This window comes from Lactuca sativa, chromosome 9, assembly GCF_002870075.4.
Source record: "Lactuca sativa cultivar Salinas chromosome 9, Lsat_Salinas_v11, whole genome shotgun sequence".
NCBI classification, from domain to species: domain Eukaryota; kingdom Viridiplantae; phylum Streptophyta; class Magnoliopsida; order Asterales; family Asteraceae; genus Lactuca; species Lactuca sativa.
In genome coordinates, this window is record NC_056631.2 from 40,081,080 (window position 1) to 40,153,168 (window position 72,089).

At 37.0% G+C, this 72,089-nt stretch overlaps 2 protein-coding genes across 2 annotated transcripts; one reads left to right on the top strand and one right to left on the bottom strand.

Annotated features, from left to right (window-relative positions):
* Positions 1–14,500: 14,500 nt before the first annotated feature.
* Positions 14,501–16,314, bottom strand: LOC128128917 (isoleucine--tRNA ligase, chloroplastic/mitochondrial-like). The gene is made up of 7 exons (XM_052767664.1): positions 16,287–16,314; positions 16,024–16,136; positions 15,870–15,938; positions 15,656–15,763; positions 15,355–15,499; positions 14,985–15,216; positions 14,501–14,861 (listed from the first exon to the last, which is right to left on the bottom strand). The coding sequence occupies exons 1-7, from the start codon at positions 16,312–16,314 to the stop codon at positions 14,522–14,524; spliced, it is 1,035 nt and encodes a 344-aa protein (XP_052623624.1). The 3' UTR covers positions 14,501–14,521.
* An 11,677-nt stretch (positions 16,315–27,991) lies between these two features.
* On the top strand, positions 27,992–38,030 carry LOC111891627 (glycerol-3-phosphate 2-O-acyltransferase 6). The gene is made up of 2 exons (XM_023887688.3): positions 27,992–28,674; positions 37,011–38,030. Exons 1-2 carry the CDS (start codon positions 28,057–28,059, stop codon positions 37,881–37,883), a joined length of 1,491 nt encoding a protein of 496 aa, XP_023743456.1. The 5' UTR covers positions 27,992–28,056; the 3' UTR covers positions 37,884–38,030.
* The last annotated feature ends 34,059 nt before the right edge of the window (positions 38,031–72,089 follow it).

The following is a 72,089-nucleotide window of genomic DNA, read 5'->3' on the forward strand; positions in this document are numbered from 1 at the left end:
CGGTCTCAGCAGTTTTGGCTCCTTTCTTGTTGCCATGCTCGTAGAGCTTTTGAGCTAATCTTTTCTCATTATTACAAGTTTCCAGATTCGCCTCAATCACATTTCCTTGAATTGGAGAAGTTAATCCCTAAATAAATCGCTCGATCTTCTTCCCTTCAGATGTGATCATCCCCGGGAACAGAAAGACTAGTTCACTAAACCTTGAGATGTAGGCCTCAATATCCGAGTTTTGTACTGTAAGGTTCCATAACTCTTGCTCCAATTTCTGTATCTCCCCTCGGGGACAATACTCCACCATCAACATTTCTTTGAGCTCCTCCTATAGCATGGCATTTGCCATAGGGAGTGTCTTAGCTTCCACGTGACCAATCCAACACAAAAGCGCTTGGTCGACAAACGTGCAAGCTGCAAACATCACCTTGAACTCTTCAGGGCATCCGCAGATCTCAAATACCGATTCGATCTTCTCCATCAACCGCTTTAGAGTTATCACGCCTCCCGTCCCATTGAATGTTCGTGGTTTTGCATTTGAAAAGTCTTTGTAGGTACATGGTTTTACATGCCCTTGATTTTTTCCATGATTCGAGCTTCTCGTTCCCTGGCCGTTACCACCACCATTGTTCCCAGTCTAAATATGTGCCATGGCTATTGTGACTTCAGTCGAGACTGCTGCTTGGAAGGCAGCAGAGTTCACTTATGGCGGGGGTGGTGGTGGTGGTGTCGTGTTTTGGTTTCTGCGTATCGGTCTTTGAGGAATCTTCTGTTATGGAACAGAAAGATGGTAAGTACATAGTAGTTGGTGGTTTTAAATTCCATTGGTATATAGTGGTTTCGATGGTTCAATTAAGCATAGAAGTGAATTCATGCCATATCTTAAAATAGGGAAAATAGAACACATAGTAGATAACAACATCATAAATAAAACATAGAGTCATTTAGTTAATGATAGATTTGTAGTACAATGCTTTGAAATTTTGCCTTGGAAGGCGTACAAACATAGTGATATATAATCTGACAGCATAACGGCTTTATGAGTAGTGTAGTAACTTAAAAATAAAGTCATTCAATAAAACACAAAAGAGAACCATAATAATAGTGGTGACGGGTGGTGTGGATCCTAGTCGCGGCAGGAAGTGTTTGGTGGTGTTGATCAGACTGCTCTCGATGTCTTCTCTCTCCTGCTCCGCTCGAACTGCTCTCGATTCTGCTGCGAAAACTTGTTGCTTGAAAATGGCAACTTCCTCCTCCAAGGAGCGCGTCCGATCTGTAGGGTCCTCTAGTATTGTGTGTGGATCTGATATCATACCTAAAGGGTGGGATTCACTAAAGACTTCCTCAACGCCCTCTACTTCTCCAGCCTCCTCGTCGGATCCATCGTCCTTGTAGTCCGTCTATTGGTACTAATCAGGTTATATCCCTGGACCTGCCTCTTGAACCATTTCAGTTCTTCCTCGATCTAGCCATGGGCCACCAGGGTATGATAATAGAGGTCGCCTTGCTGGTGCTTTGCCATGATGTTTATGCGAGAAATGGAGGTGTGAAAAGTGCGTAAGGGGAGTGTATAACATTCCAAAATATTCCTATAGCTTTTTAATTGTTTATGTTTGATTTCCTTAAAACTTTTTGGATACAAGGTTGGTAAATCTCTATATTCATTGCCCACCATGATTACTCCCAAACACATGTTGGTCGTACTTTGAATAAATATAGTTGATCAGGCTATATTTATCCCTAATACGACTACATAACTGTTCAGGTTTAACCATGATGTTAATTCCTCCAAAGACTTTTATTGTTATTGTAATGATGCACACATAGGCATGTATTTTAATTATTTTGTCCAGAGTAGTTTAGTCCCATTGTATTTATAGTTGCATATCTTGTACGATTAGATATGCCAATTCACTATAAACAATGCGTTGATACCAATCTGTCACACCCCTGAACCGAAGATTACGGCGAAAACGTCCGGGGGTTGAGGTGACTTCATCTTGTAATATCATCACAGTGAATATAATTGAAACAAAGCATGAATCATCATCACACGAGAAATAATACAACAATACTGAGTTTACATCATTGTAATTGTTTACATGAGTTACATCCCAAAATATCAATGTTTATAATAGCAACAAAATGCAAAAAATTTCCACATGACCTTGATATTCACCTACTTAACGGTTTCCTGAGAATACAATTTATTTTGAAAAGGGTCAACATATATAATGTTGGTGAGTTCATAAGTGTATCTGTATGAAAAGTTTGTATCACTTTGTAAACACCACAAAATCCGATATCTTATGTAAATGAAATAAATGGTTTGAACGCTTTGTATCAAATCTTGTGTTGATGCATGTGTGTATTGAAAAGGTATAAGGAAAGTATTCCAGAAAATCCCATGTTTCTGTGTAAGTAAAAAGTGATGTATAGTGTAAGTTTTTCCAAAAAAATCCGATATTTTCTGCTTGCAAAGGTGTTATAGCATTAATTCCCAAAGACTGTAAGTTGGTATTTGTATAATATTGTAATTGTAGAATTGTTTATGTATTCCGTAAATTTATAGTGGAGTTAATTTCTTTGTGAGTCGTTATAACCATACTTGATAATGACTGATCCGCCCGTCATGACGTTTTTCAGACGCCGGCTTGTTTAAGGTAAGGTTTGTGGTGATTCCTTTTGGGCTCACCAATGCTTCAGCCGCGTTCATGGATCTCATGAACCATGTGTGCGGATCGATGCTGGATCGATCCGTAATTGTATTAATCGATGATATCTTGGTTTATTCCAAGACTCAGTAGCATCATGAGGAGCACTTGAGGGAAGTTCTAAATACATTGAGAAGGGAGATACTTTTCGCAAAGTTCTCCAAGTGTGAGATCTGGTTGCGTGAAGTGCAGTTTCTGGGGCACCATGTCAACCAAAAGGGCATTCTGGTTGATCCGGCCAAGGTCGAGGTTGTGATGTAGTGGGAGGTTCTGAGGTCTCCATATGAGATTTAGAGTTTTCTTGGTTTGGCTGGCTACTATAGGAGTTTCATCCAGGATTTCTCCAAGATAGTTGTTCCTTTGACCCGACTGACCAAGAAGACAGTTACATTTCGTTGGGGGCCTGAGCAGCAGGCAGCTTTTGAGACTTTGAGATAGCGGTTGTGTGAGACGCCGATTCTAACCCTGTCGGAGGGTGTTGATGATTTTGTAGTTTATTGTGATGCTTCGATCACCGGAGTGGGGGCGGTGTTGATGCAGAGGGGTTGTGTGATCGCCATGCTTTGAGGCAGTTGAAGCCTCATGAGGCGAGTTATCTGACGCATGATTGGAGTTGGAGATTGTGGTTTTCGCCCTCAATATTTGATGGCATTATCACCAAGGGGTCTATTGTACTATTTACACGGATCACAAGAGCTTGAGGGACTTGATGGATCAGCCGAATCTAAATATGAGGCAGTGTCGATTGTTGGATGTGGTGAAGGATTATGATTGTGAGATCCTTTATCACTGGGGGAAGGCCAATAAGGTGGCCGATACTCTCAACCGCAAGGAGGTCACAACTCCAATCATAGATATATGTTTGAGGATGACCATTGTTACTCCATTATTGGAGCGGTTTGATGAGGCACATGTCGAGGATGTGAAGGAAGAGAACCGAAAGAGTGAGTGTATTGTAGGTTAGATGGCTTCCTTTGATTATGATAGTCGTGGGTTTTTGACTCTACATCGACGAGTTTGGGTTTCGTATTGGAGTGTTGTGCGCCAGATTCTGATGGAGGAGGCTTACAAGTCGAGGTTCTCCATTCATCCGGGGCAATGAAGATGTATAGGGATATTCGTCCTGATTATTGGTGGCCCTGCGTAAGCGGGATGTGGCATGGCATGTGGAGTACTGCTTGACCTACAAGAAGGTCAAGGCCGAACATCAGCGACCTCATGTCAAACCCCCGAACCGAAGAGTACAGCGGAAACATCTGGGGGTTGATGTGACTTCATCTTGTAATATCATCACAGTGAATATAATTGAAACAAAGCATGAATCATCATCACACGAGAAATAATACAACAATACTGAGTTTACATCATTGTAATTGTTTACATGAGTTACATCCCAAAATATCAATGTTTATAATAGCAACAAAATGCAAAAAATTTCCACATGACCTTGATATTCACCTGCTTAACGGTTTCCTGAGAATACAATTTATTTTGAAAAGGGTCAACATATATAATGTTGGTGAGTTCATAAGTGTATCTGTATGAAAAGTTTGTATCACTTTGTAAACACCATAAAATCCGATATCTTATGTAAATGAAATAAATGGTTTGAACGCTTTGTATCAAATCTTGTGTTGATGCATGTGTGTATTGAAAAGGTATAAGGAAAGTATTCCAGAAAATACCATGTTTCTGTGTAAGTAAAAAGTGATGTATAGTGTAAGTTTTTCCAAAAAAATCCGATATTTTCTGCTTGCAAAGGTGTTATAGCATTAATTCCCAAAGACTGTAAGTTGGTATTTGTATAATATTGTAATTGTAGAATTGTTTATGTATTCCGTAAATTTATAGTGGAGTTAATTTCTTTGTGAATCGTTATAACCATACTTGATAATGACTGATCCGTCCGTCTTGACATTTTTCATACGCCGGCTTGTTTAAGGTAAGGTTTGTCACCCTAGACTGGCCTAGTCTAACTGTAGCGAACAACTCAGGTGTGAGGTGTTAACCCCATATAGATCTATACACAAACTCTCGCTCTCCCTCTACGAGACTCTGGTTATAACTACAGGCTAAAGGTTGTACAGTAGGTATGTACGAATGAATGAACGTGTCTCACAAGAACCTTAACTATATTTATGCGAATATTGTATCACACTGTTTAATGTAGTAATTAATGCTTTCGAGTATCTTTTAAGGTTACAAGTCCGAACGAGTTTATAAATGGACTACAAAGGCCCAATAAACATGTAAGTGTATATTCCAGGCCTAACAAGCATGTAGACAGGCTACAAAGGCCCAATAAAACATGTAAGTGTATATTCCAAGCCCAACAAGCATGTAAATGGACCACTAAGGCCCAATAGGCATGTATATATATTCCAGGGCCAACAAGCATGTAAATGGACCACTAAGGCCCAATAGACATGTAATGTATATTCCAGACCCAACAAGCATGTAAATGAACCACTAAGGCCCAACAGACATGTAATGTATATTCTAGGCCCAATAAAAGTATAAATGACGTAGTTAATCCGTTTGTTATTGTATTGTTCAATTATTTACCAAAATGACAAAAAAAAGGCCCACTTTTTGTAAAAAAGGCATATTCGGTCCATACAACCGAAAATTTACAATTAAGGAACATTTTGGGTAAAAATGACACTTTAGGCCCCTTAAGACCAAAAGTTTATATTTTAGGGCTTGTTTTAAATGAAATAGTATTTCTAGCCCTCTTTCGTTAGAATTAACACTTTTGGCTCTAATTTTTATGAAAATTGACATTTTCGGCCCAATTGTGAATAAATTATCTTTTTGGCCCAAGTTTAAATAAATTTACATTTTTAGCCATTTGTACTGAAAATTTACATTTTTGGCTCAGATTTGTCTAAAATTATAATTTAAATCATAAAAGCCAAAAATTTGCAAGTTTAGCCCATAAAAACCGTGAAGGCTCAATTTGAGGCCCATTTTGTGAAAACTTACATTTTTAGCCCTTGGAAATTCATGAATAACATGAAGATCCATGTTTATATAAAATAATCCTTTTTTGTCCTTAAAAAACCGTGGGTTACATAAGCACCTCACTTTTGATTATGTTGTCAATTTTGGCCCTTTACACGATGTTCTTAGTTTCAACATCCTTGAAATGATTTAATCCTTTCATTTTCATATTATGTTGCATCAAGTGGTTTGTTTCACAAATACCGTCATGTTTTAGCATATTTTTCGAGTTTATGAAGATTTCAACACAATCACAACACAAATCATGAAAAGCACACATATACATGCATATACACATAAATCTACATAAAGAAACTTGTATTCTCCCATAAAACCATGTAAAAACCGAAAATAGGGGGTATGAACTCACACACTAGCACTCACGAATTTGGAGAGATATGAGAGAGATTTTGGCCCTAGCAAGCTCCTTTAAGTAGATCTCGAACTTATGGGGATCTAATAAACCTGGATCATGAGATGGACTGCTATGAGAAGTAAGTTTAACATGAACATGAAGTTAAACACCTTAATGAGAAAGTAGCTTACCAAGAATGGTGGATTTGATGAAGTTCCCTTGAACTCATACACTAGCACTCGCGAATTTGGAGAAGGAAAGATGGGATTTGTCTTGAGAGTTCTTAGAGAGAATTGTTGGTAAATTGGAGAGTGAAATGAGGGTGATATTGGGATCTTCGGCTGAGGATAAGAAGAACGAAAAGAGAGTGAGTATGTTGGTTTTTACATTAAAGATTTGGAGTTATGCTTAGATATATGTGATGCTAATGACATAGATAACCACCATAAATTTATGAGGTGGCAACACCCTAATTATCCTTTCATTTTTTTTCTTTCTCTTTTTTATTTGTTTAAAACTAAGAATGAGATAGGGGTTGGAGAAAAGAGTGTTTTGGGCTTATATTGAATATCCTTGAAATTGTAGGCCCAATATGAAGGTTTTCAGCCCATTGGGCCCTCTTCATGGGTTTACGACCCTAAAATGATAAAGATATTGGGTTTACAGCCCAGTAATATGCGGTTGGATTACCTGGATCTGTTGTTGTAGTATACTTCGAGGACGAAGTCTAAATCAAGTGGGGGAGATTTGTAACATCTCGGGTTTTCAGGAATTTTCGAATCCTTCCCTTGGTATTTAAATATGTCATTTTGGTCCTTGATGTTGGTTGGAATTAGCCCTAAGAAGCCCTAGTGGAAAATTGGTAATTCTTGGGGGCTCGAGTTGTACGATGGGCGTACATGTGGGTACGCTAAGCATACTAGGGTGTGCCCTAGTACGCTGGGCGTACACATATGTACGTAGTGCGTACGCATGTCCGGGTGGAGCCCTATTTTTTAGGGTTTGTTATGGGTCATTTTGACTCACTCCTTCAGCCTCCAAGTTCCTTAGCCGTTTTCAGAGAACCATAGCCCCCATAGTGAGCATTTTGAGCTTATAGTGTGATTTTTGTGTGCCAAAAGGAGAATTTAGTGCATCAAAGGAGTCAAGGAATGAAGCAAGCTTGTAGATCTAGGATTAGCATCTTATTAGGAAGCTTCAGAAGGTATAAAGCTTCTACCTTTATGATTGGATTCTTTAGATCTCTTTTTGGTTGCTTTTTGGCATTCTTCTTGTCCCAATAGTCCTAATGTTTTGCATGCTTTGTATTGGTCATGTTGGGTTGTCCTTTCAGACCCTAGGATGGGTCCCAAGGCACAAAAATGAGGTCCCTTGAGCTAGTTTGGTCCCTTGTTCTTTGTAGGAGATTTTAATGGATTAATACCATGCATTAAGCCCTTTTTTGACGACCAAAGTCTTAAAGTTTGAGACTTTATGGTTCTAGGGTGCTTTTGAGCCATAGATATGAAGTTTGAGCTTAAATGATTAATCCATTAAGCACTTATGAAGGTATTAAGTACTGCGAGGGTACGCCCCGCGTACTAAGTCAACCACCTCGATGGTGTTCAATATGAGGCGAAGTACGCCCATCATACTGAAGGGGTACGCCCCACTGTAACACCTGGTTCCTGGTACGTATTTTTAAATTAAGTATTTTGCATTTTGGCCTGGGACTCGGCGAGTTGGTGGACCAACACGTCGAGTAGAAGCGGTTTGGACATGGGAGTTAAGTGGCTGACTCGACGAGTCAGAGACCGGACTCAACGAGTCCGTGTTGTCTGGACAAAAACCCTAATATGAGGGTTTGCACCCTATATAAACGCCTTAACTCAGCCTCCCTTGTCCCTAACACACTCCTAGAGCTGCATATCGAAACCCTAGCCGATTGTGTGTATGTGTGTGTGTTAAGGCCATTTAGGTGCTTTTGCTGGCTTGTGAAGCTTGGAAGGAAGAAGAGGAGCTTGAGTATTCGACTTGGGGCTTGTGGATCCAGAAATCTCATTCCATCTTCAGCTTAATCAAGGTAAAATGCTCCTGCTTTGGTCTTCCATTTGGTTGTTCATCTTCAGATTGTGGATCTTGGGTGCATTTAGGCTTTCAAGCCATTTTCGGATTTAAAGGGTGTTATGTCGACTCTAGCCTTCAGATATGGGCCTTAAGAGGGGTCTCATGGCATAAAGGTGCCAACTTTAGGGTTGGCCATGAGAGCCCCATGCACATTGTAGGACACTTTATATGGATTTTTGAGCTAAAAAACCCATGCATGTGCATCAACTTTGGAACTTTACGTATAAAATGGACATTAGGAGGCCAGATCTACGGTTTTGGTGTGTTAGTCCTCATTTAAATCGACTGTATGGAATTGGTCAAGGTTGGACTCGGCGAGTTGCTCTTGGCACTCGATGAGTCGGTGACCATTGTGCACCCAAACCCTTTCGGTGAATGGGTAAGTGTTAGGAAGGAAGTCCCTTGTGGGTTTAGACGCAAAAAGGGACCTGGAAGTCATGGGACTCGGCGAGTGGTCTGAGCAGACTCTGTGAGTCCATAGCAATCTCCCAATCCTTGAAGATGGACTTGACGAGTTGTTCACACAACTCGGCGAGTCATAGACTGGACAAGTTTTTAAGTTGGAAATGAACTCGACGAGTTCAGAAAGGAACTCGGCGAGTCGGATGAAGATGGTCCTGATGTTATGATTGAAGGAGAACCCGTCGAGTTTTTGCTAGACTCGACGTGTGGAGTCGGGGTTTTGTGTGGGATTAGAGAAGCATGGACTCGACAAGTTGGTAGGCCAACTCGGCGAGTCAGGTCAACTGAAGGTTGACTTTGACTGGCCTTGGGCTGACCCTGTTTAGGGTTATATGTGTGTGTGTTGACTTGAAGGTTGTCGTGTAGGGATCGAGGAGTCGTTGGGAGTCGGCTTGTGCGCCGAGGATAGTGCAGACACTGCATGACATTGAGGTGAGTTACCTTCCAGTTGGGGTGGGTCTAAGGCCACAATGTCGGCCCACCAAAAAGGGGTATTTAAAAGATAATGGTCTTTGTGATAATTATCTTGGTCTGGTTATGTGTTGGTTATGAGGTTTATCTGGATAGTATGTTATGGGTATAAAAGGGATTAGTTTCCCTGACAGTGGTCCCTAGGACCCAAGGGTAGTTCAATACCCGGATATGCCTGATTGTATGCTTATATCTGTTGATTGTATGCTAGTTGTAGGGGTGAAATAGTCCCGGGTACCGGTTGAAAGATACTGATGTTGATTACCGGTCGAAAGATACCGATGATGGTTACTGGTTGAAAGATACCGATGATGGTTACCGGTTGAAAGATATCGACGATATTGTATGGTATGTGGTATGATGGGGGAACTCACTAAGCTTTGTGCTTACAGTTTTGGTTTTGGTTTCAGGTACCTCTTCGTCGAAGGGGAAAGAGTCGGCGGTGTAGCAGCACATCACACACACACACACATGTTTCCGCAAGAAGTTTTTGGGACTGTACTCTGATTTTAATACTTATGATGTTATGGTTTGAAATCCAACATTATGATTTTGTAATGGAATGTTTTATTGACAAGGTTTTGGTAAAATGTTTATTAAATGCGTTAATTCAAAAATGAAATTTGGGTCGTTACAAGTTGGTATCAGAGCCCTGGTTTGAGGGATTCGGACACACCCTCGGGGGTGTCTGGACTCAAAATGAGGGACTAAAATATCTTTCAAGGAAAAATGGTTTTCTAAAGTTTAAAATGAGAATTTTTTTAAGAAAGACGAAGTGTGTGATGCGTGCAAGCGGTCGGGCTCAAGTAAATTTTCCCCAAGATACCCATACTTGTTATGTTATGTTATATGGTTTTGATTCATAGAACTGCATGCTTGAATAGGACTAAGGATCTAGGATGATGCCTTGTGTGCCTGATATATATGATTCTGAGAATTGCATGCTAGTTAGGGCTAAGGATCTAGGAAGGATGCTTTGTGTGCGTGTTGTATGAGTTGTATGCTAGGACTGTTTAGTCAGTAGTAGGATGGTCTGTGTAGGTTATGCATGGTTTGGTTACTCAAAGCACGAATGCTGCTTGCTTTGTGCTATGGGGGTTCTAACCAGCTTCAACTAACTAAGGAGTAGATATGTAACAGTATCCGCAAGCTAGTTAGGGGAGGTGGTGGGGACTCCTAGTGTAGCTGATGGCAGAGAGTAGGTCGAAGAGTGCCCTAGGGAAGCCTAAGATGAGGTCAATGGAAAGGGTATCGGTAAAAAGAGACTTGGTGAAGTCGAAGAAATTCTTGAGGAAAGTACGGATAGATGTGGAAGGTAGTATGGGCCCGTACTACTGAAAGCAGAGGATCTGTACTCGAATCAAGGAGGGCCTAGATGGAACCGAGAAACTTGGAAGTGTGGGTGACCTCCAGAAAGTATATGTGACCCTGACATTCGTATGTTTATTGTCTCAGAATGGTGGTCACATGACATGGAGCAGGAGGTTCAGGATCGGGCTCGGGGGCAGGATCCGAGCATGTGGATGATGGGTTACGCGAGTTCATCGCGTCCGAGATCACGAGGGGTATCCTTGATGCGACGCTGGTTATCTTCGGGTCGATCAAAGAGGGGATCGTTGAGCTGATGGAGGATCGCCTTAGAGCGCTCCAGAGTGACATGGTGACCAGCCAGTCAGGACCACTCACACAGTCCTTTAAGGACTTCAGAGGGAGTGGTGCGCCAGATTTCCACGGGGAGAAGGACCCCATTGCTACCAGACGATGGATTGCGGACATTGAGTCTGCACAGCTGACCAGCTTCTACCCCGAGGGGTCGAAGGTATGATTTGCAGCAGGGTGTTTGAGGGACCGGGCTAGGGATTGGTGCGAGTTGGTTGGTGACTCTTTGGGAGCCTCGGCTGTTGAGGCTATGACATGGTTGGATGTTATGACCCGGTTCAGAGCAGAGTTTGTGCCAGCTGTAAAGCTTCAGCAGCTGGCCAGGGAATTCTTGGATATGAGACAGACTACGGAGACTGTGGCAGAGATCACCGCCAAGTTTCGGGAGAGGGCTTTGTTGGTGCCCCAGTATGCGGGTGATGAGGACATGAAGAGGACCTGCTACCATGACATGCTACGAGCTGAAATCTGGGAGCATGTCAGTTTTTCAGCTTGCCCTACCCTGGATTCCATGATTGCCAGGGCTAAGGAGAGGGAGACTGATCTGGAGCACATCCGGAAGAGGAAGGCAGAGGAGGGGCAGAAGGCGGGGGCTTCGGGGAAGAAGCCCAAGGGATCCGATGGTAGGCTGAAAGGCCAGTCAGGGCGGGACCGCTGTGGGAAATGCGGTCAGTCACATGAGGGAGCTTGTCGCACTGGGTCGGGTTCAGGCTGCTACAAGTAAGGCAAGGTTGGGCATTTTGGCAGGGATTGTACTGCCCCTACTCCGGCGATACAGATGTCAGACCTGATTTGCTTTCATTGCAATCAGAAGGGCCATAAAAAGGCCAATTTCCTTAGATTCACTACTAGAAAAAAGGCCTTTTACGACGCTCATTGCGCGTCGTAAAAGGCTCAGACGACGCGCAAATGCGTGTCAAGGAAGGCCCTGTCATAAAGAGAGACGATGCGCTTTTGCGCGTCGTCTATAGACGACGCGCATTTACGACGCTCATTTACGACGCGCAATTACGACGCGCGTTTACGACACGCAATGCGCATCAAGGAAGGCCCTGTCATAAAGGAAGATGACACGCATTCGCGTGTCGTAACCTTACGACGCGCGTGTTAATGACACGCAATGCGTATCAAGAAAGCCCCTGTCAAGAAAGGTCATGTCATAAATGAAGATGACACACATTTTTGCGTATCGTAAATTTAAATGTTTAAAAAAAATAAATTTATATATTTATTAATTTTTAAATTAAATTTGCATTTAATTTCTCATAATAGAAATAAAATACCATATACAAAAAATACAATCCATTGCATAATATAAAATAAAATTTCATACTCAAAAAATAAAATAAATTACACAAATTGTAATGTCATACAAAGAATCATTCAAATGTTAAACAAAAATAATACATTGCTAACATGGGTTATACATTCCTATAAAACTAACAAATAATCATACAACTCTGTTTAATTCATTCAGACCAAAAAAGAAAGACTTTCTGTATACAACACATACTACAGACATACATCATTTACCCATTCAGAACTTACCCTAGACAGATCAAATAAACAATCACTTGTTATTCTACCTTGTTTCTAAACAGAAGGGTACAATGGTCATTTACTCACAAGTCATTTGGACCATAAAAGAAAGACTTTATGTATAGACAGACATCATTTACCCATTCAGAACTTACTCAAGAGTCGAGGCAGATCAAACAAATAGTCAATTGTACACCAAGTCAAACCTACTCACTTGTTTTCTTGGATGTTGAATCTGAAACCCAATTACCAAATCTTAAAAATATTAAATTAAAAAGAGATTTTCATAAAAAAGTTTATTTGACTGATTAATGTGAGGAGAAAGGATTCAAGTTGACTCACCTGAACAACAAATACATTTTCAGATGCTAATCTTTTTACATAGCTAGCAATTGATATAGTATCTCTACCACATGCAACCATCAATAAAGGCCCATCCCTAACAAAAAAAATGATTAATGATAAAAGAAATGCAAATTTTAGTTAGAAGTAAGCTGCTATTCTTAAAAATTAATGGTAAAAATCTATAAGAAAGGCTTACTTGTAAGTAGTTCCTCTTGCCATTGTTACTACTGACTTAACATCAACTTCAATTATAGATGATAAGCCAACACTTCCACCATTTTCTGTGGTCAAAGCATTTGACTTTACTCTATTTAGTTGTAAATAGATTAAACACTTCATACGTAGCCCATCAGTTTAGGGTTCCACTGATCTCAATAACTGGGCTCACTCACCATGGACAACCAGTTATATTCGGTTTTGGATTGCTTTGAATCCGATTGTTCTTACATTTCGCTACTCCAAAATTGGCTCCATGCAATGTCAGAAAACCAACCTGTCTCCATCACAACCGAACCTAATCATCACATTCAAATGGCTGTTTCACAGGGTTTTCCCCAAACCCATCATTGATTCTGTAAATGGAGAAGGAGAAAGAGAACATAATTAGTTTAGCTATGACATCAACAAAATCTAAACCTTTCATCAAAAAACTCATAAAGCTTACTCAATAAAATAGATTTTATATTGAACTTAGCTACTATACGATGTCTAAAATAACAACAAATTTCACTTGGGACTTTCAACAAACACCTGGATGGCATCCACATTGGGACATCTTCCTTCTATTTATATGTACTCAGACAGGGTAACTTACAACCGATTAAAAAAAGAAACACAATAAAAATAGATGATCAATACTAACAAATAGAAAAAACAAAGATGCAAATATATATTTACCAAGCAAAGAGGTGAACCGAGTTGGTAAGTGTGTCACAGGGAGCTGCGATGGATTAAAATGAAGAGATGGATTCTTCAGTCGTTGAAGAGGTGAACTCAAATCAGAGATGGATGCAAAATAGAACTCAAACCGAGTTGGTATTTGCAATCCCATCACTACCCCCTGTAACAGCCCAAACCTATAAAACAAACACACCCACTAAGCAAAATAGAATTATGCAAAAAACTTTGAAGCATTTCAATCCTAATCAAAAGATACTTTTGGAGTCCAGAAACTATCATAATTTTTTTTTATATATTTGAATAAAACTTCAACTTTTAACAAACTAGTAATGTACCAAACCTTTTTCAGTTTTGGTATTTCAAGGTTCTAGAGACCAAAATTGATATGAAACCTTGAAATAAGGACCAGTTTTGAAAAAAAGCGTTCGATTTTGGACTAAAAATGTAAAAATCAGAAAGACGTTGAACCATTTTAGTAATTTATTTTAGTCTATATATTATTATCTTATGTACCGAACCTTTTTTAGTTTTGGTATTTCAAGGTTCTAGGGACCAAGATTGATATGATACCTTGATATAAGGACCAATTTTGAAAAAGCGTTGGATTTACGACTAAAAATGTAAAAATCAGAAAGAACTGGAACCATTTTAGTAATTTAGTGTTATATATTATCTTATGGATTAAACATTTTTTAGTTTTGGTATTTAAGGTTCTAGGGACTAAAACTGATATGAAACCTTGAAATAAGGACTAATTTTGAAAAAGTGTTGGATTTTGGACTAAAAATGTAAAACGTCAGAAAGAACTGGAACCATTTTAGTACCTGAGATGGAGTCCATACTACTTGACTAATGGCATCCATAGCAGCCTCTCTGAATCCTTCAACAGATGCAAACCATTGTGCAGTTGTCGTAGGCTTTTTTGTCCTCCAATCATAAGGATGCTTATGCTCTAATATCAAGAAAACAAGGGCATTTAAGTAAATTTTATATTAAACCATTTCAATGGTGTCTTTATAACTAACTTACTGTAAGGTTCCACCATGATAATTGATGAAAGTTGATCCAAGTGATCAATTACAGCAGCATTCCCATCTCCTAACACATCAAGCCCTTTAAAGATTCCAGCTTCTTCAGTGAATTTTCCTTCATCGTCTACTGGGGATATTATTGGCAAATTGTATTTTAATCCTGTTATATAATCATCTTGTCCATGTCCAGGGGCAGTATGGACAAGTCCTGTTCCTGATTCTGTTGTGATGTAATCTCCTCCAATCACAACTGGACATTCTTCCCCATTTATTGGATGTGCATATCTGTTCAAAATAAGTAATTTCAGAAAAAAAAAAAAAAAGTAAGTCTTGATAAAAACATGAAACTATGAGACTTGTTGGTTGGATGGAATCGGAATGAATGATTCCATTCCTACCTAAGTATACCTGCAATTTTCAAGATCTGAACCGAAAACTGTTTTCTTAACAGCAAGTTTCACATTCCATTTGGATTCCAGTGTTGACAAAAGGTCAAGTGCAACAATGAAAAATGGTATCTTAGAGCCTTTCAAAACACTACCAATTCTCTTCTTTCCATCTTCAGAAGATGAAGTAACATCAGGTGAAGGTGATTGCACTTCAACAATGGCATACTGGAGCTTGGAATTCACTGCAACAGCTAAAAAAAGAAAGAAGAAAAATTACACTATTACAGATAAACAACTGATTACATAAAAGTTGTTTAAGGAAAGAAAGAAAAAGAAAAAGAAAAACTCACATGATACATGATATATGAATTATGAAGGTGGACACATACCAGCATTTGCAGGAATAGTCCAAGGAGTTGTGGTCCAAATTGCAAGGGACAATTTGGGAAATTCATCAAGTAATCCATCTTTAGTTGGAGTAGTTAGTAATTTGAAAATTGCATACATGCTCTTTGAAACATGGACTTCAGGATACTGCAAGAAACTTCCAAGGAAAATAAGACACTCTATATATGTATCCTATTTTTAGTAAATATTTCATGATATGAATTAAATTATAATTTTGTTTTCTTGAAATTAACTAAAAACTTATTTATTTATTTATTTTTAATTATAATCTTATCTGTTTACCTCTAATTCAGCCTCTGCAAGAGCAGTGCGTGATGAAGGACTCCAGTGCACTGGCTTTCTCCGTCTGTATATGTACCTTTTGAAAACCATTTGCCCAAACACTTCAATCTAGAAAAAACAAAACAATTAAATAATAAAAATAATAATAAAAATAATAATAATAATAATAATAATAATAATAATAATAATAATAATAATAATTTGGCATCAGTACCTGAGCAGCTTCATATTCTGGATCAAGAGTGAGATAAGGATGATCCCAATCTGCCCATACTCCAAATCTCTGTAGACATATATTATATATTATATATGTTTAATGTTATCTTTTTTTTCTTAATAATACTAATAAAGAATTATAATAAATTGACCTTGAATGATGCCATTTGTGCCTTGACTGTTGCTTTAGCAAATTTAGCTGATTTTGCTCTTAATTTTATTGGTGTCAATCCGTTTCTGGCATCTTGATCCAATGACTGCAATACTAAGATAGTTCAACAGAAAATTACTCTTAAGTCTTAATTAATATAAGCTTTAAAAGATTATTCAGTTTTATTATTGAATTGCATTAATCTGATGGAATTGGTATTCGAGAATCCATTCCAGGGTTGCCAAATGGATGGAATTCCATTACCATTACGTTGGAATCCTTCAGATTCCATGGTTAATGGATTTAACTATTCATCCTTGTTTTTCCCCAAAAAGCAAAGATTTTGTTCAAAGTTCAAAACCCAGTATTCAAATGGTGCGTGAACAGCAGATCTCATAAAAAACTACCTGATAGCACTTGTGTGTACAATACTATAAGTTTCCCCTCTGTCTTTGTTCTTGCTGTACAATTCGGTATTCAATCCTTGCTCCTTGAATTCTGTAATTATCTGAAGTCACAAAGCACAAATCATGAGAAAGCCAGCAAGAAAAGAAAACAGATGTCTGGTGTTGGCATCGATTATGTGAATTGCAGCACCCTGTTGGCCCTGATGTCACAACATGTCAACTTTTCCATCCTTACCCATCTTTACATAGCCAAAAGATGAAAGAAATTATTGTCTACACTCACTTGAGCATTTCATCAAACACCTCACGTGCACTTCATCATTTCACCTTAAAATAAAATTAAAACTGATAGAAATCCCACCAACAAGTAGATAACACAATCAGGTTAGTAAAGAGATGAATTTAGAAAAAATCATTCTTGGGAATGATGAAGTCGAATGCGATGATGAGAATTCGTGGAAAGTAAATGAATAGATGTTGATATTGGAGTTTAAAAGAGAGTTGTACCTTGGAATGTTGAGCATAGACAAAAACAGATTGATATAGGAAGACGATAACATTTATTTGAAGGAGTCGATAATTCTTCCTGCCTTGATCACATGTCAATCGGAGTTGAGGGCTTTAAGAACTGGAATCAGACCATATTTCGTCTGACATTTGTGTGCATAATACTCGAAATTCAAAAACCATAGATGTATAAACCACGATTCGTCAACCCCATAGAATCGAACCTATCAGTGTTAGAATCGAACCTATCAGTTGTTGTGGAGGAAAGGGGGGGGGAACGAACTAGGGTAGAATCAAACCTATCAATTGTTGGTACCGATTTTAGGGCTTCACATAGAACAAGAAAGAGGTGGTGATGGAGAAGATCGTAGGGCGGCGATGGATGGTAGGAATGGTGGTGATGGTCGATTGTGTTGAGGTTGCAGGTGGTGAGATGTAGTTGCGACAATCATGGTGGTAGTATGGAGGGGAGCTGTAGAGAGAGAGAGAGAGAGAGAGAGAGAGAGAGAGAGAGAGGGAGAGATGGTGGTGAGTCTGATGAGGTGAGCATTCCCGTGGAAGGAGGAGACGCAAGCGGGCTTTTTAATTTTTTGGATTTCATTCCCCCCCAAAAAATGAAAACACGCGCTAATAGACTAAAATTATAAAGCGACAAGGTAACACGACGCGCTTTTTAGGATAGGTGCCCTCCGTGTTTTTACTTTTTTTTTTGTTGGACACTAATTTTAGGGCGCTCAAAAATGCGTGCCCTCTATCCTTCAAATTTTCCAGAGCTTACGTTATTTTTTAGGGCACGCACAAATGCGCGTCCTTTATTAGCGCGCGTCATTGTTTGCGCGTCATTAAAGGGCAGTTTTCTAGTAGTGATTGGCAGCAACAGCGGCGCCGACTCCAGCAACAGGTCAGGTTGTGGATGGCCGGAAGGTCAAGATAGAGGCTCCAGTGGTTCGGGGCCGAGCATTTCAGCTGACAGCCGAGGAGGCACGCGCTGCACCCGATGTGGTGACAGGTATGATTTCTTATCCTTATGCTTTTATAGTATATCACTGTGATTTTTGATATATCATGTTCCTTGGTTAGGATCGTTCCATGTGAATGGAATCCTAGCTCAGGTGTTGTTTGATTCGGGTGCCACCCAATCATTTGTCTCTCTTGCACTTAGCAAGAAGTTTTCGGAGTCTTCGGGCATGTTGGATTGCTCTCTAGAGGTCGAGATTGCGGACGACCGGTTAGTACGAGCATCGGAGGTCTATCGGGACTGTGTCTTCAGGCTATTCAAGGAGTGTTACCAGGTAGACCTGGTTCCTATTCCGTTGAGGAGGAACAAGGTGATTATAGGCATGGATTGGTTGAGCCGCAATGGGGCGGTGATAGATTGTGCGCATCAGCTGGTTCGGATCAGAACCCCAAGTGGGGGAGAGTTGGTAGTTCAGGGCGAGAGGCCGCAGCGAGGACCAGCGGTATGTTCAACAACGAGAGCTAGGCGTTACCTTTAGCAGGGTTGCACATGATATGTCGCCTATGTTATGGACACCCGGGAGGAGGGTAAGGCAACAGTGGGCGAGGTGCCCGTGGTGCGTGAGTTTTCGAACGTATTCCCTGAGGAGTTGCCTGGGATACCTCTGGAGAGGCAGGTGGAATTCAGGATCGCCCTAGTCCCTGGTGCAGCTCCGATAGCCAAGGCACCGTATCGGCTGGCTCCTCCTGAGATGCAGGAGTTGTCTACACAGCTGCAGGAGCTGTTAGACAAGGGATTCATTAGACCGAGTAGTTCTCCCTGGGGAGCCCCGATTCTGTTTATGAAGAAGAAGGACGGGTCGCATCAGATGTGTATAGATTATCGGGGGCTGAACAAGGTTACTGTGAAGAACCGTTACCCACTCCCGTGGATTGATGACCTCTTTGACCAGCTGCAAGGAGCATCTTGGTTCTCCAAGATTGATCTGCGTTCAGGATACCATCAGATGAGGGTCAGAGAGGAGGATGTGCAGAAGACTGCGTTTCGGACGCGCTATGGCCACTATGAGTTTGTGGTGATGCCCTTCGGGATCACCAATGCTCTTGCCGTGTTCATGGACCTCATGAACCGCGTGTGTAGACCGATGTTAGACCGGTCTGTGATAGTGTTTATTGATGATATCTTTGTTTTCTCCAAGACGCAGGAGGAGCACGAGGAGCATCTGCGAGAGGTTCGGGAGACTTTGAGGAGGGAGAACTTGTATGCTAAGTTCTCCAAGTGTGAGTTCTGGTTACGCGAGGTGAAGTTCCTTGGGCCTCTCGTCGACCATAACGGGATCTCAGTGGACACAGCCAAAGTGGAGGTCGTGATGAGATGGGAGGCTCCGAAGTCTCCATCCGAGATTCGGAGTTTTCTAGGATTAGCCGGCTACTATCGGAGATTCATCAAGGATTTCTCCAAGATAGTCGTACCCTTGACCAGGCTAACAAGGAAAGTCGTGGTCTTTCGTTGGGGGCCTAAGCAACGGGCCACATTCGAGACTCTGAGACAGAGATTGTGTGAGGCGCCAATCTTAGCCCTGCCAAAGGGCATGAAGGATTTTGTTGTGTATTGCGATGCATCCATCTCAGGTTTGGGCGCGGTTTTGATGCAGAGAGGGCATGTCATCGCCTACGCGTCGAGGCAGCTGAAGCCTCACGAGGCGAACTACCCAACGCATGATTTGGAGTTGGGGGCTGTTGTTTTTGTTGGATTAATGTCTAAGTCCATAACTATAATTGGTAAGACTTGACCTGACCCGGCATGGTCCATTTGGGTTGCATGGCATCATGCACTTGGATAGACTATAATGAGAGAAATAACACTTATGGTTGGTTAATATATTATAAGTTCTAATATATTAATAAGATTATTTAATTAGTATTGATCAAGAATTAATATAGGATTAATTAAGTGATCAAAAGAAGACTAATTGAATATATGGGTTGATTGTGTAAATCATCCATACTTATATAGTGGGCTAATGCTCCATGGATTATCTAGTTGGGCTAAAACCCATATGATTCTCCATGGATGCTCCATGGTGTTTTTGTACCCATGGATCATGGAAATGAAAGGCCATGTCAATTAGGGTTTACATGGTGTAACCCTAACTATATATGCATCTTATTCTTGACCAAAATCGACCACTATAGAGTAATAGAAGGGCTAGCCGATTTTCAAGAAGTGTAGAATTCTCTCAAGTTATTCCAAGTGTATTTGGTGTTGTGTGAACCATTTGAGGTGTCACACTTGAGGCACTAGGCACTCAAGCTTCATGAAGACATTCTACATCAAAGAGGTATGTATTCTATCTTGTTATATTCATTGTTTTGTATGCTAGATTAGGATAATACCTTGGATATTCATATTTGCATGTATAATAGAAAAAACATAGATCCAAGGTATTTAGGGTTGCATGTACACTTAGGAGTGTTAGAATGCTCAAAACCCAACAGTTTTCGCCCTCAAGATTTGGCATCATTACCTTTATGGGGTTCGTTGTACTATCTACACGGACCATAAGAGTTTGAAGTACCTCATGGATCAGCCGAATCTAAACATGAGGCAGCCCCGATGGATGGACGTGGTAAAGGATTACGATTGCGAGATCCTTTATCACCCGGATAAGGCCAATGTGGTGGCCGACGCGCTTAGCCGCAAGGCAGCGCCGATCAGGGATATCTGCCTGAGGATGACGGTGGTGACTCCACTGTTGGAGAGGATTTGGGAGGCCCAGCAGGAGGCCATGAAGGAGGAACATCAGAAGAGCGAGCGGATTGTGGGTCAGGTCTCCTCCTTTGACTATAATAGTCGGGGGTTGTTGACTCTACACCGTAGGGTGTAGGTCCCGTATCATGGGGTGTGCGCCAGGTATTGATGGAGGAGGCGCACAAATCTTGATTCTCCATTCACCCCGGGGCGACGAAGATGTATAGGGATCTTCGTCTGGACTATTGGTGGCCTTGCATGAAGCGGGATGTGGCATGGTACGTAGAGCGGTGCTTGACCTACAGGAAGGTCAAGGTCGAGCATCAGAGACCTCACGGCAAGATGCATCCGTTTGATATTCCGATGTGGAAATAGGAAGACTTCACGATGGATTTTATCACTAAGCTTCCCAGGACCGCACGGGGAGTGGATTCGATCTGGGTCATCGTTGATCGATTGACCAAGATCGCCCATTTTATCCCGATTCAGGAGAGCATCTCGGCCGAGAAGTTGGCCGACATCTATATCTGGGAGGTGGTGACGCGGCACGGTGTGCCAGTTTCTGTGATTTCAGACAGGGGTGTGTGGTTCACTTCAAGGTTTTGGAGGAAGTTTCATGACGAGCTGGGTACTCATCTGTATTTTAGCTTCGCTTTTCACCCGCAGACAAATGGACAGAGTGAGCGGACCATCCGGACTTTGGAGGATATGTTGCGGGCGTGTATCTTAGACTTCGGAGGTAGTTGGGATACTTACCTTCCTTTGGCTGAGTTCTCGTACAAAAACAACTATCACGCGAGTATTGACCATCCTCCCTTCGATATGTTGTATGGGAGGAAGTGCAGGACCCCGATATGTTGGGGTGAGGTTGGTCAGAGGGTTATGGGGAGTACCGAAGTGGTACACAAGACTACGGAAAGGATTTAACAGGTCCGGAGCAGGCTTCAGACTGCTCAGAGTCGGCAGAACAGTTATGCCGACAAGCGCCGATCCGACTTGGAATTCCAGTTCGGGGATATGGTCCTCCTGAAGGTGTCACCTTGGAAGGGTGTCATTCGATTCAGGAAGCAGGGCAAGTTGGGCCCTAGGTATATTGGACCTTTCAGGGTTGTAGCCCAGGTAGGCAAGGTGGCATATAGGCTCGATCTGCCAGCCGAAAACAGTCGGATTCATAGCACCTTTCACGTTTCCCAGTTGCAGAAATGTTTGGTGGACGATTCGGTAGTAGTGCCTTTAGAGGACATTCAGGTTGGTGACAGCCTGAACTACATCGAGCAGCCAGTGGCGATCCTTGACAGGAAGTCAAGGGATCTGAGGAACAAGAGAGTGGAGCTGCTAAAGGTGCAGTGGCACCACCGAAAGGGCTCAGAGTGGACTTGGGAGCCGGAGGATGAGATGATGGAGCTTTACCCAGAGCTTTTGCAAGAACAAGCAGCAGACTTCGAGGACGAAGTCTAAAATAAGCGGGGGGGGGGGGGGGGGGGGGTATTTGTAACACCTGGTTCCTGGTACGTATTTTCAAATTAAGTATTTTTCATTTTGGCCTGGGACTCGGCGAGTTGGTGGCCCAACTCGTCGAGTAGAAGCGGTTTGGACACGTGAGTTAAGTGGCTGACTCGGCGAGTTAGAGACTGGACTCGACGAGTCTGTGCTGTCTAGACAAAAACCCTAATATGAGGGTTTGCACCCTATATAAATGCCTTAACTCATCCTCCCTTGTCCCTAAAACTCTCCTAGAGCTTCATATCGAAACCCTAGCCGATTGTGTGTGTGTGTGTGTTAAGGCCATTTTGGTGCTTTTGCTGGCTTGTGAAGCTTGGAAGGAAGAAGAGGAGCTTGAGTATTCGACTTGGGGCTTGTGGATCCAGAAATCTCATTCCATCTTCAGCTTAATCAAGGTAAAATGCTCCTGCTTTGGTCTTCCATTTGGTTGTTTATCTTTAGAGTTGATCTTGGGTGCATTTAGGGCTTTCAAGCCATTTTCGGATTTAAAGGGTGTTATGTGGACTCTAGCCTTTAGATCTGGGCCTTAAGAGGGGTCTCATGGCATAAAGGTGCCAACTTTAGGGCCATGAGAGCCCCATGCACATTGTAGGACACGTTATATGGAATTTTGAGCTAAAAACCCCATGCATGTGCATCAAGTTTGGAACTTTACGTATAAAATGGACATTAGGAGGCCAGATCTATGGTTTTGGTGTGTTAGACCTCATTTAAATCGACTGTACAGAATTGATCAAGGTTGGACTCGGTGAGTTGCTCTTGGCGCTCGACGAGTCAGTGACCATTGTGCACCCAAACCCTTTCGGTGAATGGGTAAGTGTTAGGAAGGAAGTCCCTTGTGGGTTTAGACGCAAAAAGGGACCTGGAAGTCATGGGACTCGGCGAGTGGTATGAGCAGACTCGGCGAGTCCATAGCAATCTCCCAATCTTTGAATATGGACTCGACGAGTTGTTCATACAACTCGGCGAGTCATAGACTGGACAAGTTCTTAAGTTGGAAATGAACTCGACGAGTTCAGAAAGGAACTCGGCGAGTCGGATGAAGATGCTCCCGATGTTATGATTGAAGGAGAACCCGTCGAGTTTTTGCTAGACTCGACGAGTGGAGCCGGGGTTTTATGTGGGATTAGAGAAGCATGGACTCGACGAGTTCGTAGGCCAACTCGGCGAGTCAGGTCAACTGAATGTTGACTTTGACTGGACTTGGGCTGACCCTGTTTAGGGTTGTGTGTGTGTGTGTGTTGACTTGAAGGTTGTTGTGTAGGGATCGAGGAGTCGTTGGGAGTCGACTTGTGCGCCGAGGATAGTTCAGACACTGCACGACATTCAGTTGAGTTACCTTCCAGTAGGGGTGGGTCTAAGGCCACAATGCCGGCCCACTAAAAAGGGGTATTTAAAAGATAATGGTCTTTGTGATAATTATCTTGGTCCGGTTATGTGTTGGTTACGAGGTTTATCTGGATAGTATGTTATGGGTATGATAGGGATTAGTTTCCCTGACAGTGGTCCGTAGGACCCAAGGGTAGGTCGGTACACGGATATGCCTGACTATATGCTTATATATGTTGATTGTATGCTAGTTGTAGGGGGTGAAATAATCCTGGGTACCGGTTGAAAGATACCGATGTTGATTCCCAGTTGAAAGATACCGATGATGGTTACCGGTTGAAAGATACCGATGATGGTTACCGGTTGAAAGATACTGACGATATTGTATGGTATGTGGTATGATGGGGGAACTCACTAAGCTTTGTGCTTACAGTTTTGGTTTTGGTTTCAGGTACCTCTTCGTTGAAGGGGAAAGAGTCGGCGGTGTAGCAGCGCATCACACACACACACACACATGTTTCCGCAAGAAGTTTTTAGGATTGTACTAGATTTTAATACTTATGATGTTATGGCTTGAAATCCAACATTATGATTTTGTAATGGAATGTTTTATTGACAAGGTTTTGGTAAAATGTTTATTAAATGCGTTAATTAAAAAATGAAATTTTTGGCCTTGAAATTTGGGTCGTTACACTCGTATAGGCCTGCTGTGTAGGTTTCAAACTTTGGATTTCGGGTATTGAGTTATTTGTTGGGCTTTGATACTTGGGCCCTAATGGACTATCTGGGTAAGTATATTTTGGGCTAATTATACGATCAGACTTTTGGATGAGGCCTAATAAGGGGTTGGGCCTAATTTGGAAAATTAGGCCAATCATGGGCCTTGAAGTAAGGGGGCCTTTTGGATCAATATTTAGACTTAGGCCTTGGCCTAATTAGGGAAAGAGTAAAATGGACAATTACCCTATGGTTGCACCTTTAGTCATGAAGGGTATTCCAATTGTTAGTTGGATGTTTGTTTTTTGTGATAGTTCAGGATTTTCTGTGAGTCAGCAGTTGGAGGTTTCAGTGCAGTTTGGCTTTGTGAGGTGAGTCTTCCTCACTATACTTTCAGGTCGAAGGTACAAAGGCCGACCCATTGGTTTGATAACCTGACATTGTTGATATGATGAGTGTGATATAGATATGTATCCTAGTTTTGATATGCTAGTCTAGTAGACCTATAGGACTACCTGTGAAATTGCTTGTTTATCTATATATCATATTATTTGTTATATGTCGACATATTGTATGGGTTGGGTTGAGGTTGTACTGCTTTTTGTTGTAGCCTACAAACCCTGGAGTATGCCAGATATGAGATGAGGGCCAGGGAAGGCATGCCAGACTCATATTGAGGACTCATGAGCATTCCAGATACCAACTGAGGGCCAGGAAGGGCATGCCAGACTTGTACTGAGAGCTTAGCGGTATTCAGTCTGTTGACCGATTAGGCCGGGGAGCAAGCCAGACATAAGTTGTGGGCCCACGGGGCAAACCATATTTATGTTGTGGGCTCAGGGGTAATCCAATCTGTAAAGTTATGGACCATTACATGCTCTTATTATATTTCGTGCTATTTGTTATATATTGGTATTTTTGTTGGGGGGGGGGGGGGGGGGACTCACTAAGCTTTGGGCTTACAGTTTGGATTTTGTTTCAGGTACCTTAGAGGATCGCGGGTAGATAAAGGCGTGATCATGCACTTCCTCATGTTTTTGTTTTATGATTTTGGGATTTCTCTAATATGAAACTTATTTTGAAAATAAATTGTGATAAATGATGTTTTTGTGGTTGTTTAAAAAGTTTAAAATTTTCAAGAATTTTATGAATGTTACAGTATGAATGATGATATTAGTTTTATTAGTTAAATAGTTGGTTTCGAAACTTGTAACGAAATACATGTAATTGACCTTTGGTGATTAAATAATGGAGATTTATTTATGAGTTGGATTACTACCTTTTTTCTGTTATTTATTTATGAGTTGGATTACTACATTCTGTCTATTAAATAATGGAGTCTTTTACTTCCCGAATAATTAGATTGTTCAAACACCCACAGTCGATTGTACTTTTGGAAGTAAGTAGTGAATCAAGATTGCTATGAATTGGATTGTAGATTTTCTGAAGAGTTTTGGACATGGCAATAGTGTTGCTACAATATTCATGAGTACTTTGAAATGGATATTTAAGTATTGGATTAACCCACGCTCAGAGAATTACTTCATGGAATTTATCACGAGTAATTCTGAAATGATAATATCTTATAATCTTTAAACAAAGATATATGATTTGTTGTTTACGAATTGGTTGGAAAAGCGATATATTTGGGCCCCTCGATGATTTGGAGTTGACTTATAGTGTTGGGCCCAGCTAGGACTGAATTAATGTGTTCAGTTAGTAGTTTTTGTCATTAGAAATCCGAAATCGGGAAACAAAGTATTGGATAATGAGATTGATTATGTTCCATGTCTCATATCTAGATGATATCTTGTAGAACGAAGGATTATGTGATCGCTTATCGTAGGACACATAAATGACTAGGTCAGAGTTCGACAACAACTTTTGAGAGCTACAATCTGCTGATCAGTTTAGAATAATATACCGACAATTATAGTTATTAGACTTATCCAAGTGGAAGACTGTTGGATTAGGTGTCTTAGCCCATAATTATAATTAGTATATTCTTGAATTGATAGTGGCACAGTCCTTTTGGGTTGCCGTCAAGACTAGCAAGTAGACATGATGATTTTTGGATAGAGACAGGTTGATTTATTATTCAATTAATAAATTGAAATAAATAATTTGTTAATACATTATGAGAATAATATATCAATTAGAAATGGTAATATTTAATTAATATTTAATCAGAAATTAATCAAAATTAATTTTGGGATTAAAGGAAATTAATTAAAACTGTAGGGTTTCTAGAATTATCCCTGGTGGATAATCAGGAAGGTAGATAATTACTCGGTTTAAGATAATCTTGGATTTGGGCATATCCATGGTTTCCTGACTGCACTATAAATAGATTCTCAGCCCTAAAATTTTCAGCCAACCTATTATTATGAAGAGCTAGCCGAATTTTCTAAGCCTCCCTCCTATCTCTCAATATTCTTATTTTGCTAGTGTTGGGTGTGAACCACTAGAGACACACCATTTGTAGTGCTTGCTCTCAAGGTTTCAACAACACAAGGATTTTCATTGTTATTAGTAAATATCAATCAAGATATGTTTCTCCTAACCCTATTTGGTATTTTCGAAAATATGCTAGTTGTTCTGGGGTTTCTTATTTGTTGTTTAAAGTTGTATATTCAATTAGAGAAAACATGTATCAATTATTAGGGTTGCATGCACACATAGGAATTATATGTTTGACATAATACCCATAAATTGTATATTGCATTGTCCATGGAGACGAATTAAAAATGTTAATTTATAGACAATGAAAGTAAACTTTACAATAGGACATCTAATGTTTTATTCAAAGAAGTTTTTGGAAATTTATGATTCATAATAATTAATTAAAATATGTCGGAGTGTTTTTATTAGTATAGATTCAATTACATATTTATTCATCATTTTGTTTGTATTTATTCCGAATTTTTTCTTTAAAAAATATTTAGTGTTTACAACTTGATATTCAACACAATTATTTAAAATATGTCAATAGTTTTTTAATAATATAGATTGAATTATTTAATTATTTCCAATTCGGTTTGTATATTTTCAAATTTTATTTTAAAAAATGTTATATATTTACATTTTAATATTTTTTTAGTCAACTCATATAGTAGACAAGTCTCAAATCTAGATCTTTTATTGTATAATCTTGATCTCACAAAGAATTACTTTGTTGTAATTTCATTATATTTTAACATGTGCCCTTAGGCACGTCATTAATTATATAAAATTTTACCATAATTAAATATAAAATTTATTATTTATAGAAAATATTTTTATTAAAAAATATGAAACATACATATACTTTATAATTAATACATTTCATATTTAATTATAGCATTATTTTTTATAACTAATGTTTGTTATATGTGTGATTATTACATATATGTCATTACGACACGTATAAAAAGAGTCTCTAAAAAACTAAGTTGAAAGCTGTATAAAAAGAGTCTCTAAAAAACTAAGTTGAAAGCTTTTGCATTAATGAGACAAAAAGCTAACGACTTTTCTCACATAACTCTACATAAATAATTAAGTCCTCTTCTCACAATAACTCTATATAAATAATTAAGTCCTCACTATTCAAACAATCATATGGTAGCAAACCATGTAATAAAAGATACGACACCTAAAAAAGACAGGTCATACGAAATTTAAAAAAAAGTAGCAAACCATGAAATAATATAAGAAATCCAAATTAATACATTTTTCCTTCTCACATGCAAGTATTACTTTTGCATGATTAAAAAAAAAAAAGTATTGGTACTAAATGCATATCCATCTCCCAACTTCTTTTTAAACCCCCATACATTTCATCTTCATAACTCAATCCAAACATCTTTCTCCCTCTATTCTCACAATGTCTATTCATCTCGATTTCGAACTGATCTCAAAATGCAGTACGAAATCGAGATCAAATCAGACTGTGGCATCCGCTCTCAACGGTACCCTCCTTGTGTCCCGTAACCCTTTCCCGTACTTCTTCCTTATCTCCCTCGAAGCTGGAAACATCTTCAGAGCTATAATCCTATTACTCTCCTTCCCATTTATCTACACCATTTCCATCTTCTCCAAATCTGCATCTGATCAAATCTTTATCTTCATCACATTTGTTGGGTTAAGAATCCGAGATGTTGAGCTTGTATGCAGCTCAGTTTTACCCCGGTTTTACGTGGGTGATGTTCGACCTGAAACATGGAAGGTGTTTAACTCGTTTGGGAAGAGGTACGTGGTTACATCGAGCCCGAGAGTGATGGTGGAGCATTTTGTGAAGAATTTTTTAGGGGCTGATGAGGTGTTGGGGACTGAACTTGAGGTCTCGAAAACTGGTCGAGCCACTGGGTTTGTTAAAGAACCAGGAGTTGTTATTGGTGGATTTAAAAAAGCTGCCATTTTACAAGAATTTGAAGGTTCGAATTTGCCTGATTTGGGTCTTGGAGGTGGTGAAACTGACAAAGATTTCATGTCCATTTGCAAGGTAATATTTTTCATTTTAATCATTTTAGTTATACTTAATAATTAACAAGCTTATATTATTATATTAATATCCTATAACTTATATTTTTATCAACTTAAGCTACAATTTTTGAAATATTTTATCAGTTTGATAATAATATGTGACAATGGTTAAAAAAATATCTGTTGATCACCATATTGTTACATTAATTGACAAAAACAAAATTTGCAAAACTATACATGAACTTTTGTTATTTAAAAAAGTTACATAAAAATAGTATTTTACTTATGTTCCATTTTAGTTTTAGGAGATATGCATTTTGAAGCATGCACTTTAGAAATAAAAAACTTAAAGAAAACAGTATATTCACTTTTAGGTAAATTATTGTACTGAATATATTCTTTTACACCCCTTAAGTTGAAAAAAGAAAGAAATAATATCTGTATTTTTTTATTATTTTTTTGTTTTGTCACCAACCAATTATTCTTTGAATGTTAATTTTTGTAGTGCTCTAGTAAATTATCTACGTCTACTGCCATATCTGCCCCTATAACCGTACCCACAACCAGTATCGAACACTCATCATGCAGCATTAACACCAATGTTTAAGGCCTAATAAACACAACTGTTACTCACCTTTCATTTTCATTGTTTTTCTTTATGCAAAAAAAATAAATGTAATTAAAAGAATCAAAATCAACTTAAAAAATAATTGAGACAATGGAAGAAAATCGAAAATATATTTAAATGAAAATCAGATAAAAAAATAAAAAGGGTCAAACACACGAGACGGTTGTTCTTCTGAAGGACTTGGATAGGCTTTCTTTATGTCGAAGGACGAATTATGTATCTTTTGGAGAAATATAAGGATCATTTCGAAACACCTATTTTAGAAACAGCCGTTCAATAAATGACACGTGGTGTGGGTAACCAGGACATCTCATATTCACATTGTTGTAAAACCCTTCGACGAATTTAAATATTGCTTTCGAAAGTTTTGGTATTTAATGTATCTTCATGTGCATCATCCAACTATTACTATTATTATTTATTTATTTGTAAGAATAACCAAAGTATATAAGCAAAAGCAAGAAAAAGGCATTGTCTCACTAAAATAAGTTATCTGTATAAACTATTTTTTTTATTATAATTTAAGTCATGTTTTACAAAATAATTTTTTATAATTTAATGTTTGATAAAATCACAAAATAGTTTATTCTGGCTTTTAAGTTAACTTATAAGTTAAAAAATAAAATTTTCAGTTAATGCAAACAGGGTGAGACCACAAAAACAACATATTGTAGTTTATAAGTTAAAGTTTGGGTAAATTATTTGAGATAACTAATGTGGTGTTTTTTAACACAAAGATTTGGGTTGAATCTTAGTCTATATTATATAATTTCTTGTTCCGAAAAAAAAAGTTAATTTTTCAGTTAACATATCAAATAGAATATAAATGTTTTTTAGATAATTAAGTTTTAATTTATAGAATATATATTTGTTTAGATAAATTATCTAATTATCATACAATCAAAATATATAATTTTACAATCAAAATATGTAATGCTCTAATAAAAAAAACAAGTAAAGTTATCATATGGTACTAGTTAGTTTACTTATTATGACATGATTGTTTTTTTTATCAATTTATACAAAAATATTTCATTTTTATCAGTGATAAATTTATAATTTTAATTTTTTGGACGACATACTAGTCTATAAAAATTGAGTTTAAAACAATTTTTTTTAAATATTTAATTATCAATTGATCGTTACCAAGACACGTTATTTTCTTTTACAAAATTATATAACTGTCATGGATTATATAACATTGATTCAACTTTTCAAATTAAAATATAAAATTTAGTGTATTTTAGTCATAAATTAAGCATGATTAAATATTTGTCTAAAAATCAATTTTAATTATAAATTGAAAAAAAAAATTGTAAAACAACCTTAAACAAACAAATATCAAACTCTATTAAAAATATAATGATAACAAAATCACATTATTTTAATTCTACATAACATTTGCAATGTAGATATAAGTTTATAGAACTTAAAACAAATCAATTATTTTCTTCATAAAATAAACGATGTACAATTAGTCACATGACAATTACATATAAACAAATAAAAATAACACTACATAATTATTAGCAATCAATCCAATAACTTTGGTATTATAATAATAATAGGTAATTATGTAGGTTTAAATATCATATATATACATTTCTAGTACCTGACCCAAAGAAGGTCATATCACATATGTGCATAAAAAGTAGGTAAACACAAATATGCATATAGAGTTAAAAATAGTTGAATGGATATGCATATATGTATGTACTCACATACCCATATGTATGTATGGGATGCAAATTGGACTCAAATAATAAACACAACTTACCTTCAACGGGTTAAATGATAAAATTTAGAAATGTGTCAATAAATAACAAAAACTAAGTGCATTGAAAGTCATCTCGAATATATTCAAAATTCTGTGAGTATCTAAATCATTTCACTAAAATTGAAATATATATATATATATATATATATATATATATATATATATATATATATATATATATATATATATATATATATATATATATATATATATATAGGGAAAAGATCAAATGAGAACACCTAAAAGGTTGAGATCGCGAGAACAAGTATATTCAATTGTGATTTCATGTACTCATTTGTGGAGAAATGATAAACTTTTATGCACAATCAACATGAATATGCTTTTTCTCTTCGATTGAAATTAAAGACATAAAAATTTATCATTTCTCCACAAATGAATAATGGAATCACACATGAATATACTTTGTTCTCGCGTTTTCAACCTTTTTAATGTTCTCATTTGATCTTACTCTTATATATATATATATATATATATATATATATATATATATATATATATATATATATATATATATCTTAAAATTATGTTTTACAATTATATTTAATATATTATTTATCTTTAATTAAAAAAAATAAAGAATTGATTAAAACAATGTGAGAGGTCAACCTGATTCGAGTTAAACCAGTCAACAATAAAGAATAACTTAAAAACATATAAAATTTATGAATTTTTTCTTGATGACATTTTTCAAAAAAAAAAAACCACCGACATTTGTCTATAAACATAACGTTTACGACATTTGTCTATAAACACATGTTGTTTTTGAATTTTTACCTTGTTTCTTAAAAACATCTATTTGTAGACATCTGGTTTGTTTTAAGGTTTATGGTTTTTGTATATATAAATAAAGTTTATATGTTCTTTAACATTTTTAAGTTTGTTTTGATCTTCACAAATATATATATATATATATATATATATATATATATATATATATATATATATATATATATATATATATATATATATATATATATATATATATATATATATATATATATATATATATATATATATATATATATATATATATATAGCTGTATATTAGCTACATGTGGGTACACAAATTGAAAGCTTTCTTCAACGACATTATATGTTGATATGGTTTGGTGAAACTTTAATGGCCATATTGCTTTAGCATGATCCCTTTTCTCTTATTATTAAATTTTCATAACTATTTTATTTCTTTTTATAAAATAGAAATTAAAATTAATATATTAAATATATATATATGTGATCATCTTTAATTTATTAAAAGTTTCACATATAATTGTTGGGAAATTACTTTTGCATAAATGGTATGATCATTTGTTTTAAGTTATAGTCCACAGGACCACTTTAAGTTGGTGATCATTAATTTCTTAACAGTTATTGTACTTAACCTATGGATACAAGTAGGTTTTGCATAAAACTCGAACATGTGAAATATTTATCTTGTGTCATGATTATAAAACGCAATTGTCTATTTAGACAATTTGGATGAGACTTATTTTGATTGGATATTTAGATTAGACTTATTTGGATTGTAGGGTACAATTTGGATTTTAATTATTTGGATTGGATACTTAGATTTTTGGATTGATTTTCAACAAAACCGAATTATTATTTTAAATTTCGGATTAGTTTTGGTTTATAAAATTAAAACAGAATAATCCAAAAAAAAAAAAACAAAAAAAAAAAAAAACTGAATAACAAATTATTAATTATTTTTAATATTAATTATTCAAAAGTTTCAGCCAATATAATACATTAATATGTACTTATTATCAAAAGTTTTTTTTTTAAATAAATATTAAACTATAAATTATTTTTCTAAGAAGTTGTTTATAAGTTATATTTCATAACTAAACAATTTTTTAGTTTTTATATAGAGTTGAGTAATGTTCAAATTATATACTTTTTTAAAAAGTCTTGCATTAAAAACTAAATTGTAAAACCAATCCAATCGAATTGTAATTTGGTTGAATTTGATCGGATTTTAATTTAGTTTGAATTTTTTGGATCAATGTTTTAAAAACCAAAATCAATTTGGATTCATCCGATCCATCCAAACGAACATCCTAGCCATGATAAATAAAAATCACATTACATTGTAATAATATCACAAATCTAATCATCAGTCATTTTTTATATGTAGAATTTATATTAGTCACTTCACATAGTTTCATGCATATATACTTCACATATATATATATATATATATATATATATATATATATATATATATATATATATATATATATATCTTAAAAAGCATTTATAAGATTTTGCTGAATTAAGCTTTTAAGCATCATATATAATAATTTTATGCATCGGAGAATAATAAATCTTATCCGGTCAAAGACAGATTTTGAATAAGTCTTCTAAGCTTATCTTCAAATTGAATGGGTTAAATATGAAAAAGTCAAATAAGATGATGATGATAAGATTTTGAATGGGTCAAAGTTTGACCAAGTTTTCCTCATATCCAATTGAATCGGTAAATACTAAATCTTATCCGGTCAACATTTATGAAAAAGTCAAATAAGATGATGATGATAAGATTTTGAATGGGTCAAAGTTTGACCAAGTGTTACTCATATTCAATTGAATCGGTAAATATTAAATCTTATCCGGTCAACATTTATGAAAAAGTCAAATAAGATGATGATGATGATAAGATTTTGAATGGGTCAAACTTTGACCAAATGATCCTCATATCCAATTGAATCGCTAAATACTGAATCTGTCAATAATAATGAAAAAGTCAAATAAGATGATGATAAGATTTTGAATGGCTCAAAGTTTGACCAAGTGTTCTTCATATCTATTTGAATCGGTCTAATACGATGTACACGTTATAAAACATTTCATATAAACTGGAAGATGTGCATTGATCTAGCATTCGTCTATCATGAATGTCTTGCCATTGACCGCAAAACCTTGGTTCTCTCTCATGCTCGCTACCTCCTCCTTTGTTTTTCTTTCTATTAAAATCGAATAAGCCCAAAAATATCTTACGTTTAATCCTAGTCCTGGTATAAGAAATCTTTATCTGTTCGTCATTTTGTTTAACAAATTTTTTATGTCATTTTGTTGATCTGCACCCGCCGCTTTGCGCGGGTAAACGGCTAATATATATATATATATATATATATATATATATATATATATATATATATATATATATATATATATATATATATATATATATATATATATATATATATCATAAAAGGGGTTAATCATCAAAACACTAAAAATAGAGTTGTATTACACTTTGATCATATTTTTAAATCGCTAATAGCAGGACCACTTTTTTTAATGCATATCTTAATATATATATATATATATATATATATATATATATATATATATATATATATATATATATATATATATATATATATATATATATATATATATATTGCTTTTGTAAAGGGTTCGTACAACAAAAAACCGTAAAAGTTACTTCATTTCACGAAAAAATAATGCTATTTTTGTGAAAGAAAAAGAAAGACTTGTGGTTTCTTGTTGTGGCCCTCTATAAGCAATTCGTAAAATAAATACTAGTAGATGATATTATTTTGTGAAATTATGACCTTTCTTGTGCCATACTTTTTGAGCAACTCTTTTAGTTATTTAGATTAGCCCTAAAAAAGTCTTACCAGTTACTTTTATCATTTTTTATTTATATTTGATATGCAAAAATAACGTATTGTCTTGTTTTCAAGAATTTGCAAACGCATTGAATCCCAACTTCTGTTCTGTTCGTTCTTGCATGGGCTTGAAGATCCCCATGGCATGATTTGCATTAGAAAGGAAATATGCAATCTTGCAAAGGACATGGGAAACTCAATAGTCAAAAGACACTTTCAACCTTTGTTGCTCCTACTATTTCATTTCAATACTCTAGTAAATATAGATAAATAATTTTACAATAAAATTTAATTTCAAAGGATTAGATTATAATGACTTATGATTTCGTCCAAGATTCATATGGATATTTCACAAAATATATTTTTAATAATAATACATCAAAACCATTCTTTTAAAAACCTCGTTATGGTTACACAATGATGTGCATGGCTTCAAAAATGATATATATATATATATATATATATATATATATATATATATATATATATATATATATATATATATATATATATATATATATATATATATATATATATATGTCTTTGAGTTTTGACAATGTCTACTCATATTATTTGGCTCTTTATTCAATACATATAGAAATATATGATTATTTAGCATCATTTATAATATAAAACCCTAAAGTAAAAATATTATACAAAATTATTTTCAGTATTACAATAGTTTAATAACATGATTTAATTATTATGACAGAGTGCTACAGTAGCTATCATTTTGTTCCTTCTATGAGAAAGTCGATAATGAAAAATTGAAAACATGATTTTTTTTTTATTATTTAAGCTATTTGAAATTTCAATAGCTTTTAATGGTTAACGAAGTCTAAATTACTTTTATGTCAAATCAATATAAAATTCTTGAAGAAATAAGATTCTTTTGAATTTTTAATAATTAAACATGTATTATCGTCTTATTAGTTTGAATTTTTTTATAAACTTTTTGTCTGTAATTCTATGTTTTTTAATCATACATTATACATCATATTGTTGTTATTTTTTCATCTATGTAGTAAGATTTTAAAAATAACAAAAGTTTTATAATTTACATATATAGTATTTTGAATTAAATATTATAAAAATCATAATTTTATAAACTATAATATCATTAAATGGTAGAAAATAGAATTTTATTCAGATGAATGGTTAGGAAGTTATTCTATAATAGATAAATAATTGAAATAGATAGAATAATTTAGGAATATTTTACTACACATATTTGTATTTGTCGTTAAAAAAAGTATTTTATATATATATATATATATATATATATATATATATATATATATATATATATATATATATATATATATATATATATATATATATATATATATATATATATTACTGAATGGATTGAATCGTAAATATATTTCGTTTAAAGATTAGGTGACTAAAAAATATTAAGTTTTCTATTAAATCCATCTTAGAATTGTCAACTTTTCATAAAAACAATTAAAAGATTGTAAACTTTCCGTCAAAGCCATTCACCATTTATTAATTTTCTGAAAAAGCCATGCATTCCTTAAAATTAAAAAATGGGTCCTATAGAAAATAATAGGATAGTGTTTCTTTTGGAAATGGAGCGAATACAAAGATTTTCGTTACATTTGTCCTTATTATCATATTATTTTCTTAAAATATAATAATTAGATTATATAATTCATTATTACTTTATTCCTGACAAAAATTTATGCTTATATAAACTAGCAAAAACAGAAGTGATGAACCTTAAATAAATAATAATTTCTACATTTATTAATTTTAAGTTCTAATGAGATTCTTGTAATGGTATCCTTTTTGTAAGTTAATTTTTTATATCTAGTGTTTAACACTTGCCAATACGGGATTAGCCCAGTTGATAAAGATGGGTGACTCTTAGATTGGATGTCTAAGGTACAAACCTATATATAGACTATTTAATTAACATGATGAATCTAGCTTCAAACCATTAACCAACCGTTTAAAAAAATGTTTAACAATTATTGTATAGAGGCAAGTTTAGTATTTTAATTTAAGTAAATATTGTAACACTAAATATTCATCATCACAACAATTTTTTTGTATATGGTCGAATGTATTTTAGACACAAAAATGGTTTGTACATCAAGAGTGAAAAGATACATTTAAACTTGATTCCTTTGCTTCTTTTAGTTCATCTCATTAGTTTAGCAAATATTAAAAGTTTAATTACATTAGATTCAATACCATTTTTGAAGCGGGAGGATTGTGCTTAACGATTTTATGTGAGGTTACATTACATACTTGGTTTCTTGCAGGAAGGATACATGGTACAACAAACAAGATGTGAACCCTTACCAAGGGACAAACTTCTAAGTCCGATCATCTTTCATGAAGGACGTCTAGTTCAAAGGCCAACACCACTTGTAGCTCTACTTACCTTCTTATGGATGCCAATAGGCATTTTCCTTTCAATCCTTAGGGTTTATCTCAATATCCCATTGCCCGAAAAGATCGTGTATTACAACTACAAGATCCTTGGCATCAAACTAATCGTTAAGGGAACCCCTCCACCCCCTCCAAAACAAGGACAAAGTGGGGTGCTCTTTGTATGCAACCATCGTGCTGTTATAGACCCTGTGGTCACTGCAGTCGCCTTAGGTAGAAAGATTAGTTGTGTGACTTATAGTATTAGTAAATTCTCTGAGTTAATATCACCGATTAAGGCAGTAGCATTAGCAAGAGAAAGAGATAAAGATGCTGCACATATCAAACAATTATTGGAAGAAGGTGATTTGGTCATCTGTCCTGAGGGAACAACAGGTAGAGAGCCATTCTTGCTTAGATTTAGTGCGCTTTTTGCAGAGCTCACGGATAGGATTGTCCCAGTTGCCATTAATACAAAACAAAGTGTGTTTTATGGGACGACAGCTCGTGGGTATAAGTTCTTGGATCCATATTTTGTGTTCATGAACCCTAGGCCTACGTATGAGATAACTTTCTTGAACCAACTACCACTCGAGCTAACATGCAAAGGTGGGAAGTCTGCATTTGAGGTGGCGAATTATATTCAAAGGGTGATAGGCGATACACTTGGGTTCGAATGCACGAATTTGACTAGGAAGGATAAGTATGCGATGATGGCTGGAACAGATGGTCGTGTGGAGAGTAAGAATGAGAAATCAAAATAGAGAAAGATGTGATTCAGTTAAGAAGATAATTTGTTGTCATTATTATTTTTTCCAAATAAACTTTCAACAATCTATCAAAACAATAATGTTTGTTTATATTCGTGATGAAATTGTTATTTGTATATTAATTACTATGTGATTTATTTATAGCTTTTTCATTTCGATTTACTAGCTAGAACATTTGTTGCTTTCAAGACAAATAGTTATTGGTAGCAAGCTTCTGCAAGGCCGGTCCAAAGGTTTTTCAAGCTCGGGGTAAAACGATACAATAATGCCCCAATGCTTCTAAATGGAGGTGTCAGTTATGTAAAAGGTGACATATATGATGTGAATGATTTGGATTAACACAATGATATAATAGCACTAGATTCTAACGTTTGAGCGTTTATGAAAATTTTCAGAATGGATCTATTATATGTGACAATTGATTTTTAAACTTTATAACTTTTCTTAATAACAACTTTAAAATCGAACATTTCAGACCTAGGCAAACACCTACGACCTAATCCCTTTGCTATAAATTTTATCTCAATTGACATGGATATATCTAATCACCTTAAATGGTAGTATTTATATTTTCCCTTTCACTAGTAGTATGTAGTATAGGGAAGAAGTCAACATTAGAATCACTACTAATTTAGTTTATGAATGAAACAGTAATAAAAAGTTAGTTAGTAGTTAAAAAATAGACGTAAGGCTATTGTTTGACTGGATCAATGTTGAAAAAGGAGGTCGTGCTCTTCCAGAGGTGTTTGGGGTTGCTTATATTGTTTTATCAGGTTATAACACGTGTACTATATGGTTGACAATAATAAATTTTAAATAATAAGAAAAACAATTTATTTAATGATAAATTGCAAACAAATATTTATTGAGTATGTATATTGGTAAGCTTATAATGTTTATGTATAAATAATATTTTAAATGTATAGAAATTTTAAATAATGTTCAATCCGATGCCAAAATGAAAACTATTCTTTTATGTTATACAAACTATATCTATAAGTTATTTACGTAGAATATGTGAAAATATAAAAACCCGAATAATAATATTTGAATTCGAAATAATTGCTCCATAAATAGATGATTGAAATTTGGTTTTGAATAATAAAATTCAAAGGACATTGATTTAGGGTGATGATTTTTCCACATAGAGATTTTGATTCATCCACTTAAATATTTATGTAATGACTATTATGCCATTTTATTTAAATTTATAGTTATTATAGGAGAAAAATCATGGATTTCTTTCTACATATGGCACCTGGATTGGACCCTATTTCTTTTTATAAAAAATAAATAAAGAACAAATTAATAAACTCATCTTCTCTGGTTTGCTTACCGGAGGACAAGACCATCAACATTTTGAAAAGCATATGCGGAAATGAAATCAACCGAAAATTTTATATCCTATCATTGAATGTTTTTCCGACGGAGGAAGAGGTTGTTCATGGAATCATGGGAGATGGGGATGTCACCAATTGTGTGCAGGATTGTCGATGGTACATCAATGGTTCTTTGGGACTGCACAGAAAGAGGATCTTTTGCCAATGGAAGAAAGGGAGTTCACTGGTTGTGGAAGTGGTTGTCGTCTGTAGTTATCTATCAATCGACATCTTTCCTCATTCTATTTTCTTGCTACAAGACTGCAACATATGAACTATGAAGTTTATAAATATATAATGCAACTGAATTATAATCGATATGTTCCAAAAAATCAAAAAATGTATAAAGAAATCTACCTGCAATTCAAAAATTTTAAATCAGTTTCATTGCTTCTCAAATTGGTACGAAAATCATCATTTTATCCAGCAAATATAAGAAACATCCTAGAGTAGGACGATATAACAACCGATAATTGAAAAAATATAAAGCAAGCTACCTGCAATTTCAAAAATCAATGCTTTTTAACTTAGTAAAGACTATATCTAGTGATCTGAACTATTGAACCAGTCATGATAAACATAAAAATTCAAGAGAAACCAGAACGATATGTTAACCATGGGCAACAAACCGTGGCATGACGGGTAAGCTACTCCTGGCCTCCTGCCTCCCAATGAATCGTTCCATCTCCTCCGTCACACGAGTAGTTGATGACATATGATACGATTCTAATAGTGTGTGTTTCCGGTGATCAAACATGTAATAATAAAGATCGGGTTAATCATTTTTTATAAACATATGGCGTATAACAACTCTTTGTATTATCTTTATGTAAATAATTTTAAAACTACCATAATTTGCTAAAAGAGCGTGAATTTTGGAAACATATTTATGAGATCTTTCTCTCGTGTAAATGTATATGAAATTAAAATAAAGGGCAATATTGTCAATACATTAATATTTCAATGGATTGATAAAAAGTGGTTGTGGAAAAATCAGCTCCCATTGATTTATTCCTAATATCTTTCTTAATATTATAGATGTGAAATTATATTGTCTGCCAAATTTCCGATTTGATATAGAAAAATGTAAGAAGATTTGAATTTAAATAAATTTAACAGGTTTGATATTGCTTAATAACAGGGGATTTGAATTTGGAAGGCAAATAAATTGATTGATATTGTACAATATAATGGAACAAAATAATAAATTTCTATGCATTTCCATAATTAAAGGTTGGGAAAAAATGTCATATGTACGACATTTTTTCAAATTTCAATTTATGTTTTATTTATTAGAAGTGAGAGATTTCAAATTTCAGTTTAAAAAAATATGTTTCAATTAGTTTATGTGGTACCAAAGCATAATAAGTTTAGAAAAATGTCATAGGTATGTATTTTATTTATTTTGTTTAGAGTATTTTAGTCCCAATGTATTTATAGTTGCATATCTTGTATGATTAGATATGTCAATTCACTATAAACATTGCTCTGATACCAATCTGTCATACCCCGAACCAGAGAAACGGCGGAAACGTCTGGGGGTTTGGGTGACTTCATCTTGTAATATCATCACATTGAATATAATTGAAATAAGGCAAACATCATCATCACATCGTACAATAATACAACAATATTGGGTTTACATCATTGTAATTGTTTACAAAAGTTACATTCTCAAAATATAAGTGTATGTTGATAGCAAAAATACATCAAATCTATGAGTTCTTGAAAGCCAACCTGCTTAACGATCAGGGCCGGTCCAGACAGTGGGCAACCCGGGCGACCGCCCAGGGCCCATGTCTCCTGGGGGCCCAAAATTTATGGGCTATGTAATGTGTATATATATATATATATATATATATATATATATATATATATATATATATATATAAAATATTACCTAAATGATTTTAGGGCCTAAAGTTGGTTCATATACTCAAACTAGGTCAAAAGATAAACAATTTGGTTTGCTTGTTATTGCTAATTGAACATGTTTATAGTGAAGAATTAATTATATTTTTTTAATCTTTATTATATTTGTGTGTAAGGGGCCTTTTTTTTTCTTTTTGCCCCATGCCCCATATACGTTTGGATCGGGCCTGTTAACGATTTCCTGAGAATAGAAGTTATTTTGAAAATGGTCAACATATATAATGTTGGTGAGTTCATAAGTATATTTGTATGAAAGGTTTGTAGCACTTTGTAAACACCAGAAAATCCGATATTTTCTATAAAAGAAATAAATTGTTTGAACGTTTTGTATCAATGTATTAAAGCATGCGTGTTTTCTGTTTTGAAAATGTATAAAGAGAGTATTCCAGAAAATTCTACATTTCTGTTGTAAGTAAAAGGTAATGTATAATGTAAGTTTTCCCAGAAAAAATCCGATATTTTCTGCTTGTAAAAGTGTTGTGGCATTAAACCCAAAGACCATAAATTGATGTTTGTACAGAATTGTGATTGTAGAATCGTTTATGTATTTCGTAAATTTTACAGTGGAGTTAATTTCTTTGTGAGTCGTTATAATCATGCTTAATATGACGGATCTGTCTGTCATGACGTTTTTTAGACGTCGACTTGTTTAAGGTAAGACACTTGTCACCCTAAACTGTCCTAGTCTAGCTGTAGCCAACAGCTCAGGTGTGGGGTTGTCAACCCCGTATAGATCTATACACAAACTCTCGCTTTCCCTACAGGAGACTCTGGTTATAACTACAGGACTAAGGTTGCACACTAGGTAGGTATGAATGACAGAACGTGTCTCACAAGAACCTTAACTATAATTATGCGAATATTGTATCACACTGTTTAATGTAGTAAATAATGTATTATTGTTTTCGAGTATGTTTTAAGGTTATAAGCCCCAACGAGTATGTAAATGAACCACAAAGGTCCATTAAACATGTAATGTATATTCCAAGCCCAACAAGCATGTAAATGGACTATAGAGGCCCGATAAACATGTAATGTATATTCCAGGCCCGATAAGCATGTAAATGGACCACTAAAGCCCAATAAACATGAAATGTATATTCCAGGCCCAATAAGCATGTATTTAAATGGACCACTAAGGCCCAATAAACATGTAATGTATACTCCATGCCCAATAAGCATGTAAATAGACCACTAACGCCCAATAAACATGTAATTTATATGCCAGGCCCAATAAGCATGTAAATAGCGTATTTAGTCTGTTTGTTATTACGTTGGTTGTTTAAGCTTAATTGCTTACCAAAATGACACAAAAAGGCCGACTTTTGTAAAAATGTTTTTTTTGGTCCATAAAACCGAAAATTTACAATTTAGGCACATTTTTGATAAAAATGACACTTTACGTCCCTTAAGACCCAAAAGTTTTCATTTAAGGGCTTATTTCAAGTAAAATAACATTTTTTTAGCCCACTCTTGTTAGAAATAACATTTCGATCCAATTTTTATGTAAAATTGACATTTTCGGCCCAAATGTATAGAATTTTACTTTTTCGGTCCAAGTTAATAAAATTCACATTTTCAGCCCATTAAACCGAAAATTTACAATTTTGGCCCAAATTTGTATAAAATGAAAATTTAACCCACAAAAGTCAAAAGTTTAGAAATTTAGCCCATGAAACTGTGTAGGCCCATCTTTAAGCTCATTTTGTGAAAATTAACACTTTTGGCCCTTTTAAAACCATAAATATCTTTAAGACTCATTTTTATATAAAAATGACTCTTTTGGTCCTTGAAGAACTGTGAATGTCCTAAAGGCTTCACATTTTTGTTTATTTGTCCAAAAATTGCCCCTTAAACGGTTTGGTTTAGTTTTCTAGTGTTCCAGAACATGTTTACTCCTTTCACTTCATAATAAGTTGTATAATGTGTGTTAGTTTACAAACATCACCAAGTTTTGGTAGAGTTTTCGAGATTTATGAAGTTTTAGCACATAATCACAACATATAACATGGAAAACACACATAAACATGCATAAACACACACACACACACACACACACACATATATATATATATATATATATATATATATATATAACACAAAGCAACTTGTATCATCCCCCAAAACATAGTAAAAACCAAAATAGGGGTATGAACTCACCTTGGTATATGGTTTTCGGTTTTTGGTGAGGAGATGAGAGGAAGTGATGTTGTTTTCGGTGTAGCAAGTTCCTTGGAGAGATTTTAAAACTCTAGGAGGTTCTAAGAGCATGAATCACGAATTAGAGTGTTAAAAGAAATAAGTTTAACACAGACATGAAGTTAAACTTCTTGAGTGGAAGTATCTTACCAAGATGATGGATTTGATGAAGTGCTCTAGAACTCACACAGTAGCACACACGAATTTTTGAAGAGGGAAAGGAAAAGTGAGAATTTCTTGAGAGCTTAGAGAGATTTTTTGTGTGTTTGAAGTTTGCAATGGAGAATGAGGGATGGAGAGGGGGCCGAGAATAAGGAGAGAAATAAGGGAGTGAGAAGAAATTGCATAGAAGTATGAGATTTCTTTGTTGTATGATGTGTATTGTATGGATATTTACCATGTAAACATGAGGTGTATCCATGATATTATCCCATATTTTCTTCCTTTTTTGTTTAGGGCCGAGAATGAGAGGGAAAGAAAGAAACAGTGTTTTGGGTTTGTTCTTGCTTTGGCCTATTAGGGAGTTTTGATCCATGTGGGCCCACATAGGTGTTTACGGCCCAACATGACAAAAAGAATGGGTTTTCGGCCCATTAAGGTTCAAGGAAATTGTTTACGGCCCAATAAGACCCATGAAAATAAGGTGAGACATTTTAGGTCCAATAAGGCCCATAAAAAGTCTTATGGCCCAAAATGTTATAGTTTAATGATTGTGGGTCCATTTAGGGCCCAAATGAGGATTCTTAGCCCAAAATAATCAATTTGTGGGTTTATTGGGCCATTAGGCCCAATAAATGATTCCTGCCCAACAAATGTTTGAACCGGGAAATTAGGGTTACAACCCCAAGTAGAGTGTATGAAATGTATAGAATTAGGTTTTGGGCTTCACGAGTGAGTTTTGATTTGAATAGTTGTTTTTGAAATGAATAACATGTATATCCTTAAACTTGAAGTTACAAGATACATCAAGAATTGATTACATATAGACAGAATTTCCTAGCCAAAATGCTAGTTGTGACATTCTTGGTGGCCATTCTAGTGGATTTTCAAGAAGAAGGAAGTGGTGTTCAAGCCTTGAACGTGGGAAGAGTTTGAGGATCCTACATCTAGAGTATCTTGGGAAGCTTTGGAAGGTAAAAAAAGCTTTCTCCTTGCTTATCCTCTTTTGAGTTAGGGTTTTCTAGAAGTCCTCTTTTGAGTCCATAAATCCACTCTTGGGAGTTTGAGCGACTCCAGAGGTTAGGAAGAGTTAGGGTTTTCTAGAAGTCCTCTTTTGAGTCCATAAATCCACTCTTGGGAGTTTGGGCGACTCCAGAGGTTAGGAAGGATAAATTTGAGGTCCTTTGGCTTGATTGTATTATAAAGATGCAAACTTATTGACTTCTATGGCTCCATGCATGAGGTAATACCCTTGGAAAGGTCTTAATGAGATAGAATGGGTTGTTGGGAGCATATATGACATGCAAAGGCATAAATTTGCCAACTTTATGCCTTAGGACCCTTAAAACGTCTAAGATCTGAAGTTTGAGTGAAAAGTTTACATGCATTAAGGACTTAATGGAGTTGGATGCAAGACAGTTTGTACATTGGGCATACTATGTTGTACGTTGCGCGTACAACTCATGGAATCAGTACACTAAGTGTACTGAAGAGGTACGTTGGGCGTACACTCTCAGAGAACCTTGGGCTTCCGGTGGAGCTTCGGGCCTTTAGGCCCTAATTGTTTGCGCCTAGACTTGATGGATTTATGGGCATCAATTTATTATTTGGGGCATTGTTGGCATGTTAGGCCTTTTGGGACTTGTAGCCCAATATAGAATTTGATTTTGATGTTAGGCTCATTAGTGAAGGAATGGCCTTTGGGCCATTATAGAGGGACTTGGACTTAGGATTTTGGGCCGATGTCTAGGTTGTGTCATAATCCTAATTAGTGTTATTTGTATATTGTGCAGTGTGAGATTTTGGGCTGGTAGTCAAGCAGCTATTGTGTTTAGCAGACTGAGGTGAGTCTTTTCACTATACCAATGGGTCGAAGGCACTAATGCCGACCCATTACTTGATATGAGGTTTCATTAGTTATGTATGAAATGACTTGTTATTTGGCATGTTATGACTTACGTGAAGACCATGGGGGAGCCCATGGCACTTGGTAAAGACCATGGGGGTGCGTGTGGCCCACAGGTGTAAGACCCATGGGGGTAGCCCATGGCATTCCGGGTGAAGACCATGGAGGGAGTCCATGACAATCTTATATGTATGTTGTGTGGCCTTATATGGTTATATGTTTGTGTATTTTGGGGAACTCACAAAGCGTTTTCTTACAGTTTGTTGGGTGCTTCAGGCACTTCGGGGTCTAAGGGCAAGGACCCGGATTGATGGCAGAGTAGGCACTCTCCAGTATTCTGTACTTCTTGTTTTAGATACTCTGATCTTATGGACATAGGTTTATGTAATGAAATTTTTGGAAAACAAATATGATTTTGATTTCTGAATGATAAATGAAAAAAAATTATCTGATTTTTCGGGCTGTTACAATCACCTAATGGTACAATTTTGAATGTAGAAATCTACATCTTCCATGATCTCAAATTAAATATTCCAGGGGCAATTATTATGGGTGATATTTTCATAACCACATTTTATTATATCTAACATCTTGAGCTTGTATTAACATCTTGAACCGCCCAAGATCTTGGATAAACGAATATGTTGGGATTACTATCGTATTTCTTGTGTAAGAAGGAAAGCTTATCTCACAAGGCATGGACTAATTCAACTAAGAACGTGGTCAACGAGAAAAACACGTAAAGTCTGCCAAAAATACCTAGTTAAGCAAAAATAAGAGAAGATCTTGGATTTTTTGGGAAGTTAGTTAGACATCAAATGTATAAATAGAGGAGTTGAGATCATTTCATACAGGTTCACCACTATTTGAACACATGCACTTGGTCATTCTCACTTCTACTCACTTTCTGGAAGCTCACAAACATGAAAACACTTCACATTTGATTAGATCGCATTTGTAGATCTTATTTTTATCAATATAATTTCTAAGGAATTTAGCATTCATCACCTCCCGAGGTTTTATGTTGGAGATCCAAAGGGATCAAGGGTTTTCCTCGTATATTGTTGTGTTCTTGAACTCATTTTTACTCATTGTTTGTGATTTGATTCATTTTTATACTTACAAACCTTTTTTACAAATGTTTATTCTATTGTTATACTTTGTGTGTTCAACTACATCCTCAAGATACTATGTGCTATCTTGACCATTTTTGAATATCTTAAGATTTATTGCTTCATTCAACGAGTTTACTACTTTAACATTATTTTTGTCCCACTTTCCAAGTATACACGTACTTACATCTTAGGCTAAACCAACGTTTTAACTTCATATTTATTTATAACAAATCTTAATATTACTGTCTTATTCCCATGATCTTGTGTACGTCCAAGATCTTTGGCATATTTCAAGATCTTCAACAATTTACAATTTACTTTCATAATCATTACCTAAACATCATACCATACTTACTAATTTGGTTACTAAATTACTTATGTGGTTTTTGACCATAACAAAAATAATCAAAGAATTTTTAACTTTTGTACTCATCCCCATTATTCGACTTGAAACACTTAATATTCAAACTTGTTTCATGTTTCATTTTACATAATAGCTCTCAATATCTTGAAGGTGCTAAATACTTCAAAGTTTGTATTCAATACATAAAGTTAAACTTTCCTAGTGCAATTGTTAATGAAAGTAAGATAATACCTTAAACGTCCATACATCATAGTTTTCATAACTGTCACCGTGTAAAATTGTCTTCTAGTCATATCATGACTTTCTTATCACACAAAACTCTTTTGATTGTCCATTCCCTTCTTCACGCAATGGGTAACTCTGTTTCCACAACAATTCCTCATGGATGATAGACACAAAGTACTTGAAAGTTGAAACCCTCATTTGGAGTAGAACTTGCTCCTCAATAGTAACTTCTAAATTCCAACAAAGATACTCCATCTTTTGTACGTTTATCTTTTAATCTCTTCTTTTTGTAACATTTTCCTCTAGGTGTCCAACATTGAAATCATCTCTATACTAGTCTCACCTACTAATACAACGTAACCAGAGTGAGGGAACACACATAAGACACCAATGAATCATGGGGAAACATCTTGTCCAAAATCAAACAGAAGATATGCAGAATGCGAGCTAGATTCTAATGATGCCCAATTATAGTGAGATAGACTTTATGTTGGCGAACGAGTCCGAATGTAATTCGTGGACTCACAACACATACCGTGAATATGATGGGTTTTATACAAAAGAACAATCATATCTGCTCATGCAAAACCCTAAAGCTTGGATCTAGGTTTCTCTGTTGTACATGCAATTCATCCAAGACTTGAATACCCTAATCTAGCATACTATAAAATTTGAGATCTATATAAATAACCAAGTAAGAATATTACCTCTTTATTGTAGTATGAAACTTGAATTTTCAAAGCTTACGAGAACCAAGCACCTCAAATGTGATGCCTCTAGTGCCTTACAAACACCAAGGCAAGAGGATGATGTTTAGGAGAGAGGATGATAGGCTAAAATTTGGCTCCAAGTTTCCAAGGGATCAAGTGGCTGGATTCTGATGCTTTAGGGGTCCTTTTATACTTGAGCTGCTAGGGTTTCAGTCAAAACCCTGATTGGATAGCTTAGGCCTTAAGCAGTCCACATAAACTTCCAGAATAAGGCCCCCTTGGACGAATTCAAGATGGACTCCACCTCAATTTCATCCATGCCCTAATCCATAAGGATTCTTAGCCCAAAATCAATTATCTTATAATTGTAGTTCCAGTCCCCTTTATTTAATTAATCTCTTTTAGTCACAATAATTAATTTTTAATTAATTATTTAACTAATATTAATTAAACAAATATGATTTATCTTTTAATATATTATTCTTATAATACATTAATAAACCACAATATCCTCTTTCTTTATAAATCATCATGTCCAGTTGCTTTGGTGAAGGCAAACCAAAAGGACCATGCTCAACCGGGTCAAGTACGTACCAAATATAGTTATGAACTTAGACACTAATCCAACAGTCTCCCACTTGGATAAGTCTAATAACTAAACTTGCAAGTACGACTTCAGAATCTGATTAGCAATCGTAGCTCTCATAAGTTGTTTTCAACTCTGATCAGTAATCTGTCCTTTAGATAAGGGATCGTATAGTCCTCCATTCTAGATATCATGCAGACAATCACATGGAACATAGTCATACTTATTGTCCAGCAGTTTTTTTCTCGATCTCTGATTTGTTCAACATAGAACTTGATTGAACAAATCAACCTTGTCCTGACCGGGCCCGACACATAAGTCAAACCAAATCATCGAGGGGCCCAGTTATTGCTTTTACCCTCTTAGGATAAAAGGAACATATAAACTTCGACTTATATGCATTTACCATTCACTCATCAAATCATGCACAACAATGTGTTTTATAACATCAAGTTACTGATGCGTTTACGCATTATCAATGCACAACCAAATTGCAAACAATAAACCATATATCTAGGTTTAATGACTATATGATATTATCGTCTTACGATCACTCGTGATAAATTCCATGAAGTGATACCAGCAAGCGTGGGTTTAATCCAATGCTCAAATCTTATTCATAAGCACTCATGAACGTTGCAGCAAACCTTTGCTATGTCTAATACACTTTAGACAATCTACAAACCAATTCAAGACAATATTCTTTCATACCTACTCCCAAAGTATGAGCGACTGTGGAACGTTCGAATAATCTTATTATTCAGGAAGTCAAAACATGCAAAGTGAAACAATAGGTAAATAATTAACATAAGACAATAACTTTACTTATAAATAATACTCCTTTATTTAATCATCAAATGTCAATAACATTTATCTGTTACACGTTTCGAAACTATCTAATCTAAACTAATATCGTCCTTCAGCCCGATGCTCCTAGCGTGCTGCAAGTGCTTAACCCTACTCAATCCCTTCGTAAGGGGATCTGCAGGGTTATCTTCTGACGATACCCTCTTTACCACGAGGAGTCCCTCTTCCACCCGATGTCTAATAAAGTGATATTTCCTATCGATATGTCGAGATCTACCATGATCCTTTGGTTCCTTGGTCAAGGCAACCGCTCTTTCATTATCACAGAAAATTTCCATGGACTCCTTTATGGCTAGAACAACTCCAAGGTCTCCAATGAAGTTCTTCAACCATATCGCCTCCTTTGACGCCTTGCTCGCCGTTATGTACTCTGATTCGCACGTTGAATCAGCTACGGTTTCCCACTTGGAACTTTTCCAAGTCACTGCTCCTCCATTCAGGGTAAAGATCCAACCTGACTGAGAAAGGTAGTTGTCTCGGTCGGTCTGAAAACTGGCGTCACTATACCCTTGCACCCTTAATTCATCACTCCCACCGAGAACTAGAAACCATTCCTTGGTCCTCCGAAGGTACTTAAAAATATTCTTGACTGCGGTCCAATGTGTTTTGCCAGGGTTCCCTTGATATCTTCTGACCGTGCTCAAAACAAAGGCTACATCAGCGCGAGTACAAGTCATAACATACATGATCGAGCCAACTGCGGAAGCATAAGTTACTCGGCTCATCTCTGCTATCTCGACTTCGGTACTCGGACTTTGAGTCTTACTTAATTTGGCATTACTTTGGATCGGTAACTCCCCTTTCATGGAATTCTCCATACTAAAGCACTTTAGTACCTTGTCCAAGTAAGCATTCTGACTAAGTCATATTAGCCTTTTACTCCTGTTTCTCACTATCCTTATTCCCAAAATATAGGCAGCCTCTCCACGGTCCTTCATAGCGAAACACTTCCCAAGCCAGGACTTGACTTTCTGCAGGGTCAGAATGTCGTTTCCTATAAGTAGTATGTCATCGACATACAACACGAGGAAGCTCACTATACTCCCACTGGCTTTGACATATACACATGATTCATCCTTGCTTCGCAGGAAGCCAAACTCTTTGACTTTCTCGTCAAAACAAAGATTCCATCTATGAGATGCTTGTTTCAATCCATAAATGGATTTCTCAAGCTTACACACTCTATTAGGATGCTTCGCATCGACAAAATCCTCTGGCTGACTCATGTAAACATCCTTAGCCAATTTACCATTAAGGAAAGTGGTTTTGACATCCATCTGCCATATTTCATAGTCATGAAATGCAGCAATGGATAGCGTCACCCTAATAGACTTTATCTTCGCAACTGGTGAGAAGGTCTCATCATAGTCAACTCCGAGAGTTTGAGTAAAGCCCTTCGCAACCAATCGCGCTTTATAAGTGTGTACTTTCCCATCCTTTTCGGTATTCTTCTTGAAGATTCACTTGCACCCGACCGTCTTACGACCTGACACATTGTCAACCAAATTCCAAAATTGGTTGTCATACATGGACTAAATCTCGCTGTCCATAGCCTCTTTCCATTTTGCAGACTCCAGGCCTACCATGGCTTCCTTGTAGCTGTTAGGTTCATCCAAATTTATTAGTGTACTATCACTAATAAATGTATCACCCTCACTTGTTATATGAAAACCATACAACACAGGCGGAACACTAACTCTACTGGAACGTCTAAGAGGTAAGGACTCGTCAATTGGTTCAACAAGAGTTTCCTCCTCAAGTTGGGCACCAGTGTTAGAGGTTCCTTCATCGTTTGATTCTTGAAGCTCTTCAAGATCGACTTGCCTTCCACTGTCCCCTTGGCTTATGAGTTCTCGCCCTTGGAAAAACCCTCTCCTCGCAACGAAGACAACATTTTCACTCGGTCTATAGAAGAGATATCGAAAGGATTTTTGTAGGTATCCGATGAAAATACACCGCTCACTATGAGGTTCGAGCTTGTCGTGAGTCTCTCGTATTATGAAAACCTCACAACCCTAAACCTTGATATGTTCCAACGAGGGAGCTTTCCATGTCCACATCTCGTGAGGTGTTTTGGCAACCTTCTTTGTAGGGACTAAGTTAAGGATATGGGAGCTATGATGGGTTTTGAGCAATACATCATTCCTATGGTGTACATGCAAACCCTAATAGCTTTTGGATCTAGTTTGTCTAATGAACATGCAATTGAATATCCAAAGCTATAAACCCTAGATCTAACATATAATAAACTGAATTAGGGTTTAGAGAATTACCTTTGATTGTTATATTGCAATAACAATCAATTCCTTGCTTTGATTGGCCTCAGAAAGCTTAGTGCCTCAAGTGTTGCACCTCTAATGGAGTCACAAACACCATATGCAACTTGGATGAAGAGGGAGGAAAGGGAAGACACCAAAAAACGGCTTGAAACCCTTAAGAATAAGTTAGCCACGAACTTGGGTCCTTAGGGGTCTTTATATACTTAGGCTATTAGGGTTTTGACCTTAGGAAACCCTAATTTGACTGCTTAAGCCCTAAGCAGCCCATGGACTCCTTTAATGATATCCCTTGGACGATTTATAATGGGCTTCCCATAGAATTCGTCCAACCTATATATTATTAGGTGATCCATAGCCCAATTACAATTATCTTATAATTACAACTTCAGTCCCCTTAAGTTTAATTAATCTCTTTTAGCCACAAAATTAATTATCAATTAATTTTTTACTAATATTAATTAAACAATATGATTTCTCCTTTAATATATTATTCTCATAATATATTAATAAATCATAATTAACCTTTCTCTCCTTAATTCATCCTTCATATTGCTATGGTGAAGGCAACCCAAAAGGACCATGCTCATAATCGGGTCAAGTACATACCAAAATAGTTATGGACTTAGACACTAATCCAACAGTCTCCCACTTGGATAAGTCTAATAACTATTTTCCGTTTGACTTCAGAACCTGATCAGCAATCGTAGCTTTCAAAAGCTGCTGTCAACTCTAATCTTATCAGATAGCGTGTCCTTTAGACAAGGGATTATATATTCCTCCATTCTCAAGATATTGTATAGACATAACACATGATTTTTAATCATTCTCTTTATATTGTTTCCCGACTTCCGATTTATGACGACTGACAAAAGACTACAATTGAACACATTAACTTAGTCCCGGCTTGGCCAAGCACTTAGGTGTCATCACTAAATCATCGAGAGGCCCACAGATATCGCTTTTATCCCACTTTCGGTAAAAGGAATGGATAAACTTCGACTCATATGCTTGCTTGCATTCACTGATCGAATCACACACAACAATAAGTTTTATAACACCAAGTTACTGGTGCGTTTACTTATCATCAATTTGCAACCGACCAACAAATAACAACTCACACGTCTCGGTTTCAAGAATATACAATATTATCATCTCACTAATCACTCGTGACAAAACCATGAAGTGATCCAAGTGAGCGTGGGTTTAATCCAATACTCTAATCTTATCAAAGCACTCATGAACTCTGCAGCAAACTTGTGCTATGTCTAAACCTTTCAGACAATCTACAGACTCTTCATGACAGTCTTCCTTCATACTTACTTCCAACGTATGACCGACTGTGGATGTTTGAATAACCTAGTTATTCTGGAAGTCAAAACATGCAAACTGAAACATAACAATAATACTTAATCCTATATGGCCCCAAACTTGTGAGAGTAAATAAAACACTTCTATTTATCCACCATATTGATTACTCATTATTTATCATTTAATGTTTTGGATAATCAACTCATTACTTGAATTACAACAACAATTGTCCCATGCTCTAAGCATGCACACTTTGTTTCCTATGGTCCATGCTTTGTGAAATAGATCAATTGAAAACTTTTCCAATGATGCTCATTTCACAATTCCTTAATCCTCAATGTTAGTGTAAGAACACAAGGTTCTTGCCACTACTAGAATATGCTAGATTCTAACATTTTATGTAACGATCCTTTTGCAAAATCATAGCACAAAAGTCACCAAGATTTGGCCAATGAAACTACAAAGTACTCTATCGGAAATTGTTACAAGACAATTCTATAGACGTGATGTCTCTCACCCAAAGTACATTCCTTTGAACATCCTTTTGCATAAAATTTTCTAATCTAGACATAGACTCTCAATATCCAACTCCCAATATGGAAACATTTCCACATTTTCCATATGACAACTCATTCTTAATAGAATCTTATCTATTCATAATAATGTCAATATGGTTCATCCAATACCATACTTCTAACTACTCACAAGTGACCAATCCTCAGCGAACTTTGGATCGTCCTTTGATAGTTGTTTAATTATTTTAGTCAAAACCGATTCTAGTCCTTTTCCCCCCTTAATGTGCTAGACATTTGGAAAATTTTAGAATGGTCAAATATTATAGCATTTGCAATCGATCCTAAACCCGAAGCGTATGGAGCACGATGCATAATGTCTTACATAAAGATATGATACTTTATCAATCTTTTGCCATAATATTTTATGTGTCATGTTCTTGCAATTCGATCTATGAAGAGGGATGCCATAATCATAATCGAAATTTAAGAACTCACTATGTATCCTTTGACTAAATTTATTAAAATTTCTTAATCTAAGCTTTATATTTTGAAACGAAGTATAATATTCTCTCCCTTAATTATAGCAAAACAACTTTTCAAACTATGCAACTTTATAAATTGAATCTTTGTTTTTCTATAATTAATATTGCTAACTTGCAATACTTGCCATAATAATCATATAAGCATAACACTTATGCTCCCACTATCATGATGATTATTGTCATATAAGCATAACACTTATGCTCCCACTAGCTTTGACATGTATTCAGAAAACAAATGAACTTCCAGAAAACAATGCCTATTGAATTTCTGAAATTCATATTTCAAATACCAGATGCTTCGATAAGCCTTTATCTAAGCTTCTTAAACTTATACACCATTGCCTTAGATAGCTCATATGTGTGTTTAAATAATTTAGAACTTAAGTTACTAATTTCCAAATGTTCAACCTAATTGCCAAATCTCACAATTCGAACTATGGAAAGGGATGCCGTAACCATAATCGAATTTGAGAATACAATTTTTTTCACAATTGCTATCTTCTTAAATCTCTCTTAGTGAAAGCATTTCCCCACAGTCATTTTCATGAAGGAGGGAATCTTATGACACTTAGATTTTATGGTGTATAAATTCCTATCCATGTGAATTTGCCAAAAACCAAGGTTCGCGACAAATCCAAACTCATATGGACTGAACTTTCTTAATCTTGATTTCTTGCCTTATGTTAACACGAGTGCCCACCATGTCGTACCTCTCCAAGACTTGAGCAGTGACAGACTCTCCGTTCCTCATCTTCTGTAGATGAGCAGTGACAAACTCTCTGTTCCTCATCTTGGTCGTGATCATTGAAGTTATGATCTCGTACTTCTCCTGCCTGGCACTCTGGTGGTACCAGTCCAGCAAATCCTAGTGCATCGCATACGGATAGTAGTCCTCGTAGGACTTCTGGAGTTCTATAGTCATTGTCGCGAGCATGATGCAATGGACTTTCGTAGCATCTCGCTCGTAGGCCTCGAAGGCAGCAATCTCCTCGAGAGTAGCAGTCTTGACGTTCACCTTTTTCAGCTCCTTATCGAGGACATACTCCTTGTCCTCGTATCAGGTAACCATTCGGATGTTTCGGATCCAATCATTAAAATTGGTCCCATCGAAGATCACCATCCCACACAAGTTTATGAGTGAGAACGAGCCGGATGAAGTTGAGCCTGAAGCGTTGTTGTTGTTTGAGTTAGACATCTGAAAAGGAAAAGAGACAAAGTTTGATTAGATAAGAATCCCCAATTAAACACCCTAATGAAAAATTAGGGCTAGGATCCAACAACATTATTTACAACTTAAAAGAGGGATGTCGTGATTTAAATTGCAAATAATTTGAAGGCACGTGAATGAAGATTCACTAATTTCCACCATGAAAAACAAAACAACTAAGTTTTAAATGTATTGAAATTCCTAGATTCTTTTGAGATTCATTGAACTTTTCAATGGCATGTTTAAATCTCTATATGCCCCTCAAGTTTGTGACTGGGATACCGAGGATCACAAACAGTGTGTGAATAACCATGCGAATGTACTTGGTGCCCTCGATGTTACAGTCACCTAATCAATGTGGCCGTTAGCCACACACGCTTCATTGATCTATGACAAACAACGAGTCACCCTTTGCCACCTTTGCTTAGAGCCAAATGATAGCTTCATTTTATTTACTTCTTTTTATAGTTTATTTTAGTACATTCATTCGCATTTTAGTTAACTTCCATGCATATTTTCCCTTTTGTTATTTTTATGACCATTTCGGGGTACTTTCTAGTTTCTTGAGCATTATTGCAGATTTTCTTGGAAACTAGCGAAGCGGCACTCTTGGGAGGCGATTGGGCTTGAAGGGAATTGGGGATTTCGTGCTTGATGGCTATGAAGGTGACTCATCGGGTGGACTTGTCAATTGCTTGAACTCTTGGAAGAATTGAGCTTTAAATTTGAAAGACGCGGGAGAATTCTTGAGTGTGTAAGATCAATATTTGGGAGTTTGCGGAAGTTTAGAGTGATGTGGATAAGCAAATTAGACTTTAATTGAAGAAATATTGAAGAAAAATGGGCTAGGAGTTGATTGGATTCGAACTGGGCCAATGGACTAGCTGTGGGGGCCCAAAAATTTAAGAAGCCCAAAAATACCCGTCAGAGCCCGCGGCCCGCGTAAGATTCCCCACGGCCCGCATGGGTTCCTGACTAGGGCAATTTCGGGATTTTGCTAAGAGCTCTATTTTGGGAAGTTTGGTGTGCCTCTTTAGCCTTATCTTGAAGGTCCGATTTTGAGACTTTCTCTTTGGAGTTTGGAGCACTTTTGGAGGCCAAGAACACTTGAAGAATATCTTCTTTTCATCTCTTGAATCTTGTCAAATGTTTGGTACAATCTCATCTAACTTTGTTCATTTGAGTTTAGCCATGCTTGGCTAAGCAAATCTTGGTTGACTTTTTGTTGAATCTTTTGAACTTTTGTTGGATGTTGAAGAATCCATGAACTTGTTCTTAAATCTTTATGGAATTGTTTTGTGTTTTATCATATTATCACTACTAGTATGTTTTTATTCATGAGTTTAAATATGTTTGTGGTGATTAGTTGGCTAATTTCTTGATTAAGTAAATGATCCTCAAATTAACAAGCAACAAATGATTTTTATGTTGTTTTTGCTTCACACAATCATAAAAACATTTCCTCCAACATGGTGGTGAAAGCATTTGACCCCTCTTGGATTTGGTGACTTTTTGGTTCTTAATGCTAGTTGACTTTCACTAATTACATGCTATTTGGAATTAGTGACTTTGACTAAGGAAATTGTTATGAGCTTCTCTAGCCATTTCAACAATTAAGAAAAGTCTAGGTAATTTCAAGCTCCTTGGATTGCTATAGCCAAATTAAGGACTTAAATCAAAGTATTGCACCATTGGATTCTAATGATATGTTCATCAAAAGTCAAAGTGAGGAAACTTTAAGTCAACCATCTCTCCCTTATTGATTTTACATCAAACTCTTATTTTTGTAGCATTTGTCTATTTAAATCATAGTTAACTCTAGTTTGTTTCAAGTATTTCAAAACACCAAAACCCCCCATTTTATTTTTATTGTCATTTTACAAGTACTTTTACAAAGAGATTTTCATAGAGTTATAAATTGAACCAATCTCCGTGGATTCGATCCCTTTACCACTATACACTAATTTAGTGTGTAATATTTAGGGTTATTATTTGTGTTGGCCTCGACAACCACCAAATTTTTGGCGCCGTTGTCGGGGATTGGTTTATTTTTAATCAATTTGTTTCTCTATGCCCAGATCTCAGCGTACAGGTGACTTGATTTACAATCCGGAAATTGAAAAAGAAGCAAGGCGTTTGGCAAAGGAAAAACGAGTTGAACGTGGTCAAACTTCTAACCCCCACAGGGACCCGGAGGTTGAAACCGCTTCATTAAGTGATATCGAACCCGATTCTAGTCCCGACCCTCGCCAAGAAATTCCCGAAACACCACCCCTACAACAAAACCCACCCATTATTGAACCAATTGCAATGGCGGACGGAGGAGAAGTTCCTGAAAGAACTTTGAGGCAAATGATGGAGACCGATGTTACACAAACTCCAACCGGTATCAATTACCCGGTTTTGGAAGGAGGCTCGGAGTTGAAGTCAAGTTTAGTCCATCATCTACCAACTTTTCATGGATTGGATAATGAAGACCCTCATAAGCATTTGAAGATGTTCCACATTATTTGCACTAGCATGAAGCCACAAGGGTCAACCGATGACCAAATCAATCTAAGGGCATTTCCCTTTTCATTGGCCGATAGAGCAAAAGATTGGTTATTCTATCTTCCACCGGGGTCGATCAACTCATGGACCGACATGGCAAGAGCTTTCCTTGATAAATTCTATCCCGCCTCAAGAGTCTCAAGTCTTAGAAATGAGATTTGTGGAATCCGCCAAGGTCAAAATGAGACTTTCCATGATTATTGGGAGAGGTTCAACAACTTGTGCTATAGTTGCCCACAACACCAAATTCCAGAACAACTCCTCATTCAACACTTCTATGAGGGATTGTTGCCAATGGAGAGAAGACTAGTTGATGCCTCAAGTGGTGGAGATGTCTTTAGTAAAACCCCACAACAAACAAGACAACTTTTCAACACCATAGCCGCAAATTCACAACATTTTGGCCCTCGCCAAGATATGAAGAGAGACACACAACACAAAATCAATGAAGTGAGAACATCAAATCTTGAGTCTCAAATAAAAGATCTAACCTCCGTTGTGCAAAAGCTAGCCATGGGACAAACTCCACAAGTGATGGTTTGTGGAATATGTGCAACAATGGGACATCCTACGGATATGTGTCCCATCCTTCAAGACGATGCGGAACATGTGAATGCCACAGGAGAGTTCCAAAACTACTACAACAAACCATCCGGTTACCAAAATGCATATAATTCGAGTTGGAAGCCAAATCCCAACATGAGCTACAACTCAAGATCATTGCCTCAAAATGCATTGGTTAGACTGTCCTATCCACCACCACAACCTCAATACCAACATCAACAATCACACTATCAAACCAATCCACACCCTCCACATCATCATCAACAACCTCCTCAAACTCAACCAAGTAGCTCCGGAATGTCTCTTGAAGACATTGTTAAATCTCTAGCCACTAGTACCCAGCAATTCCAAAAAGAGACAAGGACTAGTATCTCCAACCTTGAAGCACAAATGGGAGATATAGTTACATCTATAAGCAAGTTGGAATCCCGTGGTAAACTCCCTTCTCAAACCGAAAAGAACCCAAATGTCAATGTGGTGACCTTGAGAAGTGGCAAACAAGCCGGAGAAAGTACTTCAAAGAAGAAGCCAAGGGAAGAAGAGGAAGAAATAGAGATCATTCCCATTGAAGAACCTATAGTCAAGAACGATGCACAAGTCGGAGCCCCAAAGAAGACTACCCCTTTAGTAACACCGATAGCCACTCAACCACCGTTCCCCTCCCGACTTGCAACTTCAAAGAAGAATATGGAGGAGAAAGAGATTTCGGACACCTTCCGAAAGGTGGAAGTAAACATCCCTCTACTTGATGCAATCAAGCAAATTCCGAGATATGCAAAGTTCTTGGACTTTGCACCAACAAGAGGAAGTTGAAGGGAAATGAGAAAATTTTGATGAATGAAAACGCATCCGCGGTTTTACAAAGGAAACTTCCACCCAAATGTAAAGATCCCGGGATGTTCACGGTTCCTTGCAAGATCGGGGATGTCACTTTTAGTAGTGCTATGCTTGATCTTGGTGCCTCTATCAATGTCATGCCCTATTCGGTGTATGAATCATTGAATGTCGGACCCTTAAGTGAAACCGGTGTCATAATCTCTCTTGTGGATAAATCAAGTGTCTTTCCTAGAGGTGTTTTGGAAGATGTCCTAGTGCAAGTGAACCAATTGGTCCTCCCGACGGATTTCTATGTGATTGATCTAGATGAGCAAGTGTCCTCCAAATCGGCTCTAATCTTGCTTGGGAGACCGTTCTTGAAGACGGCTAGGACGAAGATCGATGTGTATGCGGGAAGTTTGACAATGGAGTTTGATGGTGAAACAATAAGTTTTAATATTTATGATGCCATGAGATATCCTAGTGATGTTTCATCTTTGTACTTTATTGATGTTGTCGAGCCAATCACTCAAGAATTGTTCGAGTTATCTAACAGTGATATATTGGAGATGATCTTAAGCAAAGGATTCGATTGTGGGAAGCTAGCCGAGCAATTAAAACTTTATTCTTTGGATCCGGAAGTTGAGAAGTTGGTAAATAAAATGGAGATGAAGAAATCCACAAGATTAGATGTCAAGCAAGTTGAATTGCCCCCAACTCATACAAAATTGCCCCCATCCCTTGTTCAACCACCCAAATTGGAATTGAAGGTCTTACCTCAACACTTGAAGTATGCCTATTTGGGAAAGAATGAAACCCTTCCGGTTATCATTTCAACTCACTTAACCGAATTTGAAGAAGAACAACTCATCAAGGTGTTGAAGGAGCATAAAGAAGCCATGGGATGGACGATTGCGGATATCAAGGGATTGAGCCCCTCCACTTGTATGCACAAGATCTTAATGGAGGATGAATGCAAGCCGAGACGGGACGCACAAAGAAGGTTGAATCCGCCAATGATGGAAATGGTCAAGAAAGAGATTTTGAAGCTCCTGGATGCAGGGATGATCTATCCAATCTCGGATAGCAAGTGGGTGAGCCCGGTGCAAGTCGTTCCAAAGAAGACGGGAATCATGGTGGTCGAAAACAACAAAGGTATGATGGTCCCCACCCGTGTGCAAAAAGGGTGGAGAGTATGTATTGACTACCGCAAACTCAATGCAAGCACACGAAAAGATCATTTCCTATTGCCTTTCATTGACCAAATGTTAGAAAGGTTGGCCGGGAAATCCCATTATTGTTGTCTAGACGGGTACTCCGGTTTTCACCAAATCCCGGTGGCACCGGAGGACCAAGAAAAGACAACTTTTACATGTCCATTTGGCACTTTCGCATACTGTAGAATGCCATTCGGATTGTGTAATGCCCCGGCCACTTTCCAACGTTGTATGGTTAGTATCTTTTCGGAATACGTTGAAAACATAATTGAGGTTTTTATGGATGATTTCACGGTATATGGCAACTCCTTTCAAGAGTGTTTGACCAATCTCACCAAAATTTTAAAAAGGTGCATTGAGACAAATTTGGTTCTAAATTTTGAAAAATGCCATTTCATGGTGAGTCAAGGTCTTATTTTGGGTCACATTGTGTCTAAAAAGGGAATTGAGGTAGATAAGGCCAAAATTGATGTTATTCAAAGCTTACCTTACCCGACTAGTGTTCGGGAAGTTCGTTCTTTTTTGGGCCATGCAGGTTTCTATCGAAGGTTCATCAAGGATTTTTCAAAGATAACAAGACCAATGTGCCAACTCTTGCAAAAGGAGGTTGATTTCGAGTTCAACGAGGCGTGCAAAGAAGCTTTTGACAAGCTCAAAGAGTTGCTTACATCCGCCCCCATCATGCAAGCACCAAATTGGGATCTCCCCTTTGAGATCATGTGTGATGCAAGCAACTATGCGATAGGCGCCGTTTTGGGTCAAAAGAACGGGAGGGCCTCCCACGTGATCTATTATGCATCAAGGACACTAGACAATGCTCAAAGCAACTACTCAACCACGGAGAAGGAGCTATTGGCCATAGTGTTTGCTTTGGAGAAGTTTCGGCAATATCTACTTGGCACCAAAGTCATAGTGTATTCGGATCATGCGGCTCTCAAGTACTTGATGACAAAGAAAGATGCAAAGCCGAGACTCATCCGGTGGATCCTACTGTTACAAGAATTTGACTTGGAAATCCGGGACAAGAGCGGATGCGAGAATCTCGTGGCCGATCATCTAAGCCGGATCACTTCAAATGAAACTCCTCTCCCGTTGCGAGACGAGTTTCCGGGTGAGCATCTCTTTTCCCTTACTCAATCTATTCATTGGTATGCCGATATCGTTAACTTTTTGGTCACAAAGAGGTATCCCGACACATTCACACGTGCTCAAAAAGACAAGTTGAAAAGTGATGTAAAATATTATGTGTGGGATGAGCCTTATTTGTGGAAACATTGTCCCGATCAAATCATTAGGCGATGTGTACCCCAACAAGAGCACCAATCCATTTTGCAATTTTGTCATGAATTTGCTTGTGGGGGACACTTCGGACCTAGCCGGACCTTGAGAAAGGTTCTTGAATGTGGACTATTTTGGCCAACCATGTCACGCGACTGCTACTTGTTTTGCAAAAGTTGTGAACGGTGTCAAATGACGGGAAACATTTCGCAAAAGAACCAAATGCCCCAAAATCCAATCCTTGTTTGTGAAATTTTTGACGTATGGGGGATTGATTTCATGGGCCCATTTCCTGTTTCGTTTGGCAACGTTTACATCTTGCTCGCGGTTGACTATGTTTCTAAGTGGGTTGAGGCCAAAGCCACAAGATCGGACGATGCCAAAACAGTTATCGAGTTTTTAAAATCTAATGTGTTTGTGAGATTTGGTGTGCCTAGGGCTTTGATTAGTGATAGAGGGACGCACTTTTGCAACAAAATGATGGAAGCTTTATTGAAAAAGTACAACGTGACCCATCGTGTCTCTACCACCTATCACCCTCAAACAAATGGTCAAGCGGAGGTTTCGAATCGTGAAGTGAAGTCTATTCTAGAGAAAACAGTGAATCCGACAAGGAAGGATTGGAGTTTGAGACTAGACGATGCCTTATGGGCCTATCGGACTGCGTACAAGACCCCGATAGGAATGTCCCCGTTTAGGTTGGTCTTTGGAAAGCCATGTCATCTTCCTGTCAAGTTAGAGCACCGTGCATTTTGGGCGGTCAAGCAATGCAATTTCAACATTGACGAGGCGGGAAGGCATAGGAAACTTCAACTCCAAGAGCTAGAAGAATTGAGAAATGACTCCTATGAAAACGCAAGGATTTACAAGGAGAAAACGAAGCTCTTCCACGACAAGTCCATCACCCGGAAGCATTTTGAACCGGGGCATAGGGTCTTACTATACCATTCACGATTGAAGTTATTTCCAGGCAAGCTAAGGTCAAGATGGATTGGACCTTTTGTTGTGATTAAGACCTTTGACCATGGGGCGGTGGAAATTCAAAGCGAAAAGACGGGACAAATTTTCAAAGTCAATGGGCACCGGTTGAAGCCATTCTATGAAGGTTTCAGTGCTAATGCCCTTGAAATCATCCATTTGGATGTCCCGATGTGTTGAAGAAAGCTAGGAGGACGTCTCGCCAAAGACGTTAAAGAAGGGCATTTTTGGAAAGCAATGTGCTTTCACCATTTTTTCAAATTCTATTAAATCATTTTACTCCAATTTTTGAAAGGTTTCACCAATCGATCCCCATTTTACTCCAAATTTTGTCAAATTTTTGATACCGGGCCTTACGGGGATCGTTTTGGCTTGAAAAAATAGTTTTTTTTGGAAAAATCTCATTTTTGATGTACAGCATAGCCCACGGCCCGAGCCCAGCCCGCGTAAAAGGTCAGAAGGTTCAGAAGGTTTTCTAGCAAGTAGACGCGGCCAGCCCGCGGCTCGAGTCCAGCTCGCGTGGGATTAAATCAAATTCAATTCAGTATCCGCGGCCAGCCCGCGGCCCGCGCCTGACCCACGTGGATTTTCGAAAGACTTGGAGATTTTTTTGAGTAAACCAGTTCCCGCGGCCAGCCCACGGCCCGAGTCACGCCCGCGTAAAGGATCAGAATGTTTCGAGCATGCTAGACGCGGCCAGCACGCGGCCCGCGCCCAGCCCGCATGTTGGTCGTTTTGACTGATTTTTTTTGAGCTGTTGACTGCCTTGACTTTCGTTGACCAAGAGGTTTAATGAGTTGACCAACATTGACTCAGATTTGACCTTCCTTGACCAAAGATTAAACACCTCCAGCACCCTTCTTCTTCATTCTAACCTAACACATTCCTCCATTCTCTCTCTAGAAGCTCAAGAACACTAAACCCACTTCTCACTAAAATCCATTTTCCCGGAGTTCTACCGGTCAGAATCTCGCGAAACCACGGCCATTCTTCTCCATTTTTCATCCTCTACAAACCCCACCCAAATTCCGGTCCGATCTATGGCCGGAATTCCGGGCGCCACCACCACCCACCACCACCTTCTTTCGCGTTTTCCGGCAAACTCCGGCCACCATTGGAGAATCCGAGCACGGGGTTTTGTTTCTCTCATCAAGAGCTTTCTAGTCATACCAATCTTCCCACAAAAACTCACGAAAAATTTCCGTCTAATTCCGGGTGCCGCCACTCCATTCGCCGGAATGTCATCTTGAAGCTAGTTTGTGGGGTTGTTTTAGCGATTAAAGCTTCAAATGCGGAACAAAATTGCAAGCTTGGGGTATGTCTTGACGAAATCTTTTTGGTGGCACTAGTCCATCCCGGGTCTAAGAAATTGGGTAATCTCATTCCTATAACTTGATTGTTTACATCCCAATTTCCCATTTGTTGTTGGTATTGTGTGCCTTTATTGTGGCTGAAAATTATTATTGGTAAAATTTTGTCCCGAATAAATGTCAAAGCGTGCAAAAACGGGGACGGGAGCAACTTCCTCTAAGGGAGGGTCGAAGGGAAAATCCAAGGATCCCCCGTTTCGTTTGTTGAATCGCGAGGATCGTAAAACTTATGATTTTCTCGTTTCAAATAAGCGTCAAGTCAAGTCAACAAAATTCCTCCATAGGGAATCTTTTGCTAGTCTTGGGGTGCTCGATGGAGTCCAAGCGTTATTTAACAACATCGGGTGGGGTCAATTCCTCTATAACCGCGCCACCACCTATGTTGAACCCACCTTGGAATTTCTTGCCACATTCAATTCCGAGGAGGAAGCCCAAACTGTCACCTTCCAAATGCTTGGTGAGAAACGATCCCTACCGCATCGGGTCGTGAACGCCCTGATGGGCACTCCAGTGGACAACCTATATTACCAATATGACCCATGGCCCGGAAACTTCAATGAGCATCACTTTTGGCAACAAATTACCAACGAGCCACAATACTCATCGTCTTCGTCAAAGGCCTCCTCCATAATCCACCCATGTTTGCGCCTAGCGCATCGAGTTCTCACATGCACCATTTTCGCCCGCTCCGAAGTGGGACAAATTTCAAAGGCGGAATTATTTTTTCTTTGGTGCATGACTCGTGAGAACAGTCCGCGGCCTGATTTTGCCTCCTTTTTCTTCACCAAGTGTTACAACCTCACAACTATGGACAAAGGAGATATTTTCATTGGGGGAATAATCACCCTCATTGCATCCCGACCACCGCTTCAACTTCATCTCTCTACTCTTCCATTCGAGAAGGCTTCCGGCCCCTCTAGCCTTGACGGCAACGCACTTCGCCAAATGCAACTCATCCGGGATTCGGTCGTCGGTCCCATGTGGATCATTGGCAACCAACCATACCTCATTCTCCCCCATGAGTATATAGGGAGTTTTGAGCCGACCGATCCCGAGCAATGGATATTCCATCAGACTACCCTCCACCTGTAGATGATGAGGATGACCAGTTTCAGCCTGCACAACAATTCGTCGAGCCTCATTTCCAGCCGCAGCAGCAGGGGGGACACGAAGTCCCACCATATTTCCCCCTACGTTCTTTGATCAATTTGCCACAATGTTCTCCACGGTGCAGCGTATCGATACCCAAACGCAAGAGAATACGAGAGCCATCCAAGATGTGGCGAGTCGCGTTGATCGATTGGAACAGTCCTTCCCTCCCATTTCCCGCCAGGTCCAAGATATATGGGACTACCATTATCGCCACGGGCATTTCCCGCCGCCCGACCCTCCGATTTAGGTCCTTTCCGCCCTTTCCTTAAGCATTGAGGACAATGCTTGTTCTTAAGCTTGGGGTGGGGAATTTCCCTTATCTTTTACTTTTTCATGCATTTTTAACTAGGTTGCATAACATTTTAGTATTAAGCTAATTTTCATTCATTTTTTTTATTTATTTAAAATTCCAAAAAGATTTTATTTTCTTCTTTTTCACCTTTTATATTTTTGCATAACATTTAGCCTAAGGCATTAACACTCTTGCATTTTTGTTGTCTGTTTATTCTCACCTCTCTTGGATGCCATGGAACAGGTTCACAGTTATTGTATCATTATTGGTCCAGGATCTTGTTGCTACCTCACCCATCGAACCGGGACCATTGGCTGCAGTTTGGGATTTCATACTTGGGATTAGATGTTGGTAGCTTAAAGGGGTAAGTGATCATGGCCAGGTAGTTTCATGAAAAATTATGCATACAATACTAACAACTGTAGGATATACTATAGCAATGGATGTTCTTAGCCTTGCGGTCACTACCGCCGAGAGGATCACACTTGATCATGTTTGAACTGTTAGGATGAAGCATTGGTGCTTGTCCCCGAGTAGAATCCATATCCAGTCTCTTTACATCACCATATCTGTTTGCGATTTTCTTAGAATTTTAGAGAGTCTTTTAGTCCATATTTGGACATTTTCATTATCTTTGAAAAACCACAAGTTTGAAAAGGAGCTTACATTACATCTTTATGCTCCACACATGGTCATTTTCACACTTAGGCCATTCAGATTATATCATTACCCTTTCGGTTCCACTTACACACCTTTGGGAACCAAATTTTGAGTCAAAGGGTTTCTTAAAAAAAAAATTAAAAAAAAATTATAAAAAAAATGAAAAAAAAAGGTTCATGCAAATCTTCAGTTGCAACTATCTTAGATAGGTGGCCGGTTCAATTATTGAACAAATTTCCCAACATCTTGGTCACCCGGCGTTTGATATTCATTTGTATAAGTTTGTTTTATTGTATATAGATCGAGTTGTTCTTTTTTCGCAAATTGGTGATGTTAGGGAGACTGTCGAGTCGGATACTACAGGAGGTTTGGGCCAACACTAAGTGAACCGATTCCTACAACAGTGCCCGAGCGATTAAACCTAGTTACACATGAGAGAAACCGGCAGACGTGAGATCAAAGTGTGCACTTAAAGAAGAGCTCCACCCGAGCCCATCCAGTTGCTTTCTCCCTACTACAGATGTTCTTCATTGTATGCATGTTCCATTAAGACTACGACTGACCATCCCTCCTTACTCACCTAAAGGAGTTGTCCCGGCTGTGGTTTATGGTCCCGTTGTCATCGGATGAAAAAGTTGTGAGACAGCAGCGAGATCAATTCTGACCATGTTGACTAACATCGAACAGGTTCCATGGTTCTATCCATTCTTTTTATTTTTAGGGTAGTTCGTCCCAAGTTCATTTAGTCTTGTCTTACTTGAGGACAAGTAAGGTTTAAGCTTGGGGTGATTTGATAGCTTCATTTTATTTACTTCTTTTTATAGTTTATTTTAGTACATTCATTCGCATTTTAGTTAACTTCCATGCATATTTTCCCTTTTGTTATTTTTATGACCATTTCGGGGTACTTTCTAGTTTCTTGAGCATTATTGCAGATTTTCTTGGAAACTAGCGGAGCGGCACTCTTGGGAGGCGATTGGGCTTGAAGGGAATTGGGGATTTCGTGCTTGATGGCTATGAAGGTGACTCATGGGGTGGACTTGTCAATTGCTTGAAGCCTTGGAAGAATTGAGCTTTAAATTTGAAAGACACGGGAGAATTCTTGAGTGTGCAAGATCAATATTTGGGAGTTTGCGGAAGTTTAGAGTGATGTGGATAAGCAAATTAGGCTTTAATTGAAGAAATATTGAAGAAAAATGGGCTAGGAGTTGATTGGATTCGAACTAGGCCAATGGATTAGCTGTGGGGGCCCAAAACTTGAAGAAGCCCAAACATACCCGTCAGAGCCCGCGGCCCGCGTAAGATTCCCCGCGGCCCGCGTAGGTTCCTGACTAGGGCAATTTCGGGATTTTGCTAAGAGCTCTATTTTTGGAAGTTTGGTGTGCCTCTTTAGCCTTATCTTGAAGGTCCGATTTTGAGACTTTCTCTCTGGAGTTTGGAGCACTTTTGGAGGCCAAGAACACTTGAAGAATATCTTCTTTTCATCTCTTGAATCTTGTCAAATGTTTGGTACAATCTCATCTAACTTTGTTCATTTGAGTTTAGCCATGCTTGGCTAAGCAAATCTTGGTTGACTTTTTGTTGAATCTTTTGAACTTTTGTTGGATGTTGAAGAATCCATGAACTTGTTCTTAAATCTTTATGGAATTGTTTTGTGTTTTATCATATTATCACTATTAGTATGTTTTTATTCATGAGTTTAAATATGTTTGTGGTGATTAGTTGGCTAATTTCTTGATTAAGTAAATGATCCTCAAATTAGCAAGCAACAAATGATTTTTATGTTGTTTTTGCTTCACACAATCATAAAAACATTTCCTCCAACATGGTGGTGAAAGCATTTGACCCCTCTTGGATTTGGTGACTTTTTGGTTCTTAATGCTAGTTGACTTTCACTAATTACATGCTATTTGGAATTAGTGACTTTGACTAAGGAAATTGTTATGAGCTTCTCTAGCCATTTCAACAATTAAGAAAAGTCTAGGTAATCTCAAGCTCCTTGGATTGCTATAGCCAAATTAAGGACTTAAATCAAAGTATTGCACCATTGGATTCTAATGATATGTTCATCAAAAGTCAAAGTGAGGAAACTTTAAGTCAACCATCTCTCCCTTATTGATTTTACATCAAACTCTTATTTTTGTAGCATTTGTCTATTTAAATCATAGTTAACTCTAGTTTGTTTCAAGTATTTCAAAACACCAAAACCCCCAATTTTATTTTTATTGTCATTTTACGAGTACTTTTACAAAGAGATTTTTCATAGAGTTATAAATTGAACCAATCTCCGTGGATTCGATCCCTTTACCACTATACACTAATTTAGTGTGTAATATTTAGGGTTATTATTTGTGTTGGCCTCGACAACCACCACCAAATCAGTGTGCCGGTTAATCACACACGCTCCACTAATGTCTTAGCAAGGGTACAAAGTGTAATTCCATGGAATAACATCAAATTCACATTTTCCTAAAGTAACTAAGATTGGAGATTTTATAAAAACATTTAGTTACTTTATTAATCATTATACTTTTAATGAGGAATTGGTTGCCCTATCCTACTCGTTCAGCTAACGACCCTCCACCAATTAAGGAAGCGGTGGGTGGGAGTGGACACCCATTAAACGGCCATTTTATAGGCCATAACCTTATACCCCCCCCCCCCTCTTATAGATCGGCTTCATGAATGAGGCCTAGTAACGGTAAGACTAGCATTTATCTTATACATATATAATAATTATTCTTATAATATTATAATATTATTGGGTGAATTTTAAACTTGTAAAATTCTCGGGTTTGGAATTTAACTATTTCAAAATTAAACTTTTAATCCAAAAATTAAATTCCAAAACTTGAGGGCAAGTTTTGAAACATTTCAAAACCATCTAGATCAAAATTCAAATAAACAATTAACAATTAATTTTTGGTGATTATCTAATTTTGACCTAATCCAATTTCATGCAAGATAATTGATCAAATAATTCAAATAACCAAATTTTATCATATAAGAAAATAATTATTCAATTAATTTGAAATTATCTTTGGTTTTGGCAAGGATAATCACACAATATCAATAAAATTCGTATTTTATCAATTAAAACGTTTTGGTAATTATCCCACATCAAAATAGGCATAAAATCCTGAAATTCCCTCTGTTTGACAGCCCGACTCGCCGAGTCCCTTTTTGGACTCGTCGAGTTCATCTGACTCGACGAGTTCACTTTGGGACTCAACGAGTCTGTCAGGCAGAAGACAAAAAAAGCATTTTTCAAGCATGAATGACATACAAACATCAAATACAACAGAAACCAATCAAGGCTCTAAGACCACTGATGGGTTTTATACAAAAGAACAATCCTATGTGCTCATGAAAAACCCTAAAGCTTGGATCTAGGTTTCTCTGTTATACATGCAATTCATCCAAGACTTGAATATCCTAATCTAGCACACTACAAAGCTTGAGATCTATATAAATAAGAAAGTAAGAATATTACCTCTTGATTGTAGTATGAAACTTGAATCTTCAAAGCTTACGAGAACTAAGCACCTCAAATGTGATGCCTCTAATGGCTTACAAACACCAAGGCAAGAGGATGATGTTTAAGAGAGAGGATGAGAGGCTAGAATTCGGCTCCAGGATTCCAAGGGATCAAGTGGCCGAATTCTGATGCCTTAGGGGTCCTTTTATACTTGAGCTGCTAGGGTTTCAAAAAAAACCATGATTGGATAGCTTAGGCCTTAAGCAGTCTACATAACCTTCCAGAATAAGGCCCCCTTGGACGAATTCAAGATGGACTCCACCTCAATTTCGTCCATTCCCTAATCCATAAGGATTCTTAGCCCAAAATCAATTATCTTATAATTGCAATTCCAATCTCCTTTATTTAATTAATCTCTTTTAGTCACAATAATTAAGTTTTAATTAATTATTTAACTAATATTAATTAAACAAATATGATTTATCTTTTAATATATTATTCTTATAATATATTAATAAACCACAATATCCTCTTTCTTTATAAATCATCATGTCTTGTTGCTTTGGCGAAGGCAAATCAAAATGACCATGCTCAACCGGGTCAAGTACGTACCAAATATAGTTATGGACTTAGACACTAATCCAACAGAATAACCTAACATATGTTATCGAGATATATCTAGCTTGCAAAGTCCTTCAATTTGCCTCCCAAAACATACTCCATGTAGATATATGCTTTGGGTTATTAGAAATAAAATATAAGTTATTTTTGAACAACATGCAACACATTAGCATTAAAAAGGGACTTAAGAGAATAGCTCAAGCCAAATTACAAAAATTAGTTTGAAATATGAGACATACACCAAACCGACCAAACAAAAAGACAAAATTTGGATCTATTCTTAACCCAATTAAAAATAGTAATGCTAATGTCATCCGCAAGAAGAATAACAACTTTCCTCTCATTCCAATACACTAAAGCATTCTGAGCCTTCCAAATTGTCCAGATGGTAGTATAAACGAGAGCTAAATGCAAATTTAAACATTTTTGTTACATGTGTTCGCCTTCAACAACTCCACCAGATTTAAACAGGATGAAGGAAGACCTTGCAACGAGGAGGACAAGCAAATTAACCAACTCCACAACTTTGAAGCATAGAAACATGCAAAGAAAACAGAATCAACGATCTCATCCAATAACTTGCAAAATAGGCATGATGTAGAAGAAACAACCATTCCTCTCTTAGAAAGATTGGTGAAAGTGGGAATTCTATCTTTACTCAATCTCCAAACAAAGCAATTGATTTTGATCGGAATACAGTTAACCCACTTAAAAGAGTTGCCGCTACTCTCCACTTCTATATCCAAGAGACGTCTCACTTGTTTCACATCAAACTCACCATTCTCTTCATTTTTCCATAGCCATTTATCTGAGCCTCCTGAAAATTACGTAAGCAAACTAATATGCATAAAATTGATTAGTTTCACGACCCCTACAAAGAGGTCTTGACCACTCCCAATTCCATTGAGTATCCATTTTACTCCCAAGAATAACCTGCTTAATGATCAAACAATCTTTATTAGAATCAATCACATAGATGTCAGGACATCTATCTTTCAACAAAGCATACAACACCATACATCCTTCCAAAATTGAGTTTTATCACCTATACCAACCTTTCTAATAAAAACGTTAGCCCAATTAATACCTCTATCTTCAAACTTTGATTCGATTTGAGAGATATGGAACCAACCACCTTTAAAAGATCTTTTAGCTAATGGTTTCACATCCACTAATTTAAGCTCGTGAATAGACTTGATGCAAGAGAACCAAAAAGAATCATAATCAAATTTAAGACCCCACTATCATTTTGAAAGAAAGGCTAAATTCGCCGCATGGAGACTCCCACTCAAAGACCCCCTTTCTCTTTAGGTTTGATAACTACCTCCTAAGCAACCCAATGAATTCTCCTTTTGTCTTCATCGCCTCCCCATAATAATCTTCCTCTAATATTTTCAAGAAAGTCAATTACTTTCTTAGGAGCCTAAACTAAAGAGAAATAGTAAAGAGGAAGGTTGTTAAGAACCTATTTAACAAGAGTAAGACGACCTCCAAAAGATAAGCATTTAGCTTTCCATTTAGACAATTCCATCTGAAATTTTTCAATAATTTGATTCCAATGCTTGGCTAATTTCATGTTGGCTCCCATCGGGAGCCCAAGATAAGTAAACGGAAAGGTGGCAGATTCACATTTCAAAATACTATCAAGTCTATCAATTTCCAAGTTGCTAACCCCCACATCAAAAACTTTATTTTTTTGTAAATTCACCTTCAAACCAGAGGCAAGATAAAAACACCGAAGCAACCTACTCAAATTAGCAAAGTTGATTTACTACCACTCAACAATAAAAGTGACGTGTTTGACATACATAAGGTGGGACAAAGATATATTACAATTCGGAAGGGATATACCTCTAAAATAATGGAGCTCACATGTCTTCTCCATAGAAATATGAAGCCCCTCCATAACAATAACAAAAAAAAAGGGAGCC

What these genes read in the sequence shown, in the direction of transcription:
- LOC128128917 (XM_052767664.1), bottom strand. Translation starts at nt 16,314, where the DNA reads ATGGAATCTGAAGGATTCCAACGTAATG. An exon ending in TTGCAGAGGCTGAATTAGAG is followed by an intron (nt 15,500 to 15,655) that starts GTAAACAGATAA and finishes AGTTTCTTGCAG; the next exon opens with TATCCTGAAGTCCATGTTTC. An exon ending in GACTATTCCTGCAAATGCTG is followed by an intron (nt 15,217 to 15,354) that starts GTATGTGTCCAC and finishes TTCTTTTTTTAG; the next exon opens with CTGTTGCAGTGAATTCCAAG.
- LOC111891627 (XM_023887688.3), top strand. Translation starts at nt 28,057, where the DNA reads ATGTCTATTCATCTCGATTTCGAACTGATCTCAAAATGCAGTACGAAA. An exon ending in ATTTCATGTCCATTTGCAAG is followed by an intron (nt 28,675 to 37,010) that starts GTAATATTTTTC and finishes GGTTTCTTGCAG; the next exon opens with GAAGGATACATGGTACAACA.